Source organism: Pyrus communis, chromosome 12 (assembly GCF_963583255.1).
Source record: "Pyrus communis chromosome 12, drPyrComm1.1, whole genome shotgun sequence".
Taxonomy (NCBI): domain Eukaryota; kingdom Viridiplantae; phylum Streptophyta; class Magnoliopsida; order Rosales; family Rosaceae; genus Pyrus; species Pyrus communis.
Genome location: NC_084814.1, coordinates 4,408,423 through 4,480,511, shown reverse-complemented (window position 1 = coordinate 4,480,511; position 72,089 = coordinate 4,408,423). Strand labels below are relative to the sequence as shown.

The 72,089-nt window shown below is 36.0% G+C and overlaps 3 protein-coding genes and 1 pseudogene across 3 annotated transcripts; 1 reads left to right on the top strand and 3 right to left on the bottom strand.

The window, feature by feature from the left end:
* Positions 1 to 3,006: 3,006 nt before the first annotated feature.
* Positions 3,007 to 5,400, bottom strand: LOC137711112 (beta-amylase 3, chloroplastic-like). The gene is made up of 4 exons (XM_068450319.1): positions 4,833 to 5,400; positions 4,445 to 4,655; positions 4,166 to 4,276; positions 3,007 to 4,025 (listed from the first exon to the last, which is right to left on the bottom strand). The coding sequence occupies exons 1-4, from the start codon at positions 5,354 to 5,356 to the stop codon at positions 3,234 to 3,236; spliced, it is 1,638 nt and encodes a 545-aa protein (XP_068306420.1). The 5' UTR covers positions 5,357 to 5,400; the 3' UTR covers positions 3,007 to 3,233.
* Positions 5,401 to 11,596: 6,196 nt separating this feature from the next.
* Positions 11,597 to 17,596, bottom strand: LOC137709939 (beta-amylase 3, chloroplastic-like; annotated as a pseudogene).
* A 2,033-nt stretch (positions 17,597 to 19,629) lies between these two features.
* Positions 19,630 to 58,520, bottom strand: LOC137710397 (uncharacterized). The gene is made up of 64 exons (XM_068449400.1): positions 58,246 to 58,520; positions 56,989 to 57,092; positions 54,490 to 54,624; positions 54,353 to 54,403; positions 53,951 to 54,045; positions 53,745 to 53,862; positions 53,035 to 53,136; positions 52,740 to 52,928; positions 52,488 to 52,648; positions 51,827 to 51,997; positions 51,440 to 51,526; positions 51,003 to 51,327; positions 50,791 to 50,895; positions 50,622 to 50,717; positions 49,916 to 49,983; positions 48,665 to 48,785; positions 48,374 to 48,580; positions 48,064 to 48,270; positions 47,775 to 47,884; positions 47,293 to 47,389; positions 47,101 to 47,199; positions 44,762 to 44,926; positions 44,612 to 44,686; positions 44,109 to 44,516; positions 43,677 to 44,024; positions 43,456 to 43,587; positions 42,550 to 42,663; positions 42,273 to 42,466; positions 42,021 to 42,129; positions 41,668 to 41,811; positions 41,205 to 41,495; positions 39,572 to 40,222; positions 39,281 to 39,472; positions 38,024 to 38,127; positions 37,307 to 37,596; positions 37,112 to 37,196; positions 36,624 to 36,959; positions 35,779 to 36,138; positions 35,179 to 35,668; positions 34,511 to 34,674; positions 33,209 to 33,371; positions 32,817 to 33,086; positions 32,330 to 32,524; positions 31,846 to 31,888; positions 31,324 to 31,448; positions 30,674 to 31,171; positions 28,904 to 29,665; positions 28,723 to 28,796; positions 28,267 to 28,615; positions 28,089 to 28,187; positions 27,864 to 28,019; positions 27,259 to 27,440; positions 25,789 to 26,292; positions 24,883 to 25,060; positions 24,651 to 24,787; positions 23,902 to 24,028; positions 23,455 to 23,676; positions 23,015 to 23,374; positions 22,514 to 22,672; positions 22,147 to 22,428; positions 21,858 to 22,070; positions 21,688 to 21,740; positions 20,906 to 21,014; positions 19,630 to 20,404 (listed from the first exon to the last, which is right to left on the bottom strand). The coding sequence occupies exons 1-64, from the start codon at positions 58,340 to 58,342 to the stop codon at positions 20,057 to 20,059; spliced, it is 13,005 nt and encodes a 4,334-aa protein (XP_068305501.1). The 5' UTR covers positions 58,343 to 58,520; the 3' UTR covers positions 19,630 to 20,056.
* A 2,755-nt stretch (positions 58,521 to 61,275) lies between these two features.
* LOC137709938 (uncharacterized) lies at positions 61,276 to 61,926 on the top strand. Its single transcript, XM_068448918.1, has 2 exons — positions 61,276 to 61,511; positions 61,587 to 61,926. Exons 1-2 carry the CDS (start codon positions 61,276 to 61,278, stop codon positions 61,924 to 61,926), a joined length of 576 nt encoding a protein of 191 aa, XP_068305019.1.
* The last annotated feature ends 10,163 nt before the right edge of the window (positions 61,927 to 72,089 follow it).

Below are 72,089 nucleotides of genomic sequence, written 5' to 3'. Positions count from 1 at the left end.
TTGGTTATGGCAGTGAAGATTTTGGTTACAGATTATGGGACCCAAAACAAAAAGAAGTTTATTAGAAGCAGAGATGTGATCTTTTATGAAGATTAAACAATTGGGGATTCGGATAAAGAGGCACAACCAGATAGCACAGTCAGAGAAGTTGATCCGTTAGCTTCAGATGAAGAAAGTCACGGTGACATCCTTGAAGCAGCTGCCAATGAAGTGCCTACAGAACCAGATAATGTTGATCAGGAGGAGCCTGATCAAGATGAGCCAGACCATGAAATTGTTGATCAGGGATAGCCTGAAAAGCAGATTCAAGGAGAACCTAATCAAGGGGATCCTCCAACTCTGCAAGAGAATGAAGACTAAGTCAGAAGATCCAATAGAAGTTGAAGATCGTCTACCAAGTATTCTTCATCAGAGTATATCATGTTGACTAATTATGGAGAACCCGAAACTTATAAGGATGCTAGAACTCATAACGATAATGAAAGATGGATGAAGGTAATGGAGTCAGAGATAGATTCCTTATTAAAAAATGATACGTATGAACTGGTGGAGCTTCCAACATTGAAAAACAAGTGGGTGTTCAAATTGAAAAGAGACAATAATATGACAAGGGACAAGGCTCATTTGGTTGTCAAAGGTTCTAGTAAAAAGAAAGGAGTTGACTTTGATGAGATTTTCTCACCGGTGGTGAAGATGACTTTTATTCGAGTTATCCTTGGTATGGAAGCAAGCATGGATCTTGAGCTTGAGCAGTTAGACGTTAAAACTGCATTTCTCCACGGCAATTTAGAAGAAGAGATATACATGGAGCAACCCAAAGGCTTTGAAGTCAAAGGTAAAGAAAATTTGGTGTGCAAGCTGAAGAAAAGCTTATATGGTCTTAAGTAGGCTCCAAGACAATGGAATAAGAAGTTCAACTCATTAATGGTGAGTAATGGTGAGTAATCACAAATGAGATGTTCGGCCTGGTCCATGTGAGGTATTGCAAAGCCCCAACAATGGATCTATACTATGTAGGATTGGATAAAAAAAACACCAGTATGATCAAGCTTAGTTGTGCCTAAAGGAGTTGAACATGGTTTAGCTTCATCCATCTTGGTTTTTTGAAGAAGATCAATTAGATACTTGCCTTGATGTAGGAATATGCCTGTAGAGGACCTGTGCACCTCAAGTTCCAAAAAATAGTGTAAATGACCAAGATCTTTGACTGGAAAGACAGTGTTCAGCTTCTGAATGTAGTGTTGACAAAGAGTAGCATTAGGACCCATGATTAGAATGTCATCAACATATACAAGGATTATAACCAAGGTTAGAGCCTTTAAAACAAAGAGAGAATCATCAGAAGAGGATTGCTGAAAACCAAAGGAATGCAACACTTGGAATAGTTTGTCAAACCAAACACGTGGAGCCTGTTTAAGGTCATAAAGGGACTTTTTAAGTTTGCAAACATGGTTTGGAAAGGAGGGATCACTAAACCTAGGAGGCTACTGCATAAAGACATTTTCTCGTAAATCCCCATGCAAGAAAGCATTACTTATGTCCAATTGATTTAAAGACCAGTGAAACTGAGCTGCAAGAGACAATAGAATACGAATGGTGACAGGTTTGGCTACAGGGCTGAATGTCTCCTGATAATCGATGCCCTCTTGTTGGTGAAACCCTTTGGCTACAAGCCGAGCCTTGTACAGATCAATTGAACCATCAGGATGTTTGTTGATTCTAAACACCCACTTATAACCAACAACATTTTGATTGGGAGAAGATGGGACAAGCATCCAAGTTCATGTAGATTGCAGAGCATTAAACTCTTATTGCATGGCAGTTCTCTAATGAGCATGCATGAAAGCTTGCAAATAAGTGAATGTAACATAATCTACAGAAGAGGGAATAGGATGCTTGGTTGCTGAAAAAGCCTTTGGCTTGAAGATCCTTGCTTTAGATCGTGTGGTCATAGGGTGAGTATTTAGTGCAGTAAAAGAGATATTAAGAGCATCAGGTGAAGAAACAGTTGTATCAACAGAAGCAGCATGTGAACTAGAATTTGGAACACTGGTAATAGGAGCAACATCTGAAATAATAGGTGATGCACCACTAGTAGAGGGTGTTGAAGAATGAGCAGCTGAACCAGTTGCAAAAGCATCATTAAGAACAGTGAACTACAAATCCATTTGAGAAGCAACGGAACCTGCTGCATTGGACAAAGTGGCAGCGCTTGGTGGAGATAACTAAGAATGATGAAACATAAAATATTCAGTTTTCTCTGTTTTTTTCTTGAACTATAGCGTGCTTTTTATGAACTGAATGTTGCAATGACTGAACTAAAACGATATGATGCTTGTGATATTCCCATCAAAGTACATTTTCCAATAGTTTGATTTATAGTATTGCCATTGTTTGAAATATCCTGGATATACTCAATAAACATTATGTCGAAGATCTTGGATGTTGCATACTATTATTAAGTGGATATCAGTCAAGTTTGATAACAAATATATATGCTAGGTTATAATTTTATTTTTTAACAAACACTATTGTCTACACCAAGGGGGAGGGGGTGGAGTTAGGCTCACAATAGGCTAGCAATAATGTGGTTCAGATTTACGTTTGACGATAATCGAACTTAAGACTTCTCATAAGTGGCCTATGTCCTAGTTAACAACCTTAATAGTCAATCTAATTATCCTCATTTATACAAATCTACGCAATTGTAAACTAAATTTGTAAATATGTGATTACTATTTTATAAAAAATTAGAGTAAAATAAAAGAAAATATTTATTAGAGTAGAAAGGTTGTACAAACTTAACACCACGATTTAACGGTTGTATTACTTTTGCTTTTGGTTATTTTTTTCTTTTTCAAAAGATGCTATTTGAGGATTGAAACACACATTGAATACACCTGAGTTGTGAATATCTAGTACCTGGCGGCAGATTTGGAGGTAAATTCTAGCCGGTCGTTGATTTGCCAAAAAAAATTAGTTAAAGCGACTTAACTTTTCGATAAATGAACGGTTGGATTAGAGCTTAATTCCATAAAACTGTGACTGTCAAAACCAAGTTGCTTCACAATGAAGGTGCATTCCAGTTGAAGCAGAGCCAGGACATGACCATCAAGAGGTTTCCACCATATATTTCATCCAATTTAAAAGACTGAACGATCATATAGGTGAGATCACACCCTACAAAGGCTTGTGATGGAACAAAATAATGAAACAACCAATTTCTAGCATCTCTACACAAGAACAGTTTCCTTGGTTTTCTCGACTTTCTTCTCTTTGATAAAACGAACAAAGAGGTCGCTTCCGGTAGAGTCGCACTCTGAAAGACTTCTGTTCCGGCCACCTTCTGCCATGCTTCTCACAAATTCAACCATGTTCCTCCAGTTATCCCCCTCGAACAATCTCTTGTTCATTCGGAGATATGTAAATGCACTTAGTGAATTGCCGGAATCTGATCTGCTTGTTGCTAAAACATGTGCAAACGCACCAGTGTCATACCTCTCCAGGGCATTTTCTCCTGCTAGGTCAATTCCAGCACTCTTGGTCGCCATCTTTACCTGCCTCACCAGACCTTCTGGTGAGCAATTTGCGTGTTCAGGCTGTTCTCTATCTTTCATTTCCATGCAGGTGAAGTTTAATACAACCCTGTTTTTGCTGAACATCCTGGCTGTTGGTACGTAACCATCTCTGTGTCTAGTGTTGTAGTAGCCTGCAGTTAATTCAGCCGCATGTGATCTTGATCCGTAGTGCCAGTGAATCCCAGCAATCTTTCCGGATAGTTTAGCTCCAGATCCTTGGAATACTCCTTTCGCAGCTGACAATATTCTATCTCCGTGTCTTAGTAACTTTCCGGAGTACCATTCCAGGAAGAACTGTCCATACTCGGTGTTCCATGTTCCCTCTCTTTTGAAAAATCCGGTGTCTTCAGGAAATTGATTGTACTGGCCGGAGTCATGGGGTCCACTTCTTCCCCAATCTCTCTTCCCCAGTGCCTCTGCTGATGCTTCCAAGGAAGCTCTCATGTACTGCATGGCATAAAAACTTGTTTAGGAATAACGAATATCAAAAAAAAAAAAAAAAATTATCGAAATATGATGTGGTTCGGTTTAGGGTCATTTAATTGGTCAGTAGAAATGGAATAAAGGCTTCTATTCAGAATAATTACCTTGTCATAACATTGGAATTCCCCGATTCCAGGAAACCTCCAAGTTCCGTTGCTTTCTGGATAAGCTGGATATCTGAGCTCCCCACAAGGACCCATGCCTACTTGAATTTCCTGTGCAAGTAAATGGAATTGAGTTTCCAACTTTGAAACAAGTCCCTTGTAATTTGAGACGAATGTTGGCAAAAATCTCTTCATGTCTAGTTTTTTGAACTTCTGAATTTCTACTTCAAAAATAATAGCATAAAGTTGAGTTATAACATTTTTGTTGCAGATAATTACCACAATAACGTCGCCCAAGCAGTCAATGAATCTGTCGTGGAAGCTCCTCATGTAATCGGTGTAGACCTGAATGGGAGTTCTTCCTCCGAGAACAGGCAATGAATCACATCCCAAGGATATGTACTCAGGATTCCTCCTGCCTGATTTGTCTGTGTAAACAAGGTCAGGGTTCTTGCTGACTTCTTCAAGCACCCATGGAGGTAAAGGAATGCTGAAAATTCATAAAATTTGTGCTTTAATTAGTGAATCGCTGCATAAATCCACACTAGGTGGAGTTAGATCAAACTCTGCATGTTCCATTAAAAATCTAATAACATGGCTGTTTGTGTTGTGTAAGTTATAGAGAACATTAAACATCATATACTGCAATTAGAACCACCAAACACACCTGCATGAGTCTCCAACATTTCCTCCGCACTGATGAAAAGACATGACGACTTGGATCTTCATGCCGTGCTTTTGCACCATCTGCACAAGCTCGGCATACCCTTCCCAGTTGTACTTGGAAGGTCCGTCCTCCTCCACCAATCCCCACCACACATCCACCATAACTCCTTCAACCCCTGCTTGCTTCAGGGCCATCAAACTCGCATTCATTGCTCTCGGCTTATTCAAATGCCCTCCGTGACTCACCGTATCAAGCGGAAGCATCACGTACACAGGCACCTTGTTGTCGGAGCTGGTGTGAGCAATACCTGGGAGTGCATGAAGCAACTCTCTCCTTCCATCAGAGATGGTCATTAAGTTCTCGTGCAAGAGCCGTGTTTCTTGCATTGAACTCTTTGCCCGGACACAGCATGATGGCTTGATTTGCGCAAAGCATATCGTGCCGGGGGAGTCGCCGGAGGTTTTAAGGCCCTTATGGTCTTTAAGATTGACGAACGAAGTTGAAGAACGGAGAGTTAACGTCATTGTATTTTCTGAATTGTGTTTTGGGTTTTGAATGGAAGGGAAGGGAAGAGAGAAAAAATGATGAGAATGGATGAAGGGGTTGCGTGCTTATTTATAAAATTAAATTCCCTCTTGAGGAATGGCCGGTTTGGTGGGATCCAGTTGAAATGATAAAAAGTGCAAGAGATCAAAGCAGCTCAGCTCACTTTGTTCAGTCATTTTCTCTATACGTGGTTGCACCTCGTCCATTCTTACAATTTCCAGGAAAATGTGAATTTCCTTTTTGGTCACACGGAATTTGGCGTTTAAATTGGAAGCAAATTGTAATAGTGGTCTCTTAACGTTAACTGAATTGGAATAATGATTTTTTTAATTAAAAATTCATAATCATTGATCTTTTAACTTATAAAAACATGAAGTTATGATATTTTTTATCAACTTTATCAGAATTTCTATCAAAATGAGTTACTTGCAATGTACACAAGGCTAAATCAAAAGAGAAATATAGAAAACAAAAGTGTAAGAGGTCAAAGCAGCTCAGCTCATATTTTATTTTATTTGTTGGTCCGACTCAGCTCACTTTTTTTCAGTCATTTTCTCCATACGTGGTTACACCTCTTCCATTCTTACAATTTCCAGGAAAATGTGAATTTCCTTCTTGGTTACACGGAACTTTGGCGTTTAAATTGGAAGCAAATTATAGCAGTGGTCTCTCAATATTAATTAAATTAGAATAATGATTTTTTAACTAAAAATTCATAATCATTGATCTCTTAACTCATAAAAACATACAGCTATAGTCTTTTTTATCACTTCATTAGAACTTTTGTAAAAATGAGTTACGTACCATATACGTGAGGCTAATCAAGGTAGAAATATAGAAAACAAAAGTGAAAATTGTTCTTAACTTTAATTCAATCGGAGTGGTTCCTCAACTTTAATCTAATTAGAAAAATGATCCCTCAGCTTTAATCCAATTGTAGTAATGGTTCTTCAACCACAAGTCATGTCAACAGTGGTTATGACGAAGTTGACGAAAATGACCATAGCTACACATTTTGATGAGTTAAAAAACCAACGCTCCAATTACGTTAAAGTTAAAGGATCATTGCTACAGTTTTCTCTTAAATTGTAGTACATGTGGAAATTTTAAAACTAATTAAAATTTTTGAACCGCCTTTAATTTGTACTGGTTTTGTTTCTCCTGTGTTTTTGGCCTTGACTTATGGGACAACTTTCAAGGGTATATTAGTCATAAGATTTGGATAGATTATAAATATTTTAGTATGCTTAACACACTTGAAGCCGCAAGCATTCATGCATGAATCTTTGTTGGATATTCTTATGCGATTAAAATATCTTGAGCTAGCTCTTGTGATATTTTGATATATCTTGAGCTCCTCTCTCTAAAGATGAAAATATCTTCAACTGATGATTCATCTCGTCTGATATTTTTGGACCAAAATCTGTCATTTTCCATGTTTTGCATCTAAGTTTTGTTCATTTACCATTAAACCCGCGTGAAGTGATGGAGCTAAAGCTTTTGTTTCGATTGCTTCCCTTGTCTAGAATGTAATTGCTGGAGCACATCAAACTGTTTATGAACTGTTGTATGGTTTTGGTTGTGCATGTTTTAAGCTTTTTATTGTACGTTAATAATGAAATGCGGCTCCATACCACTCTTCTAAAGATCTAGAATGTAATTGCTAGCATCAAGCGGTCACTTAGTACCACAGTTTAGTGGTATTCTTCTTTTCTTGTAAGTGAGAGGTCTTAGGTTCGATTCTCGCCAAAGGCAAAATTGAACCACATTTTTTAATAGTTTATTGTGAGGTTAAGCTCATTCCTATACTCGTGTAGATAATATCGTTTACTAAAAAAATAAAAAATAAAAACATCCGAGGTGTGCCTAGGCGACTTCAGAGGTGGGTCAGGAGTGATTATTTGCCCAATGCGCGTAGGCGAAAACTTGCCTAGACGGCTGAAGGCGGTTGATTGGGCATTCCCAAATCGATCAACAATCTAAAATTGAAGTCGAAGGGCTCTATCCTCTAGTTAACTGTAACAGTGCAACAGCATCTTCAAGAAGAAGATGACCATAAAGAAGAAGATTTTCTTTTTCTTTTTTCTAAAGACTTGGTTTAAAACGACATCATTTTAGACAATTTTTTAATTTTTTAAAATGATTTGGCCCAAAACAACATCGTTTTCGCCAAGTTCATTTTTTTTATAACACACAATAGTCCCTTGTTTTTTCAATTTTTTTTAATAATCCACGGCTATCCCCAATTATACTCATAACAGTCCCCAATTATTTAGGTCCCTTAAGGCTTCACCTTACACCTCAAAACTTTCATCTAGACGGGACTATCCATAAACACCTTGCCTAGGCCTTTACCTTTGCCTTTTAAAACATTGGCTAGCATGAACGAATATCTGTAGGTATTCTATTCTTCTTTTTCTTTTTCAAATGCTTGTTTATCTGTGAAAAAAACAAACGAAACGTCGGGCCTATGTCTATAATTGGGTGTGATAAGCATTGGGTGGTTTTGTTTTGAACAGTGTAGAGAAAACCCACAAACAAGCTAGCTAGGGTTGTGTTTGGTCTATGTGTGTTAGACGACACCGCATTTTTGTGGATCAGAAAATATCTCAGGAATTTTAAGTTTTCTTGGCTAGCAGGTGGCCCTCTACCACATTGGTGGAGAGAAATGATATCCTTGCATGACGGCGGGGGTTCGAATCCCATCAGTTGCAAACTAATTTCTAACTTAACGACAATATCACTCTAACTCCCAAAACAAAAAATAAAAAAACAAAAACAAAAAAAACCCGGTTTACAAAATTAGCAATTGAGCATGTGGTTTCCAACAATGTCTTTGCTGCTTTCACTTGTCTTGGATTTTATGTCTTTCCATTATGCCCTCAACTCTAGAGTATTCAAACTTATTCGCTACGACTCCGCATTTTTTATTGTTTTTGGGAAAGTTTTGGCCGTTCATGTACGCCTCCCTCTCACAACCGCATCATCTGTACTCATCACGTGATGAGTAGATGTGAGGAAGAGGCGTATACGGCCATTCCCATCCTAGTCGCACCACCGGCAACCCCGTGATGAGAAGAAGTCCCCATTCCAGGATTTTGGCTTTTTTCGACCAATGCCGCGTTTGCATGGATGATAGGTGGGAGTCGTATATCTATTTGTGTACATATATCCTAGTTCCCACCTGTGTTTGAAATTAACCAAAATAACCTCTACATGTTGCGTGTGTTTTCATATACCGACTGAAGTTTTAATGAGAAACATTTACCTTATTGGCTCTTAATAATAATATATGCAATGCTCCAAACTCGAGGTAGTAAATTAATTTATTGGGTTGTTAATGGGTATCCGTTAAAACTCATTTAATTAGATATACTATAATATAGAGGTAAGATTGAGAGTAGTGTTGATGGTTTAAGAGGAAATCAAACTAAATGAATCTGGAAGACATCCCAAGTATAAGTATTATTAATGGAGTGTTCAGAACCAATAACGACATCAACAAAAAAGTTTGCTTTTCGGAAGATACGAGCCAAGGTCTAGAATGTCCTCAATTATAGTTTTCAATCGCCAGGGCGTTTTGCACTTTGTCCAAAATAGAAAATATGAGTTGGAATCTTTAAGATCTTGATGTTGATTTTTGGTTTTTTTATTTTTTATTTTTTTTTCGTTTGATGATTTTTGTGGGCATGTACTTAATAAGTCTACCATAAGTATTCTTGTGGAGGTTATGAAAACCTTATCTCTTCGACGTTCACACTCTCATATCCGATTCACCTTTGTCCCAATTCATGAGGAGAACCCAAACAAATTACAAGGAAAATGAAATCCAAAGGGGACTTGTTAACTAATACGCACTTGCTTGAAAATTCACAACCAAGTGAAAACAATGAGCAGAAGGAAAACAAGGACAATTTTCACATATATTAGGCTTTCTCTTTACTAAAAATGGAACTAGTTGGTAATTTTGTTACAGTAAGCCACCTTTTCAGAAACCAGAAAGACTTAGAGGCATTCAGCCTCTTCATGACTATCATCTTTAGAGTTTCTAACAGACACTTTCGATTATTTGAAACCACTTTTAGCCTCTCTCCCTTGAGTGTCATATGCAACATATATAGTGTAAAAACACTAAGCCTTATAAACTACAGAACTTTATTTTTTTGTCACAGGACTTGAAAATAGTCAAATAATTAAAAGGCCTACTTGAAAGAAACAAACAAACACAAAAAGATCTTTGATGCCTTTGTTGAGAATCATGCAACAAATTAACTTGCAATAAAAAACCAAAACTATAAGAAGGGAGCCTTACATATAAAAATAAACACAATATTTTGAGTAACTCTACTAGTTTTTATACATTTCAAGGAGAGTCAAAATACAAATATACGTAAAGTCCAACCAAAAAATATGGAAACAATTGTTTAAAATACTAGTCATACCCCTAATAATTATATTTGTTAACATAGCCCAGCCTACACAACTTCAAAGAAATCAATATGCTCCATCAACTCAATTCCTCATTGACCTTTTTTTTTATGGATCACTTTTGAAACAATATGTAGAATCTGTTTGTATCCTTTATTATTATAATCAGTCTAACGCTTTATCGATCCTTTTTTGCAAAATTAATTTCAAATACATGTATTGAATCAGGTTTTAGTACGCAGTTGAGATCTTCTCATGGTTTGGTCATAGCTTCCTGAAAAAATTGAGCTCTAGTTAGATAAGTGAAGTACAAGAATACCAACTAAAATTCATCTTCAATACTAAGAAGCTCGGTAACTTATACACGGAATCAAGCTCTGATTGCATCCATGATTTACCAGAAAGCTAAGTCGAGATGGAAAGTCTCTAACTAGTTTTTTGATAAATCATCGAACGACAAGAATTCACCTCCAACTGCCACAAAAAAAAAAAAAAAAAAAAGGATTTTGGTTTATATCAAATCTGAAATACATGAGCATATAAAAACGATATATATAAGTAGTCCAAAAATATCAGTGATATATACCAGGAAAGATACATTTGAAATTTAATCAGAATCTACTATATATATTACCATAATTTAAGAAGGTCAATAATTATTGTAATAGTGATTGATGTATGAAACTTAATATGCTGACTAAAAAATTAAAGAATTAAGCAAGTGGTCATTTACCACATTGGTGAAAAAGTGTTGAATTCTTACATGACGGTGTGGGTTTAGCATCTATTGGTAGCTAATTTAATATCTAATCTAACAAAATCTATTGTTTGACCCAAAAAAAAATTAAAAATTAAATAATTAATGTTTAAAGAAAGAAAAAAAATTTGAGAATGAAAATGCATGAATAGTGGATCTTGATATGTTAAAAAAAACCTAACTAGTACCAAATATAATAATTCTTAATGTGGTCAATCCTTGACTTCAATTAGTACACATATGTGGATATCAGTCAAGTTTGATAACAAATATACATGCTAGGTTATCATTTTTTTTCTTTCAATAAACACTATTGTCTACATTAAGGGGAGAGGATGAGGTTAGGCTCATAATAGGTTAGCAATAATATGGTTCAAATTCACGTTTTGAGAGAATCGAACTTAAAATCTCTCACAAGTAGCCTATGTCCTAATTAACAACCTTAAAAGTCAATCTAATTATCCTCATTTATGCACATCTAGACAATTGTAAATTAAATTTGTAAGTATGTGATAACAATTTTATAAAAAATTAGAGTAAAATAAAAGAAAATAATTTTTAAAGTAGAAAGGTTGTACAAACTTAACATCAAGATTTAACGGATATATTACTTTTGCCTTTGGTTATTATTTATTTTTTTTTTTTCTTTCAAAGGATGCTATTTGAGGATTGAAACAAACATTGAAAACACCTGAGTTGTGAGTATCTAGTACCTGGCCGCAGATTTGGAGGTAAACTCTAGTCGGTCGTTGATTTACCAAAAAAATTAGTTAAAGAGTTAGCATCCCGACATAACTTTTCCATAAATCAAAGGTTGGATTAGAGCTTAATTCCATAAAACTTTGACTGTCAAAACCAAATTGCTTCACAATGAAGGTGCATTCTAGTCGAAGCAGCCAGGACACGACCATCAAGAGGTTTCCACCATATATTTCATCCGATTTAAAAAAACTGAACCATCGTATAGGTGAGATCACACATTACAAAAGCTTGTGATGGAACAAAATAATGAAACAAATAATTTCTAGCATCTTTACACAAGAACAGTTTCCTTGGTTTTCTCGCCTTTCTCTTTGATAAAACGAACAAAAAGGTCGCTTCTCACAAATTCAACCATGTTCCTCCAGTTATCCCCCTCGAACAATCTCTTGTTCATTCGGAGATATGTAAATGCATTTAGTGCATTGCCAGAATCTGATCTGCTTGTTGCTAAAACTTGTGCAAACGCACGAGTGTCATACCTCTCCAGGGCATTTTCTCCTGCCAGGTCAATTCCAGCACTCTTGGTCGCCATCTTTACCTGCCTCACTAGACCTTCTGGTGAGCAATTTGCATGTTCAGGCTGTACTCTATCTTTCATTTCCATGCAGGTGAAGTTTAATACAACCATGTTTTTGCTGAACATCCTGGCTGTCGGCACGTAACCATCTCTGTGTCTAGTGTAGTAGTAGCAGCCTGCAGTTAATTCAGCCGCATGTGATCTTGATCCGTAGTGCCAGTGAATCCCAGCAATCTTTCCGGATAGTTTAGTTCCAGATCCTTGGAATACTCCTTTCGCAGCTGACAATATTCTATCTCCGTGTCTTAGTAGCTTTCCGGAGTACCATTCCAGGAAGAATTGTCCGTTCTCAATGTTCCATGTTCCATCTCTTTTGAAAAATCCGGTGTCTTCAGGAAATTGATTGTACTGGCCGGAGTCATGGGGTCCACTTCTTCCCCAATCTCTCTTCCCCAGTGCCTCTGCTGATGCTTCCAAGGAAGCTCTCATGTACTGCATGAAATAAAAACTTGTTTAGGAATAACGAATATCACAAAAAAAAATTATCGAAATATGATGTGATTCGGTTTAGGGTCAATGAATTGGTCAGCAGAACTGGAAAAATGGCTTCTGTTCAGAATAATTACCTTGTCATAACATTGGAATTCCCCGATTCCAGGAAACCTCCAAGTTCGTTACTTTCTGGATAAGCTGGATATCTGAGCTCCCCACAAGGACCCATGCCTACTTGAATTTCCTGTACAAGTAATTGGAATTGAGTTTCCAACTTTGAAACAAGTCCCTTGTAATTTGAGACGGATGTTGACATTCGTCGAATGATGCCAGCTTGTCCTAGCCCAAATTAGTTTTCCACTGTTTGAAAATCTTTTTTATTTTTCCGGTCGGACACTGGCAAAGGTCTCTTTATGTCTAGTTGTTTGAACTTTTGAATTCCTACTACAAAAATAATAGCATAAAGCTGAGTTATAACATGTTTGCTGCAGATAATTACCACAATAACGTCGCCCAAGTAGTCAATGAATCTGTCGTGGAAGCTCCTCATGTAATCGGTGTAGACCTGAATGGAGTTCTTCCTCCGAGAACAGGCAATGAATCACATCGCAAGGATATGTACTCAGGATGCCCCCTGCCTGATTTGTCTGTGTAAACAAGGTCAGGGTTCTTGCTGACTTCTTCAAGCACCCATGGAGGTAAAGGAATGCTGAAAATTCATAAAATTTGTGCTTTAATTAGTGAATCGCTGCATAAATCCACACTTGGCGGAGTTAGATCAAACTCTGGGCAAAAACATAGAAAGCACTTTCTGCTCATAAGCACTTTTATGTTAAGCATGTTCCATTAAAAAGCCAATAACATGGCTGTTTGTGTTGTGTAAGTTATAGAGAACATTAAACATAATATACTGCAATTAGAACCACCAAACACACCTGCATGAGTCTCCAACATTTCCTCCGCACTGATGAAAAGACATGACGACTTGGATCTTCATGCCATGCTTTTGCACCATCTGCACAATCTCGGCATAACCAGTTGTACTTGGAAGGTCCGTCCTCCTCCACCAATCCCCACCATACATCCACCACAACTCCTTCAACCCCTGCTTGCTTCAGGGCCACCAAACTTGCATTCATTGCTCTCGGCTTATTCAAATGCCCTCTGTGACTAACCGTGTCTAGCGGAAGCATCACGTAAACAGGCACCTTGTTGTCAGTGCTGGTGTGAGCAATATTGGGTAGTGCATGAAGCAACTCTCTCCTTCCATCAGAGATGGTCATTAAGTTGTTCTCGTGCAAGAGCCGTGTTTCTTGCATTGAACTCTTTGCCCGGAGACGGCATGATGGCTTGATTTGCGCAAAGCATATGATGGCTTGATTTGACTAACGAAGTTGAAGAACGGAGAGTTAACGTCATTGTATTTTCTGAAGTGTGTTTTGGGTTTTTGAATGGAAGAGAGGGAAGAGAGATGGAAGAAGGGGTTGCGTCCTTATTTATAAAAATAAATTCCGTCTTGAGGAATGGCAGGTTTGGTGGGGTCCAGTTGAAAAGAGAAAAAGTGCCAGAGATCAAAGCAGCTCAGCTCATATTTTATTTTATTTTATTTTATTTGTTGGTTTCACTCAGGCCACTTTTTCAAAGTCATTTTCTCCATACAATTTCCATTCTTACAATTTCCAGGAAAATGTGAATTTCCTTTTAGGTTACAAGGAACTTTGGCGTTTACGTTGGAAGCAAATTGTAGCAATCGTCTTCTCAAAGTTAATTAAATTAGAGCAATGATGTTTTAACTAAAAATTCATAATTATTTGTCTCTTAACTTATAAAAACATGCAGCTATGATCTTTTCATCAACTTCGTCAGAACTTCTGTCAAAATGAATGAGTCACGTGCTATGCACGTGAGGCCAAATCAAGGAAGAAATATAGAAAACAAAAGTGAAAATTGTCCTTAACTTTAATTCAATTGGAGTGGTTCCTCAACTTTAACCTAATTAGTGAAATGATCTCTTAACTTTAATCCAATTGTAGTAATGGTCCTTCAACCATGAGTCGTTTTAATGGAAGTTCTAACCAAGTTGACGAAAATGACCATAGCATCACATTTTGATGAATTAAATGACCAACACTCCAATTGGGTTGAAATTAAAGGAGTATTGCTCTAATTCAATTAAAGAACTATTGCTACAATTTTCTGGTGAAAATTTTAAAACTAATTAAAAATTTTGAACCACCTTTAATTTGTACTGGTTTTGTTTCTCCTGTGTTTTTGGCCTTGACTTATGGAACAACTTTCAAGGGTATATTAGTCATAAGATTTGGATAGATTATAGATATTTTAGTATGCTTAACACACTTGAAGCTGCAAGCATTCATGCAGGAATCCTGGTTGGATATTCTTATGTAATTAAAATATCTTGAGCTAGCATTTGTGATATTTTGATATATCTTGAGCTCCTCTCTCTAAAGATGAAAATATCTTCAACTGATGATTCATCTCGTCTGATATTTTTGGACCAAAATCTGTCATTTTCCATGTTTTGCATCTAAAGTTTTGTTCATTTACCGTTAAACCCGCGTGAAGTGAGGGAACTGAAGCTTTTGTTTCAATTGATTCCCTAGTCTAGAATGTAATTGCCTGAGCGCGTCAAACTGTTTATGACCTGTTGTATGGTTTTGGTTGTGCATGTTTTAAGCTTTTCATTGTACGTTAATAATGAAATACGGCTCCATACCACTCTTCTAAAGATCTAGAATATAATTGCTAGCATCAAGCGGTCACTTAGTACCACAGTCTAGCGGTATTCTTCTTCTTTTGTAAGTGAGAGGTCTTAAGTTCGATTCTTGCCAAATTCAAAATTAAACCATATTTTTTATAGGTCATTGTGAGGTTAAGCTCATTCTCACGCTCGTGTATATAATACCATTTGTTCAGGAAAAAAAAAAAAATCTGAGGTGTGCCTACACAGCTTCGGATTTACACCATTTGTGAGGTTAAGCTCATTCTCACGCTCGTGTATATAATACCATTTGTTCAGGAAAAAAAAAAATCTGAGGTGTGCCTACACAGCTTCGGATTTACACCATTTGTTCAAGGTTGACTGGGCATTCCCAGATCCATTAGCGATTTCAAATTGAAGTTGAAGGGCTCTATCCTCTGGTTAACTGTAATAGTGCGACGGCATCTTCGGGAAGAAGATGATTGTGAAGAAGATTTTTTTTTTTCTTTTTCTAAAGACTTGGTCTAAAACAATGTCGTTTTAGACAATTATTTAATTTTTTTTAAATGACTTGGCCTAAAACAATGTTATTTTTGTCAAGTTTATTTTTTTTTATAACCCACAATAGTCCCATGTTTTTTTATTTTTTAAGTAACCCACAACTGTCCCCAATTATACCCACAACATTTCCCAATTATTTAAGTCCCTTAAACCTTCGCCTTAAGCCTCAAGACTTTCACCTAGGCGGAATTATCCATAAACGCCTTCACGTTAGCCTTTTAAAACATTGGGTAGCATTATCGAATATCTGTAGGTTTTCTATTCTTTTTTTCTTTCAAATGCTTGTTTATCTGTGAAAAAAGAAACGAAACGTCGGGCCTATATCTATAATTTGGTGTGATAAGCATTGGGTGGTTTTGTTTTGAACAGTGTAGAGAAAACCCCACAAACAAGCTAGCTAGGGTTGTGTTAGAGTTGTGTTTGGTCTATGTGTGTTAGATGACACCGCATTTTCGTGGATCAGAAAATATTTCAGGAATTATAAGTTTTCTTGGCTAGCAGATGGCCCTCTACCACAGTGATGAAGAAAAATGATGCCCTTACATGACAGCGGGGGACAATATCGCTCAACTAAAATATAAAAAAAAGAAGGGGGGGTTTTCTGGGCTTTGGTTGATTTAGGATAAGAGAGAAGTAGTAGTGCTGGGGATGGCATTATCAATTGAGCATGCGGTTAACAAAGTCTTTGCTGCTTTCACTTGTCTTGGATTTGATGTCTTTCCATTAAGCCCTGAACTCTGGAGTATTCAAACTTAGTCGCTTCAACGACTCCGCATTTTTTATTGTTTTTAGGAAAGTTCTGGCGGCTCGCGCACGCCTCCCTCGCCCAATCGATTTGTCCCGGGAGGTCCCGAAACTTTTCGGAAGTTCGAAGAAACACTTGTAATCGACTTTCGGGACTCTTCAACAATTTAAGCAGGTGCAGTGAAGAAGCTTGTTGCTTTCATGGATGTGCATGCAGTAGTGCTTATAACGAAGAAGAAGAGGTTTCTAATTTTTATTTTAATCCTCCAAATCATCGCAACCTCTCAACTTTAAATTCAAGTTACCCCATCCCCCAGCACCATTTCCCATTCCACCACCTCTAACTGCCTAATTTTATTTCTTCCAAATTCATTTAAGTTTTGTAATCCTAGACTCTAGTCTCAACTCCCAATTGTAATATATATGTTACATTAACAAATTTCATCTTTGTAAAGTCATTAATTGATGTGTTATGTTGCTGAGGAGAATTTGTTGGTTTTATTACCCTTGAGATTAATCTTTATTTATTTATTTTTTTTTTTTTTGAAAGCGGGACAACTAGTGACAAGCCACGATTATCCATCTCATTCCATCACCTCTAACTGCCTAATTTTATTTCTTCCAAATTCATTTAAGTTTTGTAATCCTAGACTCTAGTCTCAACTCCCAATTGTAATATATATGTTACATTAACAAATTTCATCTTTGTAAAGTCATTAATTGATGTGTTATGTTGTTGAGGAGAATTTGTTGGTTTTATTACCCTTGAGATTAATCTTTATTTATTTATTTATTTATTTTTTGAAAGCGGGACAACTAGTGACAAGCCACGATTATCCATTCCTTCTAAGGGCCTAGAAGACTCATAGAGACATTTCAGTTTTCTCTTGGCCACAATCAAGCAAACTCACCAACTTAGAGCCTCGAACTCGGGACCTCCTTGTTTTTTGTATTTTGAGAGCCGAAATCTGCGCCCTTACCACTAGCCACTTGATGTGATTGATTAATTTTGATTATTTAATGAACCAATTTAATAAAAAATAGTGATATGGAATCAAACTAGTCTAATATTTTTTTTTTTTTTTGAACTTTTATCTTGCGACCTCCCGATCTTGAAATCCTGGATCCGTCACTGCGACCATTCCCATCCTATTCGCACCACCGGCAACCCCGTGATGAGAAGATGTCCCCATTCCAGGATTTTTGGCTTTTCTTCGACCAATGCCGCGTTGCATGGATGATAGATGGGAGTCGTATATCTAGTTGCGTGTGTTTTCATATACCAAAATAATATCTGTGTTTGAAATTAACCAAAATAACATCTACATGTTGCGTGTGTTTTCATATACCGACTGAAGTTTTGATGAGAAACATTTACTTTATTGGCTATTCATAATAATATCTGAAATGCTCCAAACTCAAGGTAGTAAATTAATTTATTGGGTTGTTAATGGGTACCTTTTAAGATCCGTTTAATTTAATATACTATAATATAGAGGTGAGATCGGAAGTGATGGTAATGGTGTAAGATGAAATCAAACTAAATGGATCTGGAAACATTCCAAATATAAGTATTATGAATGGAGTGTCATTAATGGAGTGTTCTAACGACATCAACAAAAAAAATTCCCCTTTTGGAAGACACGAGCCAAGGTTTGGAAAGTAATCTAATGTCCTCAATAATAGTTTTCAATCGCCAAGGCATTTTGCACTTAGTCTAAAGAATCTTATACTTGTGGAGGTTATGAAAACCTTACTGTTCGATGTTCTCACTTCTCATATCCGATTCACCTATGTCTCAATTCATGAGGAGAACCCCAACAAATTACAATGAAACTGAAATCCAAAAGGGACTTGATAACTAATAGGCAATTGGTTGAAAATTCACAACCAAGTGTAAACAATGAGCAGAAAGAAAGAATAAAAAAAAGGACAATTTTCCCATATATTAGGGCTTCTCTTTACTAAAAAAAAGACTAGCTAGTGACTTTATTACGGCAGTCCATCCTTTCGAGAACTGAAAAGACTAAGAGATATTTCGACCTCTCTCTGACTATCATCTTTAGAGTTTCTAACTCTTATAGACACACTTTCTATTATTTGAAACCGCTTTTAGCCTCTCTCCCTTGAGTGTCACTTGCAACATATATAGTGTAAAGACACTAAGCCTTATAAACTACAGAACTATTTTTTTTTTTTTTTGTCACAGGACTTGAAAATAGTCGAATAATTAAAATGCCGACTTGAAAAGAAACAAACAAACACAAAAAGATCTTTCATGCCTTTGTCGGGAATCATGCAACAAATTAACTTGCAATAAAAAACCAAAACTATAAGAAGGGAGCCTTACATATAGAGATAAAAATATACACAATATTTTGAGTAACTTTACTAGTTTTTATACATTTCAAGAAGAGTAAAAACACAAAAATACCTAAAGTCCAACCAAAAAACATGGAAACAATGTTTTAAAATACTAATCATACCCTTAATAATTTTGTTTGTTAACATAGCCCAACTTACACAACCTAAAAGAAATTAACATGCTCCATCAACTCAATCCCTCATTGACCATTTTTTATGGATCACTTTCGAAACAATATGTATAATTAGTTTGTATCTTTTATTAATAGAATCAGTCTAACCCCTCATTGATCTTTTTTTGCAAAATTAATTTCAAATACATGTATTGAATCAGAGTTTAGTACGCAGTTGAGATCTTCTCATGGTTTGGTCATAGCTTCCTGAAAAATCGAGCTCTAGTTAGATAAGTGAACTACAAGAATACCAAAGATACATTATTTTAATAATTTTGATAAGAGAATTGTTATTAGCACTTCAAAAATCTCATTTTGCACTTCAAATTCTCTATAATAGAAAGAAAAATACACTTGTGAGGAGTGTGGAATGAGATTTTTTGAGTGCTAATAACAATTCCCTTTGATAAATCGCAAACCAACTAAAATTCATCTTCAATACTAAGAAGCTTGGTCTTGAGAATCAACTTTTACATATAATCAAGCTCTAATCGCGTCGATGATTTACCAGAAAGCTAAGTCAAGATGGAATTCTCTAACTAGTTTTTTGATAAATCATCGAACAACAAGAATTCACCTCCAACTGTACACAAAAAAAAAAAAAAAAAAAGGATTTTGGTTTATATCAAAGACAAAATGTGAGGAAATGGAGCAGGTGTTTGTGCAGGATTTTAAACTGCGTTTTACTGGCCGTCCCTGTAGCAATAGGTCTTTGAACACATGTACTATTGTAAAACCACATTACGCGACAGGTCTAAATTGATAGTTTATCCTCCCACATTCGTTTTTGTATAGCGAGAGAATTGCTCATTCACTTGACAAATAAGCAGAGAAGAAAGGGTCAGGCCAGAGCCCAGACCTGCATATAGGTATAAATTTTTCATTTGACTCACCAGAATCCAATCGCAGGCGCACAATATTCGGTTCCCAGGTGATGATTCTAATTACCACAATGAAATTACACACACAATCTGTTGATCTATAATTAGCACCTTGAGCAAAACATCAACAATGGTGATACAAATTGCATCCAACGCTATACGAGAGACGATATGCTCTACAGCAAGCACTGTACAAGGACGGAATTTTTGAAGCATGATAGAGCCCTTTTCTAACCAGCAAAATCTGGAAAAGGCCTTTACAATATAAACTCACATTTCAGTTCTCTTCTAGTGATTCCAATAGAGGCCGAGGATCGTTAATAACCCTCATAGGTTTCCAGCCAGATTCTTCCTTGGTTTGCCTTAGAGCCACAAGGTGAAGCGCGTCGCTTTGGACTTGATAAATGTGACACGCCCAGGGGTACGAATCTGGAGCAGACCAAACCCTTTGCCCTTCGAATTCCGCCTCTTCAGCAAGTGATTCAGCCACACAATACGCTATATCAAGTTCTGGCTCAATAAAACTAGGCACAGCAATGCATCCGGGAGACACATATCCCTCTGGAGCCCGAGGATGCCAAATTGATACCGGTGCTGCATAGTCCTCCAGGCAGTTCCTCCATACCTGCATATGTACGTATGGAGGTTATCAATTTATGAACAAAGGAAGGTTATTAATATATGAACAAAAATCGCAAACTTAACCATGAGCCAGATCAAGATTACAAGGTTTAAAAGCAGTTTGAAAATGAGTGAATGGTTTATGATGACGATTCCAATATCCCCTACTTTCATTCCAATCGTTATTATGTAATAAAAATGAAACGCTCTCGACTATTCCACACGTGATCTGCCTTATATATGAAAAGAAAACATACAGCTTTCTCCTGAATCCTGATGATGATTAAGTTGATCATCAATAGCTACAATTTGTATGAAGGAACAAGAAAACACTCTGTTTCAACAATTCGTCACCATTTTTCAGGAGCATATTGAGAGGCATGCCATTAAGGGAAACCACAGATATAACAAAAAATAAAAAAAAGATGCGACCCAAAAATTTCTATTAATCCTCATAGACTAACCTAACTAGGATGTAAGTCTACTAGTGACTATAACTTCTTACCAAGTCATAACCAACTGGAAGTGCAAACAATCTGTCAATCTTGCAATAAACAGCAGCAACGTTTGGAGGATGGCTGCCAATGTGAGCAATATCACCAATCGAGACATAGCTGAAAATAAAAAAACCACTCATCAATTTTCACAATGACAACGAGCAAGTTAGTAGCATCTGGTAGTGAAATGCATAATTTCAGGAGACTGAAATGTTGAACTAGTAAATGAATTGAAGCACGGTTCTACTTTCATTAGAATATGGGGTATAAAAAAAGACTTTCATCCTAGCAGAAACACTTGAGACATGTTTTTCTTTTTTGTAAATCACATTATATAAAAGGCTAAAGAGAACCATATATGGCCCCTTTCGTCTTTTCTCAACTTTTTCTCCTTTGATTGGGGGAGAGTAGGGTGGAGCCCTAGGCGTAGGGCATTAAACCAGTGATATACCATAAGCTTTTAGCTCAGCTAGAGAAACGTCTAGGAACAGCTCTTTTCAACATGCCAGCGGGACAAAGAGCCTTTAAAAGTATCCTAGCTAATCATGTCTTGGTAGAAATTTGGGGTTTTTTTTTTTTACAGTAAATGTCAACATTGCAGATAAATATTTTAGGAAAAAAAGAAAAAGAAACAGCGCCTCTAACTGATGCAATAGAGCATTCACGTGAATTATAGGCTCTTTGATTGATACATAGAAAGATGCATTTGAAGTCAGAGACCAAAATATAAAATGAAATGAACATTAATGTTTTCAAGAAAAATAGAAAGTAGAAAATCAATCATAATTACCCGTCAGGACAGATGGGTCTCCAAATGCTACATATTACATCATCTTCGGGAACCTAAATATATAAAACAGTTATTCATCTGAGACTACAAAACCATAAGCTGCCAAATCTTGACCAGATAACAAGAAAAGTACTAAAAATGGAAACAAGGTAACGTGAACAATAAATCACCTGTTTTCTGCACAACATGCATCGACTTCTGGATTCTTGTTCGCTGCTCCAAATCTTAGAAAAGTTGATGTTGTGTTTAACAAATCTATCATTCAATGCAGAATTGTATGATGGGAGCTCTCTCAGCCTAGTAATTGCCTTGTTCTGTATACGGTGCTCTCTCCCATCAGCTTCAGACCAGGAAAAATACACATGTCGCTGGCTTGATGGAACCTGAGAATGGTGAATCATATTAGAATTATGTATATGTTACCTCTTAAAAGAACTAATCTTCAGGTACAGTATTAACCTTCAGCATTAGGCTTTTCATGTCCGACTGATATGCTTTCCACATCTTACGCACTACGGAACAGATCCTAACAGCTTGGGGTTCATTTCCCGGAACTTCTTCAACAATGCACTTTATCACCCGAACAAAATTTTCCGATCTCCTAAAATTTTTAAGGTGGAGGATCAAGTGAGATGGTTGATTGCAGCCTGCTTTTGCCAACTCCATAGCCATGAGCTCTTCCCAAGGTACATCCCACATAATCTTGCAAGGTTTCTTATCCATTTTATCTGGAGCCAAACACTAGGAAGCAAAGAAAAAAGATTGAATGTCAAGCTTTAAAAAAACATTGGGCACAATACGACTATTGCAAGACCACTTGACTAACCTGAAGCAGCATGACTCGCTTATTAGTCACTAATACAATCCGTTGGTAAGGCACAACATAATGATCTTCATAATAGTCAGACAAAGCAAACTTTGATGGCTCCTTGAATATTTCAGTACAACCAAAGTGCCGATGTGCTTCTGCAAGGTATAAAATCATCTGCCAAAAAGAAACAAAGAAAGTAAAAATAAATAAATAAGACTTGTACATTAAGATAATAGCAACGACTTTTTGGTGTGAGCAATGTGACACTGTCAACAAAATTACCCCAAGCCTCGCAAACATTTGTAGTAAAAGGCTAATAAATAACATATACTTTTGATTCGTATTTGATACGTGTATGTCAAGAATCTCAGCATTGTGCCAATTAAAATGAAGACTTAAAATCACAAAACTGAATCTTTTACCATCTCCTTATGCATCCTGTATCCTACTCACTCACACTCCCCGGAAAACCAAAGCAAATAGTTTATTTGATCCTGAATTTAAGTAACAATTTACCTGCCCAACAGCTTCTCTCTCACAATATTCTCTAAGTACAGCATCAGCATGGATTGCTCGGGGATTTCTAATTCTCTGGAAGGTTGTCTTGCTATTGAAAACCTCTAAACATTTGGAACAACTTGCTCCGATTCCATCAACAGTCAATGAGAAGAAGTCCAATGCCCCACTGACTGGTTGCACTATCACTCCTAGACAAGCACGCCCAAGCCCTTGAACTAGTCCTAAAACACCATCTTGTCTTGCACTCTCTACAGGCTTATTCACCACTCCAGACACCCCAAAGGCAACACCTTGCACAAGTGCTTCTGTACCTTGCATAATTCCATCACCCACCCCAGTTATTCTCCTTGAAGTCACCTGAAGCCATTTCAAAAACAGCCCTTCGTCATAACATTGCATTACTAATTTTTATTTCTTGGTTAATATGAAAACCTTACCTGCTTCGAACGCAGTTGCTGAAATTGTCCATCAGTTGACAGCTCAGCAAACCCTTTACTAAGAGAAGCCAAGGTTGAACTTGCCACACCAAGTACATCGACTGAAAATATCAAATGTAAAGGATTATGGATCAGATCTCTCCAAATACGGTGACCAATGGCAGAAACAATGGAACTTTTCCGCATGAATCTGTCTTTGTGCATCACCCTTCTCAAATGCACCTGCAGCAACGACATATTACTGTGATGACTAATGCCTCATCTCAATATTATGATGGATTGGAAATACGTTCTGTAGTTTACATATGAAGACTATTTATAAGTTTGAGAGACTGGAGAGTAAATCATAGCATCTGAATAGAGAACCACCCATCAAAATAAAATGAATAGTGATACTATTTTGCAGATAAAACATATATAAACATCCAGGCAAGCTAGGGGGCTCACCTGAATCTTGAATGCACTTCCGACAGCTGATAGTATGGGGCTCCACACTCCTAGAACCCCATGAGGTCTTTGGGCTGGTGCTGTTTCCAATGACACCTTCAGCCTAACTTCTGCAACATCTATTTGGCTGAAAAGAAAGGAAAGAAAAACAGAAAAAAGAGAGTTAAGGAAATAGAACTATTATCCCAAAATCAAGTCACAAATTTATTCCTGATAGTTCACAACTCATATTTCCCTAACAGTAGACACTTGCAAAGTTTGCAGGCCTTCTGCAACGTCCCATGCATACAACTCCAAAATACCGCCACTAATTCAAATATTTGGGTGATAATATTACGGGAACATGAGGGGAGAGAGAGAGAGAGAGAGAGAGAGAGAGAGAGAAAGAGCACCCAATGGGTAAGGGGGATAGAATTCGTAGGGAATCAATGTTTACTTATATCCTTTCTAAATCATAAAACTTCTATGCAAGTCTCATATGGCTAATATTAAAAGAAAAGGAAACAGAATAAATGCTATTGAAATGACATATGAACCATATTTGATTAATGAAAAGAAGGCCAAATGCCTTAGAATATGAGCTTAACCGCCAAATAAGGACAAAGCAGTGGTGGTCAATTTTTTCCCCCTTTGCAATTTCTTTTTTGTTTGGTGAAGGAAAAACAGCTCTCTTCAGCACTCATAACTATATTGCTGCAAATCCAATGAATTGCAGTTTTCTGCACACAAGCAAAAGTTGTGATACTTACTCAATGCGTATTTCCGGATCAACTACTGTGACACTAGGACTTTTAGGCAAACGATCTAACTGTAGATTATTGTAGAAATCCACCAAAGCCCAAACTATCGGTTCGTGAATATTAAGCCTCCAACTCTTATCAGTTACCTATCATGTCATCACAAATTTTGGTCAGAGGTTAGGTACTGCTCACTGTTATGACTGATAACATACATTTTAGGCATAATGTAAAAAGGCATTACCCGTATACAAACATAAGGGTACACCTGGACGCCGTCACTATTATCATTGCGCATTGTAATAGTTGTTTTGAACACTGGATAATGCATGTCAGAGTTCATTTCTGGAGCCAACAGCACTGGCATCACTGTTAGTGGGAGCTGGTTGTCCAACTGCAGATGACCCAGTATGAGCTTGAACCTATCAGAGAGAAACACAAATGTTAGGTGTAACTGTAAAGCATCTTATTTAATAAGAAAAGCTACATTGGAATGAGGATGGATCTGAAAACACGGAGTTAGAATGAATGCGCTTCAACAGTAAACATTTGACACAGATAAAGACTCACATATTCAGAGAGTTTTGTAAAGTCAAACTACAGTGTTTAGCTTAAAGAACTCAGGTTCTGAGTCTCCTGACAGAAAATTAAGAAGCAACAGTTGCTTCCACAGGCCAGAATTTAGTCTACAATAACTTTATTGAATATAAACCCTAGAACTTGGTTTGCAGGAAATTTGAATGAAAACTTATTTTAGGTCTTTTAATTCAAACTTCCATACTTACAACACCACCTTTACAGCTATAATTCACCAAATATTCAGTGGTTTTACTTCTATTTAATAGTCATGACAATACCAAACTGGTCCTCGATTTATATATACTAAAAATAGGCAGTTCATACAATTATTTTTAGGCATGCAAGTGAAACAATTCTTTTAAACTGCTTCATACTTCTAGTATGTTTTAACAGTTTCGTAAGTGAGGTGACTACAAATCACTAGTCCTCATTAATTAATGTCATTAATAGCTCAATGTATAAGATAAATGAGTGATAAGAATAGTTGAAATTTCAGAACTTCACATAACATTACAGCTGAAAGACATCCTTAAGAAAATGATATAGGAGTATAAGAAGGTTCTTCTCTTACCTGGTTGTTGTACCACCATCATAACCGGTCCAATATGATACGAAGACTCTCTCAAAATAAAAGTAGGAGACTTCTTTTGGTCTATGGTCAACAATAGAGATCCCTACAATTCCAAACTCAATTATAAGCTCAACAGGCGAGGCACTATTATTTTGAATGGTGTTTTGCACTTGAGAATGCCTCCAATTTCCAACAATTTGCAAATCCAAACTTGTCCCAGAAGTTGTGGTGTCTGTGAACCTAGCTACCTTGATATCACCAACTTCCATAACATAAAATTGTAATTCAAGTCCCTCATTTTCATAACATATCCCGGTCCTTTCCAAATCAAGTTCCCAAGGTCCAATTGTAGCACTGTCAACCTTAGCTTCTATGATTTTTTGGCCATAAGGGTCTTCCCAAGAAAAATTCGTAGTTGAAAGAGGCGCTAGGCGAATCCAGGCATCCTCATCGAAAGCAGACTGGCGAATGCTAATTGTTTTACTGACTGTTCTGTTCTCAATTCTGCTCAAATGAAGCTTTAAAAGATTAGTCACCTCTCTTTCTCTTTCTCTCACACACACACACATATATATATGTATATATACACACAAACACACAAAACACACACACACACACACACGACCCTTTTCTTAAAACAGATGCCCTTTTGCTATTGACTAAAACAGATCTCAAGTGGGCCAAACCATCACTGCTAAAAATTCAACGAAATCGCAAATCATTTAGCCATCTAACTACAACACAACAAATAAACTAGCACAATGTGTCTAATAACACTACGACATTTCATTATGACAATCAAATAGTGTAACAATTTTCGATTTATGAGTTTTTGCAAGGGCTTATCCCCGAGTGGGGATCGAAAAACTAAACTTCGGATCACTTGATCACACTGCGGAGTGCAGAGTGACCCTTAAAACTTAAGAATGGGGCGGTGAATAGGTGTGTGTACATCAATGTGCATGTATGCATGTCAACCTCCATAAGAGGGATCACCATAGATTAATGGTTGAAAGGGATCATTGGGAGGTCAATAATTTGAATAGTCCAGTTTCTAAATCACCATAGGAAATCAGCCATATCCTAAATCGTTTGACCATTTGGTGATCTTTTCAGTCATATTTCATCGATCGATAGCCTTATAGCCAACATTTTGACAATACCCATACATGTCTGTTCCTTAATACATACCGTACATCCTGCAAAGAGAATGTATATGTAGGCAACTATGCATATATATAGGGTTAGGATTCAGGGATAAATATAATACACACCATACATTCTAACCTCTATATATATATATATATATATATATAAAATATTTATCAGCACATAACCAAAACATGAGAATATATATGTATGCATATATGTAGGGTTAGGATCCATAATACACACCATACATCCTAGCCCCCATATATATATCCATATATATATATATATATAATATTTACCAGCACATGATGTAAGTACCTGATGGGACCACTGGTTGATCCGAGGCAAAATACAACGGTGAATCGCGAACCTTCTTCATAGCCCCGAATCTCTGTTCTTAAAAATGTCCGAGTACCATCATGCTTCCTCAAAACAAGGGAAATGGTGTCCTCCCTTACAATTTGAACAGGGAATGACCAGTCTGTATTTTCTAGTCGAACCTAACAATGGAACCAAAAGAAAGAATTAAATTTTTCAGAATGCATAAGATGAAAGCTCGGATCATTCATCTATGTAAACCGAAACAAAAAAAGTCCAGCATGATTCCAAAAGAAAAGGTTCTAGTTCGGGCAGGATACGACCGAATAAAGCCTAAATTAATCTATCTGGCTTTCATGTAGCTTTTGGTTCTCCAAATATGATATATTTTATACTATAATTCATAACTTTTATCACATAGGACATGTCAGGGACTCTGGGGTCACATGTCCCTTATAGGCGAGGTTTTGTAGTGTGAGTAGCTTCTTTCAATCCTTTTAGGGTAAATGCACCCTGATTTTCCAAAACAACGGATACAGATACAAGGACCATTGGTACATATGTTTCTACAAAGATAATGATATTACAATATACACTCCACTAACCTGAAGTTTATCATGTCCTTCTGACTCACGATGTACAAATGAAACCATTGCATCAGATGCTCGAAGGATCTTTGGTTCATCCTCACTGCATAACTTAATGGATATGTCCCGACCAATTCTATTGGTAAAAGTCATATATGGTCGGACAGAAATTACCTGGAAAGAGGGCAAAAGGGTCAATAACCAATCTTAAGATTTATTAGAATCTCTAATAATTAAATTTACCTTTGTGGGAACAGATTGATATAGGCATGGTTTTGTTGTAATAAAAATCCGCATACAACTGCCTTCATTATCATGAGCATAGAGATCCAAAGACCCATCCTAAAAAAGAAGGAAAGAGAAAATCTCAACAAGATTTCTTTACCAATAATGGATCAATATAAAAATGACAGACATCTACCGTGTCATCAAGTGGAGAAAGATCTTTGACAGGTCCAAATTGCTCCTTTCCAGATTGATCAATGGACAACGCAAGGCCCAACAATTTAAATTTCAAAGGTGAAGCAATTGTATGACCTTCATATATTTCCTCTTCAGTTATTTCCTCCAGGATAGTTTCATTGTCCTTTGTAGAACGAAATGGATTACCAACCTTTCGCATATGTTTCTTTCCTTTGATATTTAGAAGCCTAAGTTTGAGAGGGGGACACCAAGAAATTGAATACCAATAAGGAGAATACAGCCTAATGATCTTAGCTTGCAGTGGCCGTTCTTTGTCAGAATTCTGTTCAAGAACAATTTGAACAATCCTGCAGAAACAATTACCACGGAACTATCAGACTATAAAAGAAATGCACTTCAAGCAATGTAAAGGTTAAGATACACAATATAATTTATGATGCAGATTATTTGAAACCTTCCGGATATCGAACTTCTCAAACTTATAGTTTTCGGTGGAACTTCATGAGGATGGGAAAAAAGAACAGCTTCCTGCAAAAGAAATAAATGAAAGGGTGGGATTTTATTAAAAAAATTATGCCAAAAATCGAATTATACAAAAAAAAAAAAAAAAGGACTAGTTTGGTCTTAAAGCTCACATGTATAGGCAGCCACCCTCTTTGCGGAAGCAGTGAAAGGAACAAAGGGCTTCTTATGTCAGCACTATAAACATTGACACTTTTTCCTGAAAATAATACTCCTCTCGAGCAGGCAAAAAAGTTACCACTATCTTGCATCTCAAAAACAGAATATTCAGCTGCAAGCGGAAGAAAATTGGAGATAGATAGCGGGGACTTGATTACAAGAGTCCAATCCTGGATAGGATCAGAATGAATATCTTTGGCAATCTCTGTCGCTTGTACACTTATACAAAACCACAACTTATGAGAACTTGAAGAACTACCACTTATCTGAGTGCAATATAACAGTTCTTCCGACTCGGTGAGAGAAGACACACTTATCCCAGAGCATACTTTTGACTTACCAGAATCCTCTGTTTGTTCAGACCCATCCACCACTGAACTCCAAGAATACTCACTACTATTGCAGAGAGAGGGCCTTAAACACAATACGTACATTTCAGGTTGTGTTAACCCAGATAGAGGAAGGGATACCGTATCTCCAGGTTTCAAAAGTCCAATAGATATTTTCTGATGTGTATCATTTTGTTTTCTATTCCTGATCCATCTCCTTTGCCTTGCAGAGTTTACAGATCTTAATGGATCAAATGACTCGGGCCATTTTAAACTCTCAACATCTGGAGCATAAACCCAACCATCAGCAGTGTGAACAGATTCCATATTCAAATGCCAATCATCAACCCATTCCCAGCCCAGTGGTAACTCAACTGCCGGAACTCCCTGCATTACTGACAGTAATCAGAAACAATCTAAGAGCTCCAGAATTACTATTCAAACCTGTCTAATAATGTGAGAGACCACAAAAAAAAAAAAAAAAAAAAAAAAAAAAAGCTTAATCATCCCCTAAATTAAAATACAGCCAATAGTCACAAACATGTGTTACTTCTCATCCGAAAAAAGAAACAAAAAGAAAGCTGAGCCTCAAAAAGGAACTCTCTGCACCGTCACCATCACCTTCACATCAGTCTGTCATACAAAGATGTGAGTGGGTTTCTTCTAGATTGGAGCGGCCTTGACCAAGAAAGTGTAGTTCACCGAGGATGTTTTTAGCAGAAGGCTAAACTTTGTAGATTTGTAGTTTTGGTTACTACTTGAGTAAATGTATAAAACAACAACCCAGTATACCATTCCACAGTACAGGGGTTTGTTTTCCAGGTGATCAGTTATCCTTAAGTTAGAGGTCTATGAGTGTAGCGGTACTGGGCTGTGTTGGAGCGTTAGGGTTTACTCCTGTCTGTTTTGATACTTATTTATTTTGGGGCTACGGACAAGATTCGACTTGACCATGCTTATGATGTGATTCAGTTAAGGTAGAACCTTGTTAATTTACTTTTCCGTCAGCCTCTGATGTTCAGACATCAGCATGCTGATTTTGGGCGAATATCTACATTGGGGTGTGACACAAGATGGGGGAGGAGGTTTTACAAGTTTTATAAATGGTTACATCGCATTAATTTCTCTTTTTATAAATGTTCTCATATCGTAAGTCGTAACAAAAGAATAAAAGTGTACCCTTTAATCCATATAATGATATATTTAGGGACACTGTAGCTACCAATTTTGGATGAGAAAATGTAATAAAAGTAATATACAACAAAACTACGAAAATCAACATGAACCATAAAGCTAATCATGTAAAGCTTCAGTCGCAGAGATTTAAATTGAAGGTTAAACCTACACAAGTAATCAACACATGCACATGCCAAGAACATCAACTAATATCTTTACCTGATGAGATCCTCCACTTTCAATGATACCTTGGCTTGGTTGAGCAATGGTGCCAATCCAACCAGTACCGGGGCTGTATTTTTCAGTTTCAAAGAACTCATCAGTCTGAAGTTTCTTAAATTGTATTTGACCTTCAAGGGTACTGGCGTTGTTTTTTAGAGTGGTATCTTCCATGGAAACTTTTGGTACAAGGCACAAATCAAGTTCAAAATCCGTACTGTTACGTACGGAAACAAGAGACCTAATATCCACATATCGATTGCCATCATTCACATGTACTTCACTAGCAACAACGTCATTCCCTAACCTCCAACAGGCAGCTGGTGCAGCATAATTTAGCCTCACTGTAGTCCAAGGCCCTTCCCTGCTTGGACTAATCTGAATAAAACCAGATTTTCTGCCACTGTTATCAGTTTGATCACTTATCTCAGCTTCAGATGTCGGTGACAACAGCACTGAACATCTGATTTTGCCACACGACTTTTCACCATTATATCCCTGAATCACAACTCACATAAATATTACAAGGTTGATCTACTTGTCAGTAAACTCTTGATAAATTTCTATCCCTAGAACGAGGTACATGTTCTGACATAAAACAGATACAATAAGAAAAAAATATATTTCTAAAACATGAATTTAGACTCTACCGTAGATTCTGTTGAGGATAATTCAACCCAGGTCCATTTGTTCACACTATCATTCAGGTAAGAATTATCACGGATGATCCCCGCAATCTTCTTTAAAGGGGTTGAAAATAATCCAAGAGGGACCCCTAAAATCAAAAATGAAAAGTTAAACCCATCTTGCCCAAAATTGATAGTTTGACAGACAAGAATGCGTAGTTCTTAAGTACAACAAAATTAAAAACAATTTAATGAGAGCAGAAAATTAATTTACTTTACAGAAAATACTTAATATATTTAGGTCAAAGTTGAAAAATAGCATGCATAACAGAGGAACTAAACAAAACAAACTATAGCATACATTTACACTTTTTAAATGACAGTGAGTAGGATAGAGGTGGTGCAATGAAACCTGAAATACTATCTTTAGTTGCCATTTTTTTTTTATCATGATGACAATGAGAGTTTCAATACAATAGAGAAAAGGCATCCTATTAAATAACAAATCCAGGCGGTGACAGATCAAATAAAGAATAAACAAACTACCTTTTCCCAGCTCCGTCACAATTAATTCAACTGAGTAGTAGTCCTGCACAAATTTGGATAGAATGGCTTGAATGGGATAACCAAGAAGATTACTTATATGTTCATAAAACATCCAAACAATGATATACGAAAATAAACAAAATGGTTTATACTGTTTTAATGAATTATATACATGCATCTATAAGCAGCATTACTATCTATCATTTGAAATGTATGAAGCCAACATCCAGTAAGTGACAGATTAGAAAATTCACTTAGCATGTCCCAAAACTACATTTTAATTAAAAGATGTTACACAAATTTCATAGCACAGGAATAATTATCCATTAAATGTCCAGTAATCATCCTTTTGGTAGAAACATAAAATCAAAGTTCGGTAATAATAACAGATGTGAAAATCAATGTGCAAAGACCTATCATACATGCAAAAGCAAAGCAGTTAATTAATTGGAAAACGTGCTAAAAAGAAAAACATTCTACATACTGGATCGTCGACTTTAAAGAAAAAAATTTCATTCCACTTGACCAACTCAAGCTCTGAAGACAAGTGATCTGAGCTGCTTCCGCAAGTACGTGCACTTTGTTGATGGCTCAGTGATCCACTAGGGAGATTCGGATCAGGACTAAGGCGAATTGCTACGGTATACTGGGGGGATGTTAACCCTCCAACCCGTGGAAACTGAAATTGCAGATAGATTTGAGTAGTCAAGATAAGGGAACCCATGTCACTATCTAATACAAACACACACACAGCTAATTTCTTGAAATTCATACATTTTTTATTATAAAATAAATAGAAGGAAGTGTAAGCAAATTTATTTGTTTATTCTGTGAGAAAGATACTTTTTTATTACAACAAAGACAATAAATAACAATAAGCCAAAAAAACTGGTCAAGATATCCACTGGAAAAGAGAAGAACAAATGGAAGGAATCATAAGAAATTTACTTTTATGAGGAATGAGAGTATACCTGCCCGTCCACTATGATAAGGGTAACCATTGTTCTAACTTTACGGAAAAGTTTTCCTTGCAAGTGAGAGTCCAGCATATTCTTGGAAGCAGGAACTTTCACGGGCCTCATATCCCCAGACGGCATCTTAATTATGGTTGCAAGTCCCCTTAATTCTGTAGCTCGAACAAAGATATCCTGACCAAGTTTGTTTTGTGGCATTATATTGTAGTTTCTCTTGTGATGAACGTCAATAGCAGATCTTCCACCATCTGTTGGAGAGGATACTTCCTACTTGATGTCATGTTAAAAGAAAAAAAAAGGTGAACTGTAAGCAATAACCGTTATATGCAGACAGGAGAAAGGGTGTACAAAAAAAACTTCTTTTAGTGATGGAGGCAGCAGAAACTCACTCTTTTTCTATCATATTCATGCACATGAATAAGACTGTTCCAGCTTGCATAAGCTTGAATAATCATATTAGCGTTAGATACAGAAACATTCAAGTTCAGATCCCTGGTACAGGTAAGGCGTAACTGGGAAGCTGTAGTTGTAGCAGTAAGATCATATTGGTACCTGTACGTGGGCCAATAATAATAAATAACTACGGATGTTTCCAAAGTGAAATTTTAACCAAATATGAGCAGAATTGCATTATAGGTGATGAGGAAAAGGAATACAAAGTTTCACCCCAAAAAAGATGGAAAATGAAGCCAGAAAGAAAAACACTAGATGAGATATAAAATCTATTCTTTAACCTTTCAACTAGTGGAAACTTCCTAAGCACCAAATCTAGAAACACTTTTGACTTTTCTAATTTCTTCTCCACTCCACATTATCCATTAGAATAGATATAATCGCATATCGATTATCATCACCTAAAGTACACAAACACTAAACACCTTCAGCTAGCAGCAAGAATGGTACATTTTTGGCTCATTTCCATAACATCTTATATTTTTGGCATAGAAGATTCCGGACATTTTGTGTATCAAACTCATGTTTTCAAGAGGTTCTAAGTTTGATCCCCATTCCCAATTTTTTTGTTGGTTTTCGTGGTGCGCGGTGAGTCAGGTCCTGCACCTATATGTTTCTCTGTTTGTCCATATGTCTAGCTCTCCAGGCGCAGTACGGGCTCCTTGTGGGCAAGGGTATAAGCCTGACATATACAGTTGGACAGTTCACCACCAACTTAAGCTTTTGGAGAATGTAGATGAGCATTTTCCATGAAAGTTACTATTGAACTGACCATACTGTGATATCTGGTATAATTAGGGCGGGATACAAAGTCTTCAATGAATTATCCCTCACGAGTCATAACCCACAACCATTGACAGCATCATTTAACATATTTAAATCCAAGCATGGTCAACAATGACAAAAGCATATACCAACGCCCATACTGTAATATCTGGTATAATTAGGGTGGGATACAAAGTCTTCAATGAATAATCCCTCATGAGTCATAACCCACAACCATTGACAGCACCCACAAAAAGATCCATAACCTTGAGATCCCATGGGCCTTTACTTGACTTGATCCCTTCAAAATTTCCAAATTTTTTTCCATGCCACCAGTTATGTATGTTCGACTTTTCTAGCTTTCTAGGTTCCACATGGACTGCTTTTAAATAATGAATTCAGAACTGATACGCTACCTAATGCATCCTATATATTTTCTTAGAATTTTTTAATATTGAGGTAGAAGAAAATACCTTAAGAATCCATCTACTGGCTCAACAAGAGGTTCCCAAACTTCATACTTATCGTTATATGATCTAGCAGCCAAAGAGAAGCTCACAGTAGAATTCAAGTAGTCGGTTCTTCCATGTAAACTGAACCCAATTCCATTTAAAGAGACATTAAACAATGGAACCATCTGTCATATTCCATGAGACAAAATCATTAGAGAAATAGCTGTAACTAACAGAAAATTAAAGTAAAAGAAACATGAGCTTTAAATATAACAACCACCAAAGCTAAATATTATGTACTTTTGATCATAAATAATTAAATACAGCGTAAGAAGTTATTATAAGAAGAGCCAACTCAGCCAAGAACATACCATTATTGTACATAAGGTTAAACTTTATGAACATAACAGAATTGTACATAAGAGGTAAGTTTTCTCAATTCCTTGGCACAATATTGCTAATATGATTGGAGGCCCATTCATTCCTTGAGCTTGGTTCATATTTATTACTTTAGAAATATGGCATCCAGTTATCACTTATCACAGATGGATAATTGACGCATACAGAAAAAAAGTTTGTATTAAGATTTGGAAGAAAGGTTCCCTAATCATACTTCTCATACTTCATTATTCATTTACACATTACTATATTTCATACTCCATATGTGCTATTTTAGTATGAATTCTTACCAAGCCACCATAGTCATCAAAAAGTGCAGCAGAAAAAGTTCTTAATTCTGCATCAATTACAGTATCATCTGAACCACTTGGTACATTTGACTCCGCCAGCTTTAAAGCAAACCTTCTTGGAGGTTTTTTGAACCCACCACGAACTATAAAGGTCCCCAACTCATTGCCAGCTGACCAGATACTAAAAGAATCTCTTGTACGCTTCGCATCAGATGTATCCCATACACTTTCCTCTGAAAATTGATCTCCAGCTACCATATCACTGCGCATGCATCTTAATGACCTGAAATCAGATTGTTTTGGTGTTCCCTTGCATGCAATACAACCAAGGGAAACAAACCCTGGAGGGGCCTGAGGAAGCCAGAAAGATATACTGTCCATTCCCCACTGTTTCTTAACTTGCCCAAGAAGCTGGAAATCAAGAGGGGCTTTGAAGATCCCGCCATCTCCTGTTTCATGAAGAACAATGCAGGTATTTGGGGGCTCGTACCTATGTTTAGTAACCACCAAACTTATGTTACTTAAGATACAACAGAAAAAGACATACACATAAGCAAAAGTTATAAAGATAAGATATCCATGAACACCATTATCATATACCCGTTGATTGCAATATCACCAACATATACCATCCCATGAGGGACAACTGGACGCCATATAGACAGTTTCTTCCTTGAGTTTGAGCCCTGATTCCACCATATCAATTGGAAACTAGCAACAGCTTCATAATGCGGCCCAGAGTTTACGGTTGCCAACCTTTCTGATTGGACATCATGATGTTGAGAAGAAGTATCTTGGACAGTGAAACGATTAGATGATTTTTCAGACGCTTCTGAAAATCCAAATATCACGTGACGCAAATCATAGGCTGTACCCATTACACTAGACATATTTGGACCTGCTGGCAAAAAGGTGCCAACAGAATTATCCACACGCCAGAATGCTAAAGTTGACTGATACCTGCAATTTAAAATGGAATAAAAAAAATCACGATCCAATCATTTCTTATCAATGTAAACAGGCCAATCTAGTTGGAGATCTAACATAATATTTGTCCGATTCCCAGGAAGAGAATTTGGATAGCCCCCAAATCTAATAAGAGAGTCATGATAGTGCGTTAAAAGTTTGAATCCAATAAAAATATATTCCAGTACCTCTTCCATATGGAACAGACATGAATTGAACAATATTATAAGAATTTATCTGACTTTAAGATTACTCTTTAGAAGAGGAAGAAAAAACTATGATCCACCTTTTTCGTGGATAAAATCTACTAAATTTTGTTTACCGGACAAAAAAAAAATCTACTAAAGTTTATATTACAAACCATCAAATATGTTTAAGTCTTGCTAAATTTGTAACTTTGGAACCTTAGTGTAAACTATTGGCAACGTTAGGGTAATCTGAAATTATTAAAAATGAAAGAGATTGAAAGCACGACATACGGATTGTTGGTACTGATTGCAATGCAATCCCTTAAGGAAGAAGAAGAAACTAAAGAAGCCAAGATACAGAAAGCAGAAGACAGTGGTGGCTGTGTTCTTCCAGGGGAAACGACACAGCCCAATGCAACATATCCCTTAGGTGCTTCAGGGAACCAAATGGAACAACTAACTCCGTCAGAAAGGACATCATTTGGTAGTGAATCAGAATAATTTACGCTATCGACAGACGAGCCCTCTGAAGGTAAAGGTGGCCAAATCAGCTTAAAAGACAGGGGCTTCTTGACTCTAGCAAAATTGGTATTTACAGCAAGAACTGCTTTTGTAGGCGGCTTGTCCCTGTCATAAGAAAATGGTATTATTAACATTCAAAATTTTAATAAATGAAAACCCTCACATTGTTAATAACTCTGATATTTAAAAAGCACCATGAGGTACAACTAAGATATGACACTAAAACCATAAATAACAAAAGAAGCCGTTTTACTAACAAAGGTGTCAGGTAATCCCCAAGAACTGCAAAACCAGTAGGTGCTTGAGGCCTCCAGAAAGTATATATTTGGTCACCAAAGGGATCTGAAAATGTGACGGAAGCAGGATATATGTCATCAGCATGTAACTACAGGCAAGTTAAATCCTTCGGCCCACAATATAGAAAAATAAACAAATAAAAGACTGTAGCCTACCTCGTATTGTTCCAATTTTGTCAAACTGCGAGCAAAGCACTGTCATTTTCTTTGATGTCGTCCTTAAAAATGCCAATATATCCTCTTCAACTGCTAAAAACAGTCTGAGGATGCTGAATGAAAAATTCATAAATATATCTGAAACACTTAGATGTATATTGGTCTTTCCAGAAGCATTTGAATATTTCACAGAGGCGTCGAAGGGCTCCAGAATCGTGATTCCATTACTCTCCATAGTTAAACCAAGCACATTTGCATTCATCTCCTTGGTATCACCCTTCATAACAAGCCTGGAGGCAACAAGAGCATGTATAATGTCAAGTTTCCATTACATTTCTGTAAAAGTTTAAGCATTCAGAGCATGGAAACTGATGCAAAAGTAAATGGAAACTGATACAATCTTAGCAAACTCATATGCATAGAGATTTTATATATATATTTGTATGCATTTCAGAAACAAGAGAAATCAATTTAAAAGCATTAAAAATTTTGTATGAAGTTCAAGCATCAATTAAACATGAAAATTTCTTGGAGCAGTATTCCATTGTAAATATCTCTTGATAATTTTTTTATTTCGGAAAGATGAAACCCCACAACCCCCCCCCCCCACCCCCACCCCCCCAAAAAAAAAAATTCCTGTGCAATTTGCATGTCTACAAAACTCTGTGCACAAATTATACTAGTACGTCTAAACATGATAATCAAACGAAATTTGACCTGCAGAATCCATCCAACTGTGCATGCAAAAGTTGGTTAGAGAGCACAAGTGATTCCCCAACATCTTCAGAAGTATTATAGAATGTCAGCTCTGGGCCAACCAACTGCAGCGAAATATTTCAGTTACAAAATAAAGTTAGCAGTTCCAGAAAATGAGTATGGCCCGACATTGCGAAAAAGCAAGGCATATTTTTTCCTATGCCCCCTGGAACTGAATGTTAATCTCACTTTCCCTTTGAAACGCAAAAACGCGTTGCTAAACCCCTTGGAACCCCATTTTCGTCCCAAGTTGCTTGATTCTGTCAACTCCATTAAAAAATCTGTAAAATCCTCTTACGTAGCTTAGTGGGCTCCAATTATTTGATGATGTGTTTTCCATGTGTGCAAACAATAATAAAAAAATAATTTAAAAGTTTTAAAGATGAAAATATTTTAAAAATAACAGATTAGAAATATCTAAAACATTATTTTCCTCTCACGATCCCACCCTTTCTCTTCCTCTGTGACTAAACCCCACCTACTATCTCTGCCCATCAATCAATTCCAGCACTGTACCCATCCACCCCAAATGATGGTGAAGAAAACCTCCCTTCCTCATGTCTGCACTGCCAGGTCACTCTCTCACTCTCAAATGCCAAAAGTTGACGAAGATAGGTGGCAAACTTCTGATGAAGATTAGGAGGAGGAGACTGTCAATTCTTCGGGAGATGGTTTTGTAAGAGGTCGTCAGATTTGGATCAATTGATGCCATCATTACGTTTATTAAGGTTTGATTAGGATGGACAAAGAGAAGCTTAGATTGGGGTTGAGTTGGGTCAGGAGTAGATCTCATCAAGTGCCATATAATGTTTATTTTCGTTCTCATTTTATTTTCTGATATTGAATTGGGAATTTGGATGTCACTTTGCTGAGTTTGGTTATCTAAGGCTTTTGTAATGGATGAAGAGGGGGAGAGAAGTCAAGTTGGGTGGAGTGGGGCTATGTTGGGGTAGTTGCCTGGTTGTTTGTTTCTTCAATCAATTTTGTATACGTGGCACTAACGGTTTACCACATCAGCAACCAAATGGGTCCCATTAATACCACGTAAGAGATTTAATGGATTTTTTGCCAGAAATGACAGAAACATGTCTGTCAAAAATCTAGTTTCAGAGTGTTAAGTGACGCATTTTGCATTTCAGGGGGGAAAGTGAGACTAACATCGAGTTCCAAAGGGCACAGCAAAATAAAAGCCAAAAAGAAATAAAGCGAAGCAAAAACCTGCAACTCAATAACAATCTCTGTGGACTTGTCGGCCACAATACTTTGAGGTGGCACATTATTGACATTTTCTGTTGAGGAATTCATACTTGAATCTTCATTCCCTCCCACAAAGGAGACCTGATCTTCCTTCAATGCTGAATAGCTACTGTTGGATCCCATAGAAATGCATGAATCTAGGTACAGTCCATTCTACACCCACAGAACACACGTTAGTAATTTAAATATCATAGAAGTTTTTTTGCAAACAAGTATGCGGATAAACAAGAAAATATATCGTAATGGGATAACCTTGATGACAACATTTGTGAATTGCAACCTCTTCCCGTCTCCTACATATATTATTGACTCTGTACTAGGGCCGGAGAGAATAGCTCCCTGCCTATCTTTCAAATATAGTGTACCACCATTGCCATCATAAACAAAATGACCGTGCCTTCCATCATCAGCTATTAAAGGCCTTAGAGGAGAAAGAGAAAATTCAGTAGAGGGTTGCTTGTAAGTTGACTGATCCAAGATCACTGCATCCATTCCATGGACGGAGTTCTGTACTTCTTCACTTGAAAGAGTATTGCTGATTGTAGGAACAAAAAACTCAACAACACCCAGCAAAAAATCAAGTACAACCAGCAGTTGTGGCCTTTGGATGCATAAAGAAACAACCGTTGACAGCTGACAAAATTTTGCATCAAGAATGAGCATCGTAGGAACTAATTTGAAATCATTCACTTCTGTATCATGTGCACCGGAGATCTGTTGAGCACCATCATGAGTCACAAAATCTAGGGGTCTTGAACCAACATACTCAGGCTTTCCTACTGCCAACCTAAACTCTGGTTCAGTACCCTCACGATCATCGAGCACAGCAAACCCCTTTAGTGTTGCTGATAGGAAGCCTTCTCCTAGTGTATTTGACTTGTACAGTAACCATGCACCACTGATCTGTACGAGGAAGTGGTGGCATTATAAACCAAGAAGATATGCATGTACATATAACATCTATTTCTTTTCTTAAAATGTGGAAATCCACCGTGGTGAATTTTCAGTATTCATACACACACATTGTACTATGATGACGTAACTCCCTTGATTCCAGTGACCACAAACATTAGACAACCTCATACAAGTTTAGCCAAGAAAACAATATATTTGAAAATAATAATGGACAAGTACTTTGAATAAACTTGAAGAATCCAATATGATCCTATTATGCAAAAATCAACAGTTTAACCATGTCAACAGTTGATTATTACCTGCACCAAAAAAATTTAAATAAAATTGTATTACTTCCTTCACAATAGTGGATAGTTAATTAATTGAATTTGGTTGTGGTGGGTTGAAATCAATATCGAGTATCATATCTATATGTGACACTATTTTGATAGGGGAGTGATTTCTACACACCATTTTTCTCCCTACGCAACACCATTTGTTTTTGGCCTTCTAATTGAAGAAATCATAGAAGAATCAAGGGACAAAGCATGGGTGTGCAGAAATCATTTCCCTTTCTTAACTGCATGGAAGAATATTATGTTTGATAGGTTGGTCAAGATTGTTGATGAATGAAGGCCCTGTTGGTCATATCAAAATAAGAGAGACTAAATTTGATTTTACTTTTCATCTTTCTTAATAAAGAAATCCTGTTTGTCAAAATAAAATGTAAATCACTTAAAACAATGAATGTCCAATTACTGTACACTGGACCAGAAAATTTTAACATAAAAGACATCTATATCGATCCAAGTATTCATCTTTCAATAAAGATGGATGTATTGATCAATCAATGATATTAAGGTGACTTGCAGGGGAAAACTCAATCTGTTAAAATGAATATAATATATCCAATTTTCAAGAGATTGAATATCAATGTCAATGTTGTATTAAATTACTGACAGTTGAAAAATCCACCAAATTAAGAAACTACCTGTACAGTGGCTAGAGGTGCATCTCTTGCTACTCCAGTATGCAAGCATAATTCAACCAAACCAATAACAAGAGAGACTTTCATCATAACCCAAGCTCCCTCATTTGCATTTCGAGATTCGAGTACAACAGGCTCTTGAGGAGTGATGTCTTCTTCAACATCAACTGATGATATCGTAGACTCGTGGTTCAGTGGAGGTATAACATGTGGAGTTTCAGAAATATTAGACTGCGCACAATCAGTGATAATCTGATATTCCCTGTTTGACAAAGCTGTTTTCAATTTCTCCATCTGAAAAGCACAAATTATAAACCTTTAAAATGTGACTTCTCTTAAATGCATTTTCATGAACAAACCCTACCCTATACTTAAACCTGCAATTTTACCAAATAAAGTACAAGGTTGCAAGGAATAGAAAAAAACTTAGATTCACACACTGGTCAATGAATAAGTGATGCATTACCTTGATTGCAGCCTCAATACTTGGTACTTGATGCAACAAATCTCGAAGTGACCTTTGAATCACAACGGAAACTCCCTTCACGTCTTGAATTATACTTTCACCTAAATCCGCTTTTGTGCCAACATTTAGATTGATGTCCTCAACCTACATCCCCCCATCGATGAAGATTAATCAACATGCAGAGTGTAAATAAAAATAAAACAACTACAATGCCAAGCTCTAAAAGAGTTTAAAAACCCATTTCAACTGGAACCTCCATATCCTTTTCCAGCCACTGCCACTCATAATCAATAAAAAAAAATTGAGGACAGATTTTGTGCGGTAGAAGCAAAACATCAAATGTACTCAATCACCTGAACTGTTAACACTTCCATATGAACAGCATTAATTTCACTTCTACTTCCACCAAACCATTTAAAGGTGTTCCGGACAGTAATATGAACAATGTCAAGCTTCAAGTAGCTGAAATAGAAAAATTCAGATAATTAAAGAACGTACATCAGAAATATCAAATAAAGATATGAACTATATTGGCGCACCTACAGAGCCTAAATTCAATTGTAAAACTAAGATGCACAAGAGTCTAAATTCCAAAGTAAGCATACTCAGGACTGTCTGTTTTCCGAGGCATCAAAATGATAGGCTTCCTAAGAGATACATCCAACTTCAGTGCAGGCGATCCCTCAAAATCACTAGTTGTAAACAATTTCTCAGAATTTGTGACTTGATCCTTTAGCTTGACAACACCTTTCGGATTGTTGGGATTCTTGGGAACCAGACCCATGAAGTAACTAGCCACCTACAAATGATTTTACAGACATGAGAGAAGTGGAAACAAACTAGAGTGTGTAATGAACACAAGAGAAGTTAAATGTATATTACCTCCTGGATAAACCGATTTAAATAAACAATGCGTACTTCTGAAAGCTGCCCAAAAAGGCTATACTCATAACCTTCGTAGTCTTCATCATCAACACTGAATGAAGTAAAAACCAACTGCATCATAACGACAAGTATTTGTAAAAATATCCATGATAGCCAATAAAAACAATTGAAATAGGAGAATAACAAAACGGGAGAAGAAAAGAACATCCAGCAGAATACAAGTATATAACTGTCAAAATAGTGTAGAACCCTATGATCTCTTTATACATTTACTTCATGTTAACTATATTGCTATTCAACTTTTCTTTATCAAAGTAAAAAAAACGAAAAAAACAAAACTAATCTCTCTAAGATACAAATTGCTATGACACTACATGACAGCAGCATGGAACAAGATGTCAGAATACTGTTAACAATCTGATCTTTCCACCATCAACATTCCCATTTTGCCATCAACCTTCATAAAATCAGGTATTAAAAATATATATTTCTTCTCCCATCCTCCCCTTGTCATCATTGTATGTCCAATCACTCAATTCCAACAATTTGATTATATTCATTTTCCTCCTCACAATTTACCATCTTATCAACTTTCTGGTATTCACATCGCCCAATTTTTCCCAAGCCAATATATCATTTCCCTCCACAAAATTTCCTTGAAACAAGCTCTTCATATTTTGGTCTTAACTTGCGCTCTCCCTTCGACCAACAATTCCTTCCAATTCAAACTTCATTGAGGAACACTTCTTAAATTTTGAAATGAAAACAACGAATACAAGAAACTGAGAGATAAATCTTATTTGGTCCATTGACCTATTCAATAACCATCCAACGAAGCACACCATTACTAAGAAATAACTCTTAAACTTAGAACCCTCCAGAGGGATAGAGAGAAAGGAATACCTCAACAAATGAACTGCCTCCTGGATTTCTCATGTCACATGCCCAGAAATACATATGGCTGCTAGGAAGACTCTCATCACTTATTCTAAGATTTCCAAGGGCTGCCTTAATACTAAAAGAGGATGGAAAGACCTGAAATACAAGGAAGTTTGGTAGGCACGAATTAGGTAAATTTTATAAAAATGGAAATTCTTTCAAAGATGGGATGAACTTGAAAAAACCTTAATATCGGTAACCAAATTATCTTGAGACAAAACAGCAAACTTGCTTTCATCTTCATTCATTAATATAATTTGAGCACGGGCCATGTTTAATGTTAAATTAAAAACGACCCTGGACTTCCCCTTTCCCAGCAATCCTTTAATAGATGGCTCATTGATGGTAACTGATCGTGGACCATCAACTGCATCATCTCTGGAGATGTCCTGTTTCACAATAGGTGCTGAAGAACTGTCACTGAAAGATTCACATCTTTCATCCTTCATCTTAATAGCATTAACGAATTCCATGATGGCAAGAATTGTTGGTCGGCGACAGAAAAAAGATAGGGTAGCCAGGGTGACCGAGACCTAAAAAACATCCATTTAAAGAATAATTATTCAAACCACAATGTAAGGGATCAATGTCCAAATTTAGTGCAGAATAACACTCACCAGCATGTCTATGTTATGGTACAGAGGAGAGTTCTGGTCATAGATAACTATTTGAGCTTTCACAAAACTATCCAACGGATCTTTGAGTTCAATGTCCTTTGTTGCTTGAAGACCAGGGAGCAAACCAGCAATACGGGTAAAACGAGGGGATTTCAACAATAAAGTTTCAGAGTCAACCAAATTTTCTGGTGCCTCGTAGAATTCATCTCCATTCGGGATTACAACACTGCCATCAAAACTTTTATTACCAGTGGCACCAGAGGTTAAATTTGTTTCTGCACTGTGGGTAAATGATCTTGCCAGATAGCGAGGCTGAGACATCCTGTGACCAGAAACTAAATCTTCAATCTCCAAAGATTTCAAAACAGTTCCAATGAACATGTCACTTGCTCTAACCGATAGCTCAACCTGTATCCAAAAGTTCAACTCTCTGGAGTTGGAAAAACCGATTGAAAAACAGTAAATAAAAAAAACAATTTGTCTACTTCAATTGGTTTACACACCTGGCCACCTATTGCTCGAAATTCAAATAAACGCCTTTCTTCAGTTAGGAGCACTTTCATAAAATTCTGGTCATGCTAGAGAAAAAGTAGCTCTTAGTTAGATCTGTCCCTTACAAGGAAACTTTTGTCAAGTATATAGTTTAGGCTTACCTGACTACTGTAACTGAAGCAGACCTTCAGTTCATCAAGAACACCAGTAATAAAGGCTCTCTCCATTTTTGATAAATCAACCGGATCCTCATTGGAATTAAGCTCCGTTACTGAATCCTCAGACTCCGACGAAGTTTCAGTTAGACTAGTCACAGGAGCAGAACCCTGCATGTAAGATTACTTTAAGACATTGCTTATGCTTTTCCTTACAGTTGAAAGTGCTGCAATATCAAAGCCAGGAAATTCACAAATTTTCAGAAAGATACTTTTAGTTGTACAGTACACTCCAAAATACTTTGGACAGTATCATACCATCATAAGGGAAATGAATTGTCTGCAAGAGGCTACGTAAAATTTTCTTTGGAAGAAAGAAAGAAAGTGAGGTTCAAAAATTGACAGTCAACTCATCAAAGGGCAACTTGTCTTAACTGTCTTGTTGCTTCTATATAATTCTAAGGGTAACATGCATAGGATTTTCATACCAAATTTTTACCGAGGAAAGATTTTCAATCAGAGATCTTAAGTAACTGATTTCAATATTAACTGTTTCCTTAGCACTTCTCAGTCAGAGAGCAGAAGGGGATTAACAAATGTTTATTATTCTGATAAATAAATAAATGTTTTATATTCTGATAAATAAATAACCATTATGATAATTTCATAGTTATCTCCCATAAGTGATTAACAAAGTTTGAAAAGAAAAGCACATAACAAGACTTCAGCAAAAAAAATTTCATCTAATTATGGACCATGATAATGACACTCTAGATCCCCAAGTCATCCAATCCTCCTACTCTTCCATGTTACTTCAAAGCACATTGTAACCCCGAAACAGTGCAGTATATTTTTGTTTAAAGGAATTAGAGACTGTAAAATTCTTTTAGAAAAGCAAAACACATAGAAACTCCAAAAATACATATTTATCAATCCCAGCTGTAAAAATCAACTAACAGGTTACAGCTGCATCCTTGGTTCCAATACAAATAAATAATAGAGGAGGATAGTTCCTAGAACCAAACCGAAACCCATATAGAGGACCAGGACTGAACTCTCTTGCATGGTTTATCCTCTCCTACTGTTTCTCTTCGGAAATCCTCTAGTTTGTTGCATCCAATAACCCACATAATCCAGTATCCACTGATCTTGAAAGAACATTGCTTGCCTCCCTAGCCTCAACAGCAGCCTTAATGTCATTGGGCAATGTAAAAACACATCATCCCCACTGTCCCCCTCCTTGCACAAGACACACCAACTGGGTGAGAAGCATGCATTGGGAAGCATTTCAACCACATCACACGTATTAGCCTCCCAACACGTCAGTACTAATGTTGACACATGCACTTTGCATGGGACCTTCACCTTCCGAATTTACCCAAAATGGTTGAAAGAGAGGATCTTCTAGCCTCTCACCAGCTTCAAAAGTTCAAGGTTCTGGTGTTTTCGAGTTTCTTAGTGTCAGGGTGATGTTGGTTTTTACCCTGTTTTTGTTTGTGTTTTTTGCGGACTTCTTGTCCGCTCTTGTATTTTATTGTGCCCTTGCAATAAAAATTAGTTTCTTCTTGAATAACAAGGTTCAAGGTTCGTAATCCAACCAGACAGATTCTCTAGACTGGACAATTGTCAATTTAATTCACATTAATGGCCTTGTCTTAACACAAAATATGCATGTCCCTAAGACGACTTGCATGTTTTAAAAAAAAAAAAAAAAGTAAAAAGGGTAAACTGCACATATCATTTTTTTATTATAAGTGATATTTACCCTAAGCTAGAGACTAAGGGGAGAAAGGGAGGGTTTGAACCAAAGACACAGTAGGTTGAAGAGGAAGGCCCCATCCACGAGGGCAATCCACCACTTGCACACATATATCAATTTTATATACTTAGTAACATTAAGGAATCTGTCAATTTTGTGGGAGTACTCCCTATGAAATACCAAACAAGTTTCATTAACGTAACATTAACACTTACAAGAGAGATTGCCTAGCAGGAAAGTAATGGTAAGAAATGCTATATTCAAAGACAGAAACAACCTCAATAATTACATCAGTACCAGTAATCTGTTTACGAGTGATTTGGTTGGTATCAGGAAAGTAGGAACACATATCAAACAAGATAAGTAGGGGAGGACGAAAGCACTGTGACGAAAGTCAAAACACCTATCTATGATTACCGGACCCAGGTCGTTGTGAACGACAATCCGAACAACCTAAAGGACACTGGGCTGTGAGCCCACAAGAGGTGTGATTTTAGCAGAATGGACCTTATATTGGCAGGTTATACGTTTGGATTGCGGTGAATAATAAAATACTAATTTCAATCAGAAACTACACAAGAATTACCGATGAACGATAGACAGCCCCCTGCAACCGGCTCTGCCAAGTTTTCTTTGAATCGTTGGAGTCACATTGCAATATTAGTGCATTTGCATCCTCCACCACCTATATAAAAAACATCACATAAGTATAAACAACAAAAAAATTTATAGGGGCATTCGGAATAATTTTCTTAAACTATAAAGATGGAGCTACAACTTTGATATTTGCTCGTGCAGCATCACAGATAGCCAAAACAAGATCAGCACCACCAACAGACTCTGGAGGAACCTGATATATGTGTTTTCCACTTAAGCTGCAATAAGCATATAAAATTATAAATCCAAGTATAAATTACAGTAAAAACAAAGTCTCACAAACAAAATTTCACTTAATATAAAGTGTTACATTAAATAAGGCATTGCATACGAATATGATGTATAGTTATGAAATATTGAAAACTATTTCAGAATTTACTAGTATAATCTAAATAGCAGTGAATTTATGTGTCGACAAACAAATAGAGCTATTGGTAAAACAACAGGACAAAGGCCAGCAACAAGTCTAAATAATTTGGAAGACTAAAGTGCATTAAAAAATACACCTAATAAAAGGAAAAAGATTAACAGCATCTATCTAGGTAAATATGTCCATTTTTGTTTTTCTCTAAGATAATATTAAGTAAAAGTTGGCATCAGAACCTGATACACAGTTTGTACGATTTAGAGGTAGGGCTGTCAAGTACATAAAGAAAAGGCCCAACTAAGCATAGGTAGCGCCGCTGCCACACTGCTTCCCTATTTCCAAGACCCTTCACATTAAAATAAATAAATGAGTACATGCTTTTTTAACGAATGGTGTAGATACTCAAACATAGCACTATATAAACGACATGAAACTCTTTTTGAAAATGTTTGTTTGTTTCAGGGATGAGTGGGAAAAAAGAAGGGATAGATTGATTGATAGAAAGACAGCACGGGAGAGAGAAACCTTCCGCGCAAGTAGAGACAACCACCCCTCGAAGTCAGCCTCATTCCAAGGGCAAAGAAGACCTGAGTCCTCACTATCCTCCTCTTCCTCAAACATCTTAACGATTTGCATCAATCGATGATACCGAGCTGGAGAGAAGTGAAACCGTAATGATGGCAGCCTTACAGCGACTCTTGTTGATGGGTAGGATGGGCTCTCTAATCTTATCTGGATAAAGTGATAAAATAAATATAAAACATCAGAAACAATCTTTTCACATTCACCAGAAAAACAGGCTTTAGTTTTAAGCTAAAAAGGTCCCAGCGTATACCTGTTCAAGCTTTACGTTGACCCCACATTTATCAATAAAAGGCAACAAACTAACACCATTTGAGTTGGAAGAACCAGAAGACATCTTTGAAGGAGATTGACTCCAACAGTAGTCACCATCAACCAGAAAAGCAGATACGTCGCTTAAAACTAAATTAAACTGCAGATACAAATCTAGCACCTCCTGTGATCCATCTTCATAGCTATCCTGTATGCATTTTTAAACTTGATGTAAATTTTTAGAAGAAACAAACTCGTAATTAGACAACTGAGAATCAATTTTGTTGTTAACCTTGGTAACAATGACCAAATTTCCCAAGTCAAGCATGAGCTTTGTTGGATGCGTGTTGTCGGGACAAAAATCAGTAGGAATTGTAATCTTTGGGGCTGCAATATCCAAGTCCAACAAAAACCTAACAGAAGATAATAAATGATAAAGAGTACAAAACATACATTAATAAACAGAGACATAAAGTAGCTAAAGCATCAAGAACTTTTATTAAGAAAATAATCAGAAATCACGAATAGATGTGAAGTCCAAAATAAACATCAAATAAGAAACTCAAAAATCCCTGAAACGCATGAGGTTCTCTAAAAGAAAATCCTAAAATACATTAACCAGAAGCCAAATGCAAGTGTACAAATCTAATTCTATTCCATAGTAATCCCACTTACTCCACCTTTGCATAAAAATAAAAGAAGAAACTATGTTCAGTTCCAAGCGTACAGTCCAGTCCATGTAGGTCAATAGCACACACTACCAAAGAGGAATTGCTTTTTGTTGTGCTCCGATGCCCAAATCATATTCCACTATAGCAACTATGAGGGCAACCCCACAGCAATCTAAAATCTATCCCATCTGACATGAAAATGCAAGAGAAATATTTGTATGTGTACATTATATATATAATTATAAATATACACACATGGGTTAGGATCGGGGGACACCCATTTTCTGACACACATGGGTTAGGATCGGGAGGACACCAGTTTTTGACACACATTTTGTAGGACCCACTCCCATACTTTTTTCAAGGATCCGAACCGTCTATATTTTAATTCATTCTTCATAGATAACCCTTGGAAAAAATTAGACAAATTCAAAACCATTAAGACATTCATTTGTAGTGAGGAAAATGGACGATTACGGTTTTGCAAAGAAACACTAAAATGACTATCATTCAATCCAACGGTCATATCATTTCGGATTTTGGTGATTTTTGATAGGAAGTGATCTTTGAAAGAAGACTTAATAGATAGATGATTCGGATCGTTGAAAATACATTATGAAGTGGGCTTCACGAAATAAAATGTGAGTCCCATGATCCTAACCCTATACACATATACATATAAATATGTCCACCTAAGAAGGCCCCCTACTATACTGTATATCTATGTAAATAATCAGCACTTCCAAGCCCTTTTACAATGCAGCATTAGCGTGTTATGGGCGATTATCCCTCACTGTAACATGAACAATACAATTTAACAGGAAGGCCTCAAGTTACTCCATAAAGAGAAACAAAGAACCTAAACAAAAAACCTGGAATGGTCCTTCAATGCTCTATTCACTTGTTGCTGAGCTGTGCGCTTGACTCCTTTGATTGTCATCTGGTACATAATGAACAAGACAGTTTTAATACCATTAATTCTTGACCACCATGCTTGGGAGAACAGAATAACAAGCAGCCATAGGCCAAATGAAGCCATGGTAAACAATATAATCACCACTGAATTCTTGCTAGAACATTCCATCTAAACCCTGTTCAGAAAAAAAAACATGCAAGTTCTGTACTTTATTTAGCATCCTCACAATATTTTTGACATTTTCTTTATCTTGCATTATGACAAAGCCATCGAGAAGTCAGAAGTGACTTGGCATAAAAAACACCCTAAAGTACAATGTCCAATGCATGCATGTTTCCCTTCAATATTTAATATTTTTTCCTAATTTCTTCTACTCATTTGCGCTAAAAGTCTCCCAGTATTTGCCCCTATGAATTACATGCCAATCTAATAATTTAAATTTAATAGTTTTAGAAGTTCAAACAACAATCTTCCAATAAAAGAAACACACATACACACACAATGACTGAAACATTTTTACATGTTCAACAGCAGAAAGCAAGGATACTAATGATGGGAAAGATACTATTTTATTGCAAAAACAATAAAACGGGAAAGCTAAGATGCCAGTTTAAAGAACCATTTAAGCATATTTCAAAGAATGAACACAAGCTAGATAGAACCTGCACTGCAGCTGCAGTTTCCAATGCTATTGTCTGACTGACAGCTGTACTGCTACGAAAGAATTTGATAATTTGATCGATTGCATCCTTTAGATACTGCCAATGAGATAAAATCAGTAAACAATCACAACTTGGAAAAAGAAATAATTTAGGCATAGCAGAAACATACTGTCACATAACAAGGAGAAGCTTTAGCAACCAAGCTCCAGTCCACATTTTTGTTGAAAGGCCTATAACAGAACGTGCCAACTAAAGAATCATAGGCATTCGCACTCTGCAGGGAAGTAAGTAGATGATATGTTGTTTTACTAATCACGTAGGGAATTAAGCCACAAATGTGGATTGAAAAATGACAAAGAACACATCAGGATAAAGGCCTACCTCTGCAAGGAGACCACTCGGCGTGGATAACTTGTATGATCCTAATTTCATGTCAAAAACTTTTGCCTCTGGATAAAGCTTTATAAAGCAATCCAAGCCTTCACATGATAACTCAGCAAGACACTCCAGGGACTCATCAATAAGCTTAGTAGCATTATGTTTCATGCAAATGCTCAAGGATGTCTGAAGAGCATCTACCTTGTCATTACTTATAACTGAGAGACTATCATCACCTTCCTTATAGCCAATGATGCTACTTAACTGCTTCCAGTCTTCCTCACTGAAACTAATTGGCTCACTCCCACCTATCTTAGACCGACTCCCCCTGGAACAGTAGATAGAATGAAGGCAAAGAAAAACAAATATCAAGCCTCAGTATATGCAAATAAATAGGGTGTCGAACAACCTAGTTTCATATTTGAAGGTAAAATTATTACCATCCCCACCAAGGTTTCTTTGCTTTCTGTTTCCTCGAGTCAAGATCCGACTGTAATGACTGCTCTACAAACTTGTGAGCCAACATCCTGCGTGATTGATACAACAATACTATCAAAATCCATCTGACATAAAACCATTTCAAGTAACGTACAATGTTATATCTAAGCAAATAAACTTAACGCCACCTATCACAAGAGTAATGTTAAGCATACCGCAATTTAATACCACTTGACAAATATATAATCAATATCCAACAAGATCATATCACTAATTGACATGGCACGTACACATCACTCGCCACATCATGTGGGATTAAAATATGGTACAAAGACGTGGCTTGTCTAGCATTATTGCCATCGGTTAATACATTTACAAGAAAAGGATACCTCCACTGGACTATCAGTTCAACATCAAGCCCACGATCTAGCTCCTCGATATCTTGGTTGTCATCAACTACTAACCGATGAGGATCAGATCTAAGAAGTGAAGCATATAGAGAGATATATCTTTTACGCAAGCTTGCATACTTCAGAACATGGTCCCATGACAATCTCCCACTGCCACAAAGATATTACTTTAAGCAAATAAAAATATATATTCCAACTTTTGTTTCAGAGCATATGAATGAAGTTCACTGTCAGTTTCATTCTGTGAATAAAAATTGCACAAATTAGAATGCATTGAAAAAAAATGGGTAAGTTATTGGCACTCCAAAAACCTCATTGTGCACTCCTCACAAGTGTTTTTATTCTAAGTATAGAAAGTTTGGAAAGCACAATGAGATTTTTTTTTTCTAAATTAGCTGGTTAGATAAGAAGCCCTTTTCTTTACTCTTTCAAATAAGTATTTCAACGTTAAGGAGAATTTTAAATATTCTCTTCATAGGAGTTAAAATATATTAAAGAGATATGAAAATACAAAAACAATATGGCCAAGAAATCCATCAGAAACACAAATTACTCACCAACAATTCATAAGGGTGGATAATTAAAAATATTAAAAATTTAATTTAATTTAAAAAAAAATAAAAATAACAGGAGCTGATACCTTGCCTTCTTCATTTGGTCAGCAACAACTCTATAAGCATACTTCCACCAAGATCTAGGGTCAGATTTTACAGAGACATGTGGACGATAATGAGCATACTTCAATCGCTGATTAAATGCAGCAATATTATCTGCTAACTTTAGTGCATCCCTGTATCCATCCTGCAAACAAATAATACTCAATAGCTTTTAAGCGAATCAAATTACCTCCCAGTATCAAATCTGAAAGGATAGAAGTAAGATGGAAATTAACCTTTGGCAAACAGAGAGTCACATCATCCAAATTAACTGCTGCTTTGTGCAAAGGCTGGCCACTATCAGCAAATTCATTTGGCGGTAGTTTTGAGTACTTGGCATTTCCAGACACAGGTTCCAGTATGTAAGTGTGCCTTTTGGGTAATCTATCCGCTGGTTTACCATATTGAGTACCAAATCTAAAAACCTGAAATGCCAAAATTAATATATAAATGCGTATGCACGGGTACATGCAGGTACGTCTGATCTATTTAATATATATTAGTGTTAAAAAGCATTCATTGAATATATACCTGGACCCACTCTGATGGAAGCAAATCCTCCCATGGTTTGTTAACATGCCATGGAGCAATATCAGAATCCAAATAAAGTGCAAGCCGATCGAGTTGAACAGACTGCAAACAATGCCAGATCATAACATCAACAAACATGGTAGGGACCAACATATTGATGAAGCCAAGTGATTCACTAGTATAAGAAATGCTTTCTTTTTTTTTTTTTTTTTTTTTTCTAAAATACAGTTTTAATCAGTCAATGAAAGGATCCCAGGAATATAAGAAATCAATATGAAAAAATTGAACGATACGTGAAAATACAGTGACGTTGCATAACATTTTTGGAAGTTTGGATGGAGAGGTATACGAGAATATTAAATGCTGAGCAGGTAATTTGTGGGAGGGTTCGACTTCGGCATCATTACGGGCTACAATAGCTTCGGAGTTGGGACTATTCTGTTTCTGTTATTTTGTTGTTTGTTCTGTCTATGTTCTTTTTATATTGTATTTTCTTTGTTTTATTATTGTCTATAGAATTTTTAGTGAAGAGCTGGACGTCAGTGGGACTGGAAACCCTTTCCTATGTAATGCAATCTCTCATTTTCCATTTGTGAAAGTTTTTTTTTCTTATAAAAGCATATTTACTTATAACATTTTAAACGTGGAAGAGAAACTGAATATTGTGTGGCAACTAGCAATTATAATTTCATGACATGATAAAAAAGAACCTTCTGTGTACGGTCTAGAGCACCCCCAGTGACAAATGTTTCATTTCCTTTGCTATCAACTGTCATAGCGGAAAGGCTTTCCAAGGTTATGCCTGCTGCAAACGGATGGCCCAGGTTGCTATACCATAGAAGACAAAGGCATAAGCTCAAGACATAGGATTTAAAAAATAGCACAACATTCAAAGAGGTTTTTTTGTTTCTTTTACCTTTCAATATCCTCATATCTGATGTGAATATTTGAAATTGAGAGTTTCAAATTTCCAATTATTGTGCTGATCAGGGATCCTAACCATGACGTATTCTTCAAAGAAAAACAAATTATATATAGGTAGAATATCATAAAACATAAAGAACATAGGAATTCTAGCAAAAGAAATACATGGAAGATAAAGTTCAATATTGAGCATAATCATAATAAAGTAAATATTGCATTTCAAACCAACGTGTAGGAGCAAGGTCAAATAAGATAAAGGTAAAGTTGGATATGTGCACTGTACAGTGTACATTAGACATACTAGGTAGTGGGTACACATGCAAACCTAATAATATCAGATTTTCATAATGACAAACTTCACATGTCATGGCACTTGGATTATGCTCAATCCTACCATTTCTGACTTTAGTTGCTGTGTCCTCTCTAACAGCTTCATTTCCATTTCCTATTTAGAAGGGAAACAATAAAAAATGGTCACTCAGCTATTGGCAAAGAATACTATCATTCCACAAACTGATTACTATGTCTCACCCGAATTCGGTTTTTCTTAGCTTCCTGTACAGCATCCTCACTGGATCCTTCAACTTGAGTTTCAGGTTCAGCTAACAGAAAAATGCGGTCCAAAGAAACTAAAACGGGATCCTGGCCAAGCTTGCTCCATGGAACCTTGGTTCAAGAAAATAAAATAACCTCATTGGAGAAAGGCAGTTAATTACAGATATCATAAGAAGTGAACAATATTCCACACAACAAAATACCGGCAGTAAATTCGAAAATTAAAAAAGCTCATAATAAGGAAGTAAATAGGAGGTGAAATTGCAATCATCCAACAATATGTTCATCCCAAAGTCATAATACAGCATCTACATAAACTTAACGTCTGGTGTCACCTTTGTAATTATGCACAAATCCCTTCAGCATTTTCAGCAAAGAAAACACAAATTTAAAAAGTTATGAATGACATAGATATATGCCAGCTATCTATAGTACTATCTATAAATTATTACAGTGGAGGGTTTGCAAAAAAGATAGTTAAAAGTAATACAAATTTTTGCAAGTAAAGCCAATTTAACAGGAAAAAGAAAAAGCAATTCAAGCCTACGATGAATGGAAGAAAAATTGCAGGGAGAAAAATACACACACACACACATATATTTCCACCAAATACATATAGCAAAATTATTGAATTCCACTGACATCACATCTTCCAAACCGAAAGACTTCAAATTGCTAGTCAATGACCTTCCCGCACCCACTAATAATAACTATTACAATTCAAGTCATTCAGCACCCTTACAACTCCAAAGAAACACTCTTCCTGTACCTCATTTAACTAGGAAACCATTATGAGAACAATGTTTTTAATTCCATAATGCATCATGCATCTTGACATCTCTACTTACATTTCCAAATTGTTCCTTGAAAGGTAATGAATGGCATCAAATTACCTTTTACTCAACAAAAATACATCATGGTGGACCACTGACCCACTTCAGTAAACAAGACAAAACACACAACGTGGAACAGATATACAACTGTTTCCACTTCCAGAATGGCCTCATTCACAACCTATATGGCATCCTGCATCTTTCCATTCTAGAAGAATAGCAGAAAGGGGCTATCCTTGAACTCTTTCATCATTGAAGACCATAGCAAGGACCAATACTTAACCATCTGAAAAGGCTTATCCAACCCAAATTAGTCAAAAAAAAAAAAAAAAAAAAAAAAAAAAACTAAAATCCCTCATCCCCACAATACTTGGCACTCTTTCCTCCCTGAATTACTGCAAAAGCTTTTGCATAAAGAGTAACCCCATTTCAGAATATAAAGAATTGTGTCTTGTGCAGGGTTACACCACTGCTCAACTTTAAGTCCTTACCTTTTTGCATTGGTAATAGACAAGTCAATGGGACACATTCAAGATGATACCCCTTGGTGTATGCTTTTCGCAAATGATATAGTGCTGATAGATGAAACGCAGGAGGGAGTAAATGTGAAGCTTTACCTTTGGCGAGAAGTCTTGGAATCTAAAGGTCTTGACCTAAGTAGGTCAAAGACAAAGTATATGGAGAGCAAGTTGAGTGGAAATGGGTCCAAATGAGATAGGCATGCAGATTGAAGATCATTAAGTACCAAAGTGTGACGCTTTCGCTATCTTGGATCTATCTTGCAAAAGAAAGGAGAATTAGATGATCTCAACCACAAAATACAAGCTGCATGGATGAAGTGGAAGAGTGCACTGGGTGTGTTGTGCAAACGTCTTATGCCACTTAAGGGAAAATTTTATAGGATGGCAATAAGGCCAGCATTAATGGCGTGGAATGTTGGGCGGTCAAAAATCATCTCGTGCAAAAAATGAGTAGCGGAGATGAGAATGCTTCGTTGGATGTGTGGGCACATGAGAAAGAATGGGATTAAGAACAAGGTATCCAAGGTAAAGTAAGAGTGCTGCAAATGAAGATAAGTTGAGAGAATTGGTTAAGGTGGTTTGGACACATGAACCGAAGACCTACAAATGCTCTGGTTAGAAGATGCAACTATGAGACGGAGGCTCAGGGCAAAAGGGATAGAGGAAGACCTAGGAAGACTGGGAAAGAGACTTTAAGAAAAGATATGGAGTACTTGGAGCTAACGGAAGACATGGCGAAAAACCTAAGCGCATTGGCGTTCTAAGATTCATATAGCCGACCCCACTTAATGGGATAAGGCTTGGTTGTTGTTGTTGTTGTATGCCTTGTGTAACCACCGAAGTTAATATAAACAGGATCATTTTTATTATGTGACCAAGGCAATGATAAAGTTTCCACATATCAGTAATTTTATCTTGTAAAGCCAGTAAATGATAAATACATGAGTTCAATTTTATTATGAGATAGATCCAAGGCAAATTATATGAGACTTCCAAACATAATACAGACCATTATTAGAATGAAGTTAAATTTCTCACATATTGTCCAATACAGAGCTGATCAACATTCAAATAAACAAAAAAAATCAACAAAATCATAAATATTGATGCTAGTCTCGCACCTTAAGTTTCACTGATCCAAGAAATCCTGCCTTAACCTTCACTGGTAATTTTAGTGCATTGAGTGCCTCAGGCTTCAGCTGCATATTTTTTAGCTCCACATCACCTATTTCACATTTGGCAAGAAATACGTAATAAGGTTCTCAAGCTCTATCGTAATAAGTGTGTTTTTTTTTTCTCTTTTTGAAATGAAAAGATGAAAGTGCAATACATAAGAGAAAATGTACAGTAGCTTACTAGAAGAGAACATTAATTCAACACACTACACCTAGCTTAAAAAACCAAAATTAGTCATAACAATATAGCTTTCAAAGCTAGATTATATCGGATTACAGCTCTCCAAGATAGAAGCCATTCTCAAAGCAAACTACAGCTAAATAGAACAGACGACAAGAACAAGACTCAAAGACAGTACAGCTTTCCACGCAGACGGTGTAACAAGAAAACCATGTTCTCTGAACAGTGGAACTATTGATGCGCATTACGCATGCCCAAGACTAGACTCTCCGTCTAGTAGATATTTAATTTTCTTATCATTAGTACTGCTATTTCTGCCAAAAAAGAAAAAATTGAAATGTGCCTTTATATGTTGTTGTCATGACTCTATATAGGTTGAAAGCTGTTGCCATGACTGAGATTTCTTTGAAATGGGTTGCATGCGTGTCCGCGGTAACATTTCACCGATGACTTATCCTGCCCCGCCCTGTATCCGAATTCTACATCTCTCAGGTCCCTTTCATTTTCACTACAATGGTAACCAAACTGAAAACCATGTAGCCATTTAAATTTAGTAAAATGAATAGACGGACATAGTGCTTCTGACAAACACAGAAATGATCATCATTGTACCCCAAACGGCTAAACCATTTTCTTCAACGACGAAATGGACAAAGTTGGTACAATGTCATTGAAACTTGCAAACCCATTTCTCTTTTTTCCCTATTGGCAATGGCAAGTTGGCAACCGACCCCAAGTAGCTAGTAGAGTGTCACTGTACTACAAACCCCTCCCTCCAAACCTTCCATTGGCAACCAACCTCCCCTAAAACCCAGCATTAATCGACACCACTCAAAACGCATCACTCCAAACAATTCCCAATTCAATCCACAGAAAACTCAAAAATTCAGTAAATAAAAACAATCAAAGCACAAAAAGTAAAACCCCTTGCAATTTGCAAAGGAAAGTGAACAATCAGGAAAACAAAGTAGAAGAGGAAGTAGGAGCAAAAGGAAGCATGTCCAAGGAAGGAAGGAACGAACCTCGCCAGACACTGATCTTGAGGGCCTCCTTGTTGAGCCCCCTCACGTAGTCCCCCAAGTACCTCTGCAGGAGGTTCGCCACCTGATCCTCCAACATCTTCTCTTCGCCGGCCCAATCTTCCTCCCAAATTGTTATCTCCTTTCGACCGACTGAAATCGGAAGAAATCGCAAAGTGTTGGCTTCCAGACGACGCTACGTACTTATACCACTGGAAAATGCGGCCCGGATCATCGATTCTCTGTTGCGCGGAACGGATTGTTATTGTGGTCTGACCAGTGCAATGTAGCCGTGTGTGCGGAAGGGGTTCTGCGATCTTACGTGGCGGGAAAGCATACGATTCTGAGGGTGGACTGTTGGTTGAGTGTGGGTCTTTGGCGGTGTACGCTTTATCAAAGCGATGTCGATTGGCGCCTCTCTATGGTCTACGTGGCGGGCTCGACGCGATTAAAGGCGCAAACATCATCCTCCCATCTTCCACCTAATTCATCAAATCAAGAAATTTAGATCTTTAAAATTTAATTCAAGAGTTACAAATTTACAAAATTTATATAATATTAACCGTTTAATCAAATTTTAAGAATCTAACCCCATAATTTGATGAATTAGGTGAAAGAAATCCGGAGAACATCGTTTTCGTTCCCTGTCTTGGTCTTGGAGCGTTTAAAATATCTGAAAATCTGTATGCAAAATTTTTGGAAGCCCAACCGACAAATAAGTAAAAGCATATGTGCAGCTAGGGTGGTCATTGCAAAAGGTTATTCTTTCTTTCTTTCTTTTTTTTATTTTTTTTTATCAAACGATAAATTTGTTAGATTAAATGTTATATTAGAATATGGGAAGATCATTGGGAAATGTTGAGGATATATTAAATACTGATAATAATATCGGCTTCTTTAGATGGAAATAATGAAAATTTAAAATGAAACTTTAGAGATTGTCAAACATTGGTTTGAACAAAATATAAGTGTTTCTCTCAGAATTATCGACAATATCTGTCATTTTAACCTAAACTTAAAGTTTCTCTGACAGGATGTGAAATTTAGATTTCACCCCTCATTTCCATATCTTTCTATGATTTTTTTGGATATTTTTATGAAAATGTCGATCGTAATGAAAAAATTTTAAACACAAGTTTGGACTCAATGTATGAGATAATTGTCTTTTTCTTTTTTTATTCTAAAATAAACTATATGATCTACACTAAGACCATCTCCAACCCTTAAGCTAAAACCTAAAATTTTTAGCCCAAAAAATTTAGGGCATGTTTGGTACTACTTGAATCCAACTTTTTAAACTCAAAAACAATTTTCAAGTTTTAGGCTTAAAAACTTGTTTGGTAGACCTATTTTCAAAAACTGAACTCAAGACTAACTCAAAAATATAGTTTATTCTCTAAAAAAACAAAAAGTGAATTTTTAGAGTTTTTAAACTTACACTCACTCTTTTCTTTTCTTTCCCTCCTCCTGCTCTCACTCCAAATCTATCTTTCTCTCTTTTCTTCTTTCTATCTCCCCCTTCTCTTTCTTTTTTTTTTTTTACCTTTTTCGTCTCTCCTCTAATCCATTATCTTCATTCTCTCGATTATGTCTCTCACTCATCTTCCTCTCTATCTCCTATGATCTTCTCTTTTCTTTCTCTTTCCTCCAATCATGTCTTACTTTCCTTCCTCCTCTCTCCTCTTTCTCCCTCGACCCTCTCTTTTGGAATCTCTTTATCCAGTTTAAATTGTAAGATTTAAAATTTTTAAAACGCATACCAAACAAGTTTTTGACTTTTCAAGAAAAGTTCTTAAGAAATGTTTTGAGAAATGATAAAAAAATTCAAATAGGATACCAAACAAGCCCTTTGGTTTTAACCCAAAAAAAACTTTTTTGCTCCAACCTTTGTGGGTTAAAATTTTAGCCCAAATCATTAAAGAATCAATTTAGGCTAATTTTTTTTCTTAAAGTAACTTTAAAAAATATATATATATGTAGATTATCCTAATTTAATTTTATGAACATTTTAACCTAAAAATATTTAGATTCCGACAAATATTGAAAAATCACTAACAACACCATGAAACTCGTGAAATAAAAGAATATGAAACACATAAAAAAAAATTTAATTACTTTAACCGTTGGATTTAAATTTGGAACATCATATTTTTCTTTTTTACCGTTGGATTTCATCAAATTAGATCTTAACTGTTAGATTCAATTAATTTATAAATGTAAAACTAAAAAAAATATATACATATATGGTGGACCAACCTCACTAACTTAGGGGGAATCATAGGCTAAATTTGGCCCAAACATGAGTTTTGACCTTTAACTCATATTTGCCCCAAGGGTTGGAGCAAATTGGGGTAAGTTTAGAACCTAAATTTGAGTTTTATTCCAAGGGTTGGAGTAGGTCTAAGGGGTGAGAGAGTGGGCTAAGACCATCTCCAACCCTTGGGGATAAAGGTTAAAAATTTAAAACAAAAAATTTTAAGACATAGCCCATAAACTATTTTTCTCCTCCAACCCTTAAAAAACTATTTTAGCCAGAAACAGCTTTTTAACTCCAACAATTTTGGACTAAAATTTTAGCCCGGAATCATTAAAGAATGAACTTGGGCAATTTTTTTTCTTAAATTAAATTTTAAAAAAAAAATAAATATGTAAACTATCGTAAATTAATTTTATGAACATTTTAATCTAAAAATATTTAAATTCCAATAAATATTGAAAAATCACTAAATTTTCTACAAAGCAAGCCTTTAACTTTCCACCAATCTTTCAACCTTGGACTAACTTTTAATTCACTAACCATTCAACACCAAATTTTCAATTCACCAACCATTCAACACCAAACTTTCAACTTTCACCAACCATTCAACTTTCATCAATCATCCTCTATATAAACATATGTCGAATATTAGTTGATCACACAACCTTTCAACCTTCAATCATCCTCTATATTCATCAATCTTTCAACTTTCAAAGAGTTTTTGTTTCCTAAAAATCCTCAATATCTTATCAATGGGTGATAGAAAAAGGCGTAGCATGGCAATGATGGCACAAAGCCAAGCAAGGATTGAGATTGAGGATGAAGAATTGTTCAACGCCGAAGTTAAACTTGTAAACTCGTTTATGCAATCTGAGCACCATGGCGAATCTAGCCATCGTGGTTCTGTCACGGGGCGTTCATATATGCAGCGTGATAGAGAAAAGTGTCATGACCGAATGATGAAAGATAATTTCATCGAACATCCAAGATTTCCTGCTCATGATTTTCGGAGGTAGTTTCGGATGAGGAAAGAGCTTTTTGAAAGCATCTTGAACGCAGTTGTCAATCATAACTACTACTTTGCAAGGAGGCTAGATGCCGCAGGCCAACAAGGTCTATCACCTCATCAAAAGCTCACATCTACTTTTCGCATGCTAGTTAATGGGTGCTCTGCAAACTCAACTGACGAGTATTGCCGACTTGCAAAAAGTTCTGCTATTGAGAACCTGAAACGCTTCTGTAAGGCAATTGAAAGCATATATGGAGCCACATACCTCCGCAAGCCAAATCGTGAAGACTTGAAGAAGCTTCTACGCAAGGTAGACAAAAGAGGCTTCCCTTGGAATGATAGGAAGTCTCGATTGTATGCATTGGGAGTGGAAGAATTGTCCTACTGGTTGGGCTGGCCAATTCAATGGCCGTCATAACAAACCAACCACCGTGCTCGAGGTTGTGGCATCTTTCGACACATGGATTTGGCATGCTTTCTTCGGCGCTCCTGGATCAAACAACGATATTAACGTTCTTTGGTCTTCTCCTCTATTCGATAATGTTGTCAATGGATAGACACCAGAATTTCGATACAAGGTAAATGGTAATAGGTATGAGCTAGGTTACTACCTAATTGATGGTATTTATCCTAGTTGATCTACCTTTGTCAACAGTTGTTCTCATCCCGATAGTGCAAAGAAGAAATTATTTTCGCAGAGGTAAAAGTCTTATAGGAAGGATGTCGAGATAGCGTTCGGAATCCTACAAGCTCGATGAGCCATTGTTAGAGGGGCTACGCGATTTTGGCAAACCAAAAACCTCCATTCAATCGTGATGATGTGCATAATTTTGCACAACATGATTATGGAAGATGAGTACATCGAAATTGAAGAAGATTCAAACGAAGATGTGGATGACGACCAACCAACACATGCGAGAGCTATTGCAAGAGATGTTGAATATCTCGCTCCAACCACATATGAGAACCAACAGGATAGGGTCACCTTAACTGAGTATATGAGACGTTTAAATAGAATTCAAGCTCCCCAATGTCATGACACACTCCGTAAGGATTTGGTTGAGCATGTATGGCGCCGAGAATGTGAACGTTGATGATGTTGGTTAAGCATTTATGTAATAATTTTAAGCGTACTATGTTGTTATTTTCTAGTAATAAATTTAAGTGTCTTCTTGTGCAAAGTATTTTGTCTAGTACGTTGGATAAATTATTGAATGGAGGTTGAATTATTGAAGACATCTATTCTACATCAAAGTGTGGAATAATAAGTACAATAATTAATAGAAATAATAATTAATAAGATATAAATTTAACAAAGTACATAAACCTCATAAACTTAATACAACTGATAATTCATAAACCACATAATTATTAAACTACATAGACTTAATACAACCAACAATTAATAAACTTAATTAATAAAGCACATAATTCATACGCTACATAAACTTAATAATCATATCCACCATCTTCACTTGGTGATGGACTTCGTACAAGACTTGTGAGATAGGGTTCAGAGGATTCATCATCTTGAAACATACTCCTTGAGGCAGACTTTCGCATAATTTCCTTTTGCTTTACTGATAAGCTCATATCTATATATATTTTACATCAAATTCACTTGTCTTTTCTTAGTTAGTTCCTTATATTTTTGAGCTATTTACTTTGTTTTTGTGTTTTGTAGGATTTGTCAAGTAAAGAAAGAAAATTAGCATAAGTGGAATTTTAAGTAACAAATTCGTCAAAACTGCCTGTGCACGTCATCTGACTTTGGAAGCAAGTTGCGGACAGCTCAGAATGAATTAGAGAATGAGCCTTATATGCTTGGAAAGCTACGGATGTCTATTTTCTGGATCATTTCTCGGATTGTTAATATCATTTTTTTAGGAAAAGTTATGGCTATTTTAACACTGAAAGGTTCCTAAGAGGATGAGCAGTTTATAACTGACAAGAAAGCATTGAAAGCAATAAATCCAATAAATTTAGTAGCCAAAACTGATGCAATCAAGAACAAACCAGCTAACACCTAGTCAAATATCAAAGGAAATGGAATTAAAGATGAGGATTAAGAGGGAGTTATTGGCATAAAGGCTACCCAAGGAGTTACAATTGTTTTACCATTTCCTCTCACTTATTGTCATCACTAAATGGCTATTAGTGGGTGAGTTAAGGAGAAGAAAATGATGCAGCAAAAATTGACTTAAAAGCAGCGTTGGGGTAGGAAGGAAAGGGGGGGGAGAGACTTAGTCAATTTCTTTCAATTCTATTTTCTCAAACTCATGTCTATCTTTTGTTTTAACTTAAGGATTGTGTAACCAAATTTTTAGTAGTTAGGGGCTGTTTGAAGCCCCGAATATGATTGCAAGTTTGTTATGACATTTCGTTTGAATTACTTTTATGAATGGATGAAAATTGGTTCACTACTTATCTCATTGATAAATTCTTTATGTGTTTTCTACGGATGCATACTTAGTAAGCATATCTAGGATTCTAATGCTATGAATATGTGTGTGCCTGCCCTTGTCGAATAAGGACCTACATATGTTCTAGAGTAGTACTTGTTAATTGCGATTAACATGTGTACCAATTTATAGGATAAGTAAGACAACACCAGTACTTATGACGCCTTGTGATGACTCAAACTCTTTTTGTTCTTAATGATTTCTACTTGTTAAATCTATGAACACGCCATTCTAGATTGCATGCCAGGGACTAAGTTAAGTTGAAAATGCCATTCTCTTAACATACCACATAACAAAGAGTAATAGGTTGAGTTCTAACATTGAGCCAACTTGAGCATCTTCATCCGGAAATAGAAAGAATTTGAATGAAACATAACATGTTTGCATGATTATTTGGTGGTGGATAGCAATTCCCCTAACCCGTTTTTCTTAATTTGTGAACTACTTAAAATTTGTTTCTGTTCTGTTTTTGTTCGATTTAATTTAAATAGCAAATCAACTCCACAAATCCCAAAATTTTGTATGAGTGTAGCTCTGTGTGTCTAGTATCTGCATATAAAATTTCGTAGACTTTCGATAAGTGTAAGTTGGTGTAATAATTATTTTTCGGTGGCTGGTTAGTAGGCACAACAACCCAGTTTTTGTGACATTTTAAGTAGTTAGATAAAACAATCTTTTGCGGGAAAGACCCTTATTTTCATATGCTACAATTGACAAATCTTATTGTTGATGAGGAAAATCAATAGGACATTTGTGTGCTACTTTCTGGTGTGCTTTTAATCCTATCATTTACCACATAAGAATTTATTCCTCTCTGGAGTGCATTTGTTGAGGTTCTCCATCATGAAATTAATTTCAAACCTATCTTGCTCCCTATTCAAGATTTCCTTCATTTGCAAACGCATTCGGGCCGATTCTTCTTGGCGAGCGCTATGGGTTTCGTTCAATTTTGCAATTCCGGTAGGAAAGTGTCCCGAATCTTGGGACTTACCTTTTCTCTATGCTTCCTTTTGCTAATCCCTTCCCGGAGGCCTTGCAAAAGGAGATGTTATCATTTCATCGACACCTTCATTGACACGTTCATCTCTGACATTTGTCTGTGCGGCTTCACGTTGAAATAATCTTCCACATTATTGGTCTGCATCAGTTCCCCACCTCGGACAATACTTGAGGACGTTCCAAGCATGTTGCAACTTAAAAACTTGATTTTTTGGTGTTACTCTTGTCTTGTAAATTTCCATTACTTTGTCGCCCTATGCAAAAAATACATAAAAATAATTAGTTGCAAAATAATATTATGTACATGACAAATAAAATATCAAGAACAAAACTCACAATTTTTGTGGCACTCCTTCCATTAGCCATGTCAACCACGGCTTTCTCCAAGTTTCCCTTCCATAAAGTGCATGTTTTGTTGATATTCTTCCACCGATCATAAACACCACTACCATCCCGCCCGCCGCCGTTGCAATTTTCTTGACACTTTGCAATGATTTTATTCCACAAAACCTTCTTATTTTGATTTGTGCCAACTGCACCATCTTTGCTAACACAAACTCATGCCAAGCATAACGCAACATCTTCCTCACAGGTCCAATTACGACCTCTAATATGCTCTCTTGCCATATTGAACAATTTGGAAATGGAAAGAAAAGGAAGAAAGATAAATTGGAAGAATTGTAGGAGAAAATTGAGTTTTGTGTGAATGTTTGAACAAATACATAGGTATTTATAGACTTTTTGGGTGAATTTTGAGTTAAATAATTTTTTTATTATTATTTTAGTCGTTGGATTTAAATTTGGGCCGTTCGATCATTTTTTTTTTTACCGTTAGATTTTATTATATTCGATCTCAGCCGTTGGATTCAATAATATATAAATAAATAAAAATATTTTGAATCTAGGCCCTTGGATTAACCAACGGCCTAATGATTACAGCCGTTCGATCGAAAGAGCCGTTAGAGCTCTGGGGAATGTGGCCGACAGGCCCATGTGGATGGGTCCCAGCCGGTCGGAAGGAGCGTACGCTTGGCGCATTTGGCGAGTCCACTGGCTGGGTTTGGAGCCCAAACGCTGAAAACCACTCTCTTTAGTGGGGCCTACTCCAATTTTGGGCTAAATTTTGGGCGGTTTCTTGCCTTACTTTCCCTTTTAGCATCTAGCCCACATTTTCCCCTTGGGTTGGAGTGAGTGTGGGGGGGAATTTAGCATTTAGCCCACCATTGGAGGTGGTCTTATGACTTAAAATTTTAGCCCAAAATTATTATATAATGATTTTAGCCTTTTTTTTTTTTTTTGGTAACTTTTTTGAAAATAAAATTGATGTAGATTATCTTAATTTATGTTGAACATCCCTTTCAATTTTACACCCAGCAATAAAACACCTTATTTTTCCTCTAAAATAGCATAATTTTACATATCCACATGTCAAGTGAGAATTCGGTTTGGTGGGTTTGGATAATAACTCTTAGATGAGGTGCAATAAGCACCTTTTTGACCTCACCAGCACCTTGAGCGTTTACGCCTCCTATCTCCGAGAACGCCTCGACACCCTCATCAAGGCCCAAATCCGAGTCCAAGCCTAGCTCTTGAGACTCCACTCTTGGACCACTGTTTTGGTAGCGTTCGATGAACCGAAATGTAATTTTGACCCAACCCTCTGCCGCTTATCTTCCCCTCTTTTGTCTTCTTTACCTCTCTCGAAGAAAATTGGGCGATTCCACATGTTTGACTTCACGATGACGTCAACATGATGTCAGATCCACTTAGGTGTATACTTGAGCATTGGTTGCCTAATTGAATAACAATAAAAAACCGTGCGTTGACCAAAAATGTCAAAACCGAAACAAAAATCGAACCGAACTATCTCAAACCGGTTCTGGTTCTGGTTTAGAAATACTAAGAATCGGACCGAATCACTTTTAATATAAATTATTGTTTTATTATTATTTTTATATAAATAAGATATTTTTCCAAGGTCATATGCATAAGCCCAATAGTTTTACTCACTTATCTCCCCCTCATTTATTGTTTATCACTTCTCTCCCTCTATTTTATTTTTCTCATTCTTTTCGAGTATATTATGCATTATGTGCACTTTAGTTTTAGTTAGGACTAGCAAAAGTGCCCGCGCGATGCTGCGGGTTTTAAAACTGTATAAAATACGTAGAAAGTTATAATATGTATATACACTATTTACATATACATGGGACTATTTAGAACCGTAAAAAAAGGTTTCAACTTCCACATAACAAAAATAGTTGGCACAAATCTTACTAAGAATTTTAATATATATAAAGGGATCCCGTAGATGACATTGTATTAAGCATAAACTGAGCAACGCAAACCATACAATTGACATTCACATCAATAAGCTATACCATAATCACTAATCAAGCAAGAGTCGATGTAAAAAGTTTTGCTTACGTGCACAGTTTTCATCTGTTGGAAGGGTGCAAGTGCTTTTCAGCAAGACATAAAAATTTATCTAGTGAAGAGGCATAATGTAATGGTTATGAGTGGCAAGAAGAATTTCAGCATAACTAAATGTGGTCAAAGTTCAAAGAACTTTGAAAATGAGATCGTGATTGCAATAACATATAAATAGAGAATTGTAAAGAAGCAGATACCAATTTTTTACATTAGATTTTGAATGTTGATCCAAAGTTCATAGTGAAACGGGTGATGAACAACTCTATTGTTCCCCGTATTTTAACCAAACAAAAACTGTTTTGTCACTAAATATAAACCAGAAATTTGTGTTTTCAAAGCTACAACATCACTAAAAACAACATGGGACAAAAATTGAAAAAAACCAATCGAAAATTAATGTAAGCAAAAAAAAAGAAATAGAAACTTAAAATAAACATTCTGAACTGGTGATGTAGTATAGTACTTTGTGAAAATAGATAAATACAAAAATTATAGATCTTGGTTTATACATTTGTTGCATAAATTTGAACTAACAAATGAACCTCTAAGTTATCAGAAGTGTTTAAATTGGAAATAATAGATTCATAGCAGTTTGTCCAATTACTATGAGACCATGTTACAGGGAACAAAGAAAAAATTATATAAACAATTGAAACAATATAATTGTAAATGTAAGTTATGTGATCTATGGTTAAAAAGTATGTAAACCACCTGGATATCAAGAAATTAAAAGTTAAAATTATAGAACAATTTGGCCAAAATGATAAAGTAGAATTAAAATTAGTAAAAATTTATGGACAAAGATCAGTTAAAGTACTGTAACAACACGTGAAAATAGCAAAGATGGAAATTGATGTATCATGTGACAAAATGAGATGATGTGACGTTCAAACATTGGAAAAGCATAGTAAAAAGTGGAATTTATGTCTGATATTGATTAGAATGATTGGTAAATTCTAAGTGAATCATCAGTAAATGACTACAATACAGAGTCAAAATAGTAACCAAATTTAATGAAATGAACTGAAGCAAATTGAAGACCACAATGTAAAATGCATTAAATCTGAGAATATGGCCCAAAAAGACATGCAAGTGAATTTCGCACTATTTTTATTGTAAAAATGGAAAGAAGGGGTGTTGATAGATGGATCAGATATACCCCGTTTGATGAAATAATCATCATTTCCATCTTTTCTCTTCAGAGGAATTGGCTGATACAAATTTATAGACAAAGACTTTCTTCTCTTGACCTGCTATAAGCGCATGGCTAATTCCTCAACTGTTCGCTAAGAGGTTTAAGATGGACATCCAAAAGTATAAATTGAGATGGTCAGACCAAAGATGTACTCTCTTCACATGCCTTAACTAAACCAAAGAACACCCTAAGAATAGGTGAATTATTTAAGGTAACTAATGAATAATGAGAATGGTGATAGATTTAACAATTTTCCTATTGCTAAGGTGTTCTTTGGCTTTATCAAGACGTGGAGTGGGTACATTTTTTGTGAGGGAGTCTTCACTCATATTTTTGGATGTCTAACTTAACCCCTAAACGGGCAGGCTAGTAATTTGGTCATGTATTCAAACCAAGTGAAAAGGAAAAAGTCTATATATATATATATATATTGGTATCAGCCAATTCCACTGAAGAGAAAGGTTAGTAAAGATCGAATTGAAATGTAAAACGTTAATGACAGAAAGCTAATAAACTCTGAATTTTTTCACATACCATTGATCCTTACCATTGTGGTGTAAGCTTTAGTGTTTAAGGTATAGCTAATAATCCTTGTATATGTACCTCTGTTAATATTAAACGAACTTTTTAATACCTTATTGCACACCTGAACACCAATTATGTAAACTTGATTTATTAAACTGGACGGGTAAAAGAAATAGTTTTCTGTTTTGACTTTAGCTAACATAAGTATGTTATTTCATTATTAAATAAGATTGACATGTATCATGAGGATTAAGAAAATGACCAATTCAAGAATTTCCAAGAAATTAAGTTGGACTGAAACTTATTAATTTTTTATTTAAGCAAAGTGAAAAAAAAAAAAAGTTAGTTGCAATGAAGCTAACCTGGGTTTGCTATATGTGACTGTGACCAATTTGATTTTACTCACATAGAGGTCATAAATCTTTTGCCTGTAAATTCAATGAGATGCATTACATCTCGATGATATCAAATCGGATCAATATAATGAATGACAATACTAGAGCTATCAAATAGAACAAATCTAACCTTTGTTTCCGACATGGAGCAAATGTTGCTTTCTGTCTCGACTTTGCAATCACTGCACTGCTAATCTTGCATACATAAAAATCACATAGTTACAATGGTTAGCAATGATTTCAAACTACGTTTAAACAACATTATACAATTGCCTTAATTGTATCCAACAAATATATAAAGAAATAAACTAACAACTTGATTGTAAATTTTGTAACACATCTTTAAATACTATGTTTGCAGTATAGTTGTTTATATTATTTTCTCCATCTCCTATTAAAATTTTTAGACCCTCTTTTGATGTCACTCTGGATAATGCAACATATAATTGACCGTGTGTAAAAACAGGTTCAGGAAGATATAAACCAACTTGTTTCAAAGATTGTCCTTGACTTTTGTTAATAGTCATTGCATAACATGGTCTGATCGGGAATTGACGTCTTTTAAAAATAAAAGGCCACTTACTTTCAGTTGCTGTAAGAGTGATTCTTGGTATGAAAACTTTGTGACCAATATTGTTTCCAGCAAGTATTTTAGCTTCAATAATTCTATTATATAATTGAGTAACAACTAATCTAGTTCCATTACACAAACCTAAAGATTGATTTAAATTTCGTAACAGCATAATTGGCATTCCTATTTTTAGAATTAGGTTATGTGTAGGTAAACCATTGAAATCCAGTTTATTTAAAAACTCAACAGGATACAATGTTTCTAGATTTTCGATATTTCCATTTGAAGAACATAAAGAATCATAACTTAGAAACACATGTTGTTCTCCAGGTAACAAATCAATTATATAATTATTTATATCTGTAACAGTTGTATTTCGAGGTGTTACAATAGCACGTTCTCTTAAATAAACAAAATTGTCAAAAGAAATTTCAAAATTGGGATAAGTTGCACGAAAGATTGAACAAATCGGATTTCCAGAAGAATTAATTATCAAATCTTTAGGTATTTCAATCAAAGATGTGTCTTTGTCATTTTGATTATCTTCATTATTTATATCACTAATTTTTCCATCACCTATTTGCAAAATCCAATTTGCAAAATCATTGATTTTTTTTCTTTTCTTCATTGCTTAATCCATTTCTTGATAACCTCATATTTTCTTTCAAATGAAAAATTTTAAAATGTGACCACAAATAAGAAGTATTTAGAGAAGCATTTATTATATCTTCTTTGGTTCCTCCTGGTATAACAGGTAATATTTGTCGAAAATTACCACCTAATAAAACAGGTTTACCACCAAATGAGATATTATTTTGTGAACCATGTAAATGTGACAAAATGTCAGAAAGTGATTTATCCAATGCTTCAAAACAATGTTTATGAATCATAGGTGCTTCATCCCATATAATTAAATCTGTTTTTTCAATTAATCCAGCAAGATGAGTTTTCTTTTTTATTGGACAAATTGAAGAATCAGTAATAACTAAGAGAATTTTAAATCTAGAATGAGCTGTTCTACCACCTGGTAATAACAACGATGCTATTCCGGATGATGCCACTGCTAAAACAATTTTTCCTTCAGATCTAAGTCTACTTATTATAGCATCCCATAAAAAAGTTTTTCCAGTACCTCCATGACCATAGACAAAAAATAGTCCTTCTTTTCTTTTATTTACAGTATCTATAACACAATCATAGATATGTTTTTGACCTTCATTAAGTTGCGATTTTAAAACTGTGTGTTTTTTTGACAATTCTTCACAATCATAATTTAACTCTTCTCTTAAAAGTCTATTTTTTATTTCTAACATTTTTCTTGCATCAGGCATTGGTAAATTACATTTGTCTAAAGAAGTTGATGCATTATTAAAAAGCAATTCTAGTTCAAATAAAACAGAATTTTTTAATTCATCCTGTGGTACAATCATATCAGGAATTGCAAAAGTTTTTCGTAATTTGTACAAAATATCATCATACATGTTTTCCCAATGACTATCAAAAAGAATTTAAGGATTTGCTACATCACAAAATAAAATTATTGTAACAAACAATAGTCTCAATTGAGCAGATGACGCTACATTTACAACATTTGACAAAGCTTCAATCCATTCTTTATCATCGCCTAACAATCCCAATGATTTACATGCATCATGATATGAATTATGTACAACACCATTAACAGTTTTTATATCATCAAAGTTTAATGCACCTTTTTTCAAATTCAGAAGCATTCTTAAATAATATAATTCACCAAATGTTGGATGCACATATGCTATTCTACCTATTGAACCTTTTTGTTTTCTTGGTTTCCAAATTTTTTCCCGTGCATCATATAAAAATTTTGACGGAAACTGTGCATAAGTTAGTGAACGTGCTTCGTTATAAATTTTGTTAGCTTCAAACCAACTTGTTAACATTGTATGTTCAGAAGCATTTTGATTGATAATTGATTGCAATGATTGATCACCATTGAAAACAATATTTTGCTCTAACGGTAAA

Bases quoted from the DNA above. Each gene is read 5' to 3' on its own strand.
- LOC137711112 (XM_068450319.1), bottom strand. From the start codon at position 5,356: ATGACGTTAACTCTCCGTTCTTCAACTTCGTTCGTCAATCTTAAAGAC. The intron at 4,656-4,832 runs GTGTGTTTGGTG...ATGAATTTTCAG, and splicing joins AATGTTGGAGACTCATGCAG to CATTCCTTTACCTCCATGGG. The intron at 4,277-4,444 runs GTAATTATCTGC...TTACTTGCACAG, and splicing joins GCTTGGGCGACGTTATTGTG to GAAATTCAAGTAGGCATGGG.
- LOC137710397 (XM_068449400.1), bottom strand. From the start codon at position 58,342: ATGTTGGAGGATCAGGTGGCGAACCTCCTGCAGAGGTACTTGGGGGAC. The intron at 44,517-44,611 runs GTGTGTAAACCA...TTTTGGATACAG, and splicing joins TTCGAGCAATAGGTGGCCAG to GTTGAGCTATCGGTTAGAGC. The intron at 33,087-33,208 runs GTGAGTTTCTGC...GACATCAAGTAG, and splicing joins ATGAATATGATAGAAAAAGA to GAAGTATCCTCTCCAACAGA.
- LOC137709938 (XM_068448918.1), top strand. From the start codon at position 61,276: ATGGCAATGATGGCACAAAGCCAAGCAAGGATTGAGATTGAGGATGAA. The intron at 61,512-61,586 runs GTAGTTTCGGAT...CTACTTTGCAAG, and splicing joins CCTGCTCATGATTTTCGGAG to GAGGCTAGATGCCGCAGGCC.